The 72,089-nt window shown below is 42.8% G+C and overlaps 1 protein-coding gene across 2 annotated transcripts; it reads right to left on the reverse strand.

Annotated features, from left to right (window-relative positions):
- Positions 1 to 2,741: 2,741 nt before the first annotated feature.
- SLC10A2 (solute carrier family 10 member 2) lies at positions 2,742 to 40,119 on the reverse strand. Of its 2 annotated transcripts, none has more exons than XM_059892316.1 (6): positions 39,558 to 40,119; positions 31,564 to 31,682; positions 26,794 to 26,882; positions 25,219 to 25,394; positions 22,716 to 22,873; positions 2,742 to 3,888 (listed from the first exon to the last, which is right to left on the reverse strand). In XM_059892316.1, exons 1-6 carry the CDS (start codon positions 39,932 to 39,934, stop codon positions 3,875 to 3,877), a joined length of 933 nt encoding a protein of 310 aa, XP_059748299.1. In that variant the 5' UTR covers positions 39,935 to 40,119; the 3' UTR covers positions 2,742 to 3,874. The 2 variants fall into 2 exon arrangements, with proteins under 2 accessions (XP_059748299.1, XP_024855933.1); XM_025000165.2 differs by lacking the exon at positions 2,742 to 3,888 and adding an exon at positions 18,262 to 20,275 and having other exon boundaries at positions 39,558 to 40,116.
- Positions 40,120 to 72,089: the final 31,970 nt, after the last annotated feature.

Genomic DNA, 72,089 nt, shown 5'->3' on the forward strand with positions numbered 1-72,089 from the left:
ATTCTGGGCTAATTTGAGAAGTTTCTGCAGGTCTGCACCATTTCTGGCCAAAGAGACATCTGGGAGGCCAGCTTAAAACCGTGACTGCTTTGCTGATCTGTGTTCATTGGGCACCTAGCTTGGAAATCTATTTTTCTCTGTGCAAATTTCCTGGATCTGTCTATTCATTACTGAAATTTCTGGATAAAAGACATCTTTTATGATTTGACCAGTCATTTATGCTTTGACCAGTCATTGTTTAATTGTGTGTGTGTTTTCTTAGAAAACTAGGGCTAACTTGCCAAGCATCTGTTCTATTTGCTTTAGTCTATATTTCCCAGGGCTCACTTCTAAAAATCAAAGGCCCCTTTGAAGTGGCTCCGACTCTTAAATGACTAAACCTTTACTTTCCTCTTTCCACAAACCCCGTGCATTTTTTAAAAAAGTGTCTCTAATGGTCTTTATAGCTTTGTAATTGGTCTCTCTTCATAACAAAACCATTGATGTGCCAGAATGTGCACTACTGGAATTGATGGTATAGTGGAAAGACTCTTCATGTGGAGAGATGAGAAGCTGAAGGAAATTTTATGCATTCATTAGACGTTAATTATATAGCTGGTCTGTGCAAAGTTTTGAAAAGTGTATTTGTTGCTCAGTAATATCTGACTCTTTGAGACCCCGTGGACTGTAGCCCGCCAGGCTCCTCTGTCCATGGAATTCTCCAGGCAAGAACATTGGAGTGGGTTGCCATTTCCTTCTTCACGAGATCTTCCTGACCCAGGGATCGAACCCACGTCTCCTGCATTACAGGCGGATTCTTTACCGTCTGAGCCACCAGGTTGCATAGTAAATGCATATTTACATTTATATTGTAAAATAATCTAGATATAATATGAGATTGAGTGGGATACTCTTTATTTGAATGAACGTTGTGACTGAAACTCAGAGTAAAAAGATTTTCTGGAAGAAATGATTCTAATTGATTGAATTTGAGAGAAGCAGTCTTGATTTGGTAGAGTGGAAGAAACTATTTTCCAAGGACTGGGAGGATGGCAAAAAACAGTGAAATAAATGTTTAAAAGGGCTAAATCAAGTAAGTGCTTATAGCACAGAGCCTATGATGAGCTGACTTTAGCTAAGATAATACATTTCATGGCTTGAAAAAGTGGAAAGGGTTACATAATGTTGTTGGAGAGGTGCTTTTATGGGAGACCTTTAAAGACCATGGCTGTGAAGTTAACTGGACAGTACCATATTGTGGGGAAGTTGGTTTTAAACTTTTTGTGTGTGTTCAGATGGATCTTCTGGAGTGTCGATGTTTCTCTCCTTGATTTGCTAATCAGATCATGTTAATTATGAATCACAAATATAAAAGATAATATGCAGGATCCTAAAGCAAGGAAATTGATCTACTCCCAAAGCCAAGCCCGATGGCTGGCAGACAAGGTTTGCTCAGTAGATAAATGATACTCCAACGAGCAAAGATCCCGAGTTGGCTCACTTCCCTGGCTGGTGCATCATTGCACATACTCATGGCTGATCCGCAATGCCTCTTTCACTGAATACTGATCACTTTTTATATTTTTAAATCTCACTCTTAATCAATTCATAGAAACCCTGAAACTTTCCTAAATAGAACACTCCATCTGAGCGGTGGTAAACAAGATGTTGAAGTCTGCATAATGGAAAACAAATTATGCAGAGGAGCTGTGTGCCATGGCTGAGACAGGAAAAAAAAAAAAAAGGACATTTTTTAACCCACTGCTGCTTCCTTAATTGTTTTGGCATGTGAGAATCAGAGAGTCACTCAGGCGAGCGAATGTTAGCCTCCCAGAAGCCTGCCACTTGGCTGCTCAGATCAGTTCATTTTTGGTGCAGCTCCCCAGGCAGTAGTCAAGACGCAACAGCACAAGGCCAGGCAGGGTTGTTCTGTTTGAAAGGACTGAAGGTGGTTGAACTTTTCACTGAAGCGAGTGTCATGGGCTAAAGCCTTCAACCAAGGCTGCAGGGAACCACAAAAGTGTCTCCAGGACTCAGCTTACTGCTTCTAAGTGAGGTTGGATACCCATCAAGGATTCCAAAGTGATGCTTGACAGCAAAGACCTTGACAGCGTTATTTGTTTGGGTTATTATTCAGAGTCAACATATATATTATAAATGCTTCCTTTCCTTTGTTTTTATTGCCTTCCCATACTTTTACGAGTTTGGCAGGGAAACTTCAGAAAAATACGGTGAAAAGGAGTAAATTTTCTGCAGAGAGTTTAAGGGGATAGTTACAATTTTGTAAACAAAGCATTGTCTCTCACCAAAGACATGGCCCCTCTCCCAGTTATGGGTGGAAGAAGACCACTAAAAGCACCACAGCCCTGGGAATACCCAAAACAGGACTGAAAAATAGCTGATGCTGCTACATTTCCCAGATGCAGCTACCGAGGCTGGTGGAGGATAAATAGCAACCTCCTAGACCACACTGCCACGGGGTGTAGGCGACAGAGTCAGAATTGGATTCCAGATGTTTGAACTCTAAACCACCGTGTTACAATTATTAAAGGGATACTTCCTGAGTCCCCGGTTATTTCTTAGTCCATGTACGACACTCCACATCCTGGTGGTCGAATCCTACAACACCAGACAGAGCCCTGCTCTTAAGAAGTTCCTCCTATTGTTAGGGGAGATGAGACATGTTTAAACAGAAACTCACCAAAATAGAAGACAGTAAAGAAGATGTGAAGACTTAGTGAAAGTGAAGTCGCTCAGTCATGTCCGGACTCTTTGAGACCCCATGGACTGTAGCCTACCAGGCTCCTCCACCCATGGAATTTGCCAGGCAAGAGTACTGGAGTGGGTTGCCATTTCCTTCTCCTGGGGATCTTCCCAAACCATGGATCGATGCAGGGTCTCCTGCATTGCAGGGGAATGCTTTGCCATCTGAGCCATCAGGGGAGCCACCATGTGAAGACTTAAGAAGAAGGAATTAGGAGGTAGGCATTTGAAGCAAAGTAGGCTCGTTTTTGGCCCCAATCCCTTGTCCTTTGAAGCATAAAACATGATATCGATAAAAGAAATGTCCACTTATTGAAGTCTGGGGAAGTCTCTATGGCTTATACGTGAGTTAACTTGAATTTTATGCTAGTTAAAACAGCCGGTTGGCAACTTTCAAATGTATATTGTACATCTGCTTGAATTATTAAAGGAAAGGGTGCATTGACCAGAGGTAAAGAATGCTCATGTTAAAAGTAGATTAAATGCCTTCCTTCCTGGGGTGCCAAGGCAGGGACTCCTTTGATGATAAGACTCCCTTCCCAGGTGCCAAGGCCAGGATGACTCACTGTGTGGGTGCTGTGTTTCTGAAACCTTGAAGGCATGTATCTCTGACCTGTTCATTGTTCTTTGTTCTGGCAGATGTAGAACTGCGCTGAAACTACACTTCTCCAGAGCAGTTCCTCAGAGTTATCTGGGATGCTGGCTTCTGGGTTATAGTCCTCAGTGTGGCTCAAATAAAGCGTTTGTTTTAAGTTTTTTTTTTTTTCCAATGTGGACCATTTTTAAAGTCTTTATTGAGTTTGTTACAGTGTTGCTTCTGTTTTATGTTTTGGTTTTTGGGCCCCAAAGCTCGTAGGATCTTAGCTCCCTGACCAGCACCCCCTACATTGGAAGGCCAAGTCTTAATCACTGGGTCACCAGGCAAGTCCCCAAACTCCTATTCCTATTATAGATTGTTGATTGATTCTTTTCATGGACAGTGTCAACCCACCTGTACGGGCTAACCCACTTGAGGAGAGAAGACACAGCATTTGTCTGAATGTTACAGCTCAGCAGCATTTCTGAAGATTCTGATGTGATCAGGGAGAGCGCCTCACGGGAGGTGGCATTCGAGTGGGACCTCCAAGGATGGTCAAACCTGGGTTGCTGGAAAGGGGAGAAGAAGATGTCAGAGGCTACAGAAATGGCTGATATTAAGGTGGAGAGTCAAGTGTGCATGAGGAGTTACGGTAAAATGTTGAAGAGGGTCAGCCTTATTGGAGAGCAAGTTTTCCGGGGAAGGAATGCCAGGTGAGACTAGAAATTCAAATGACCCACGGCGGGGCACTTGGCAGGAAGAGGGAAGCAGGATGTAGGAGTAGGGGAAGACGCACCATCCCCCTCACAGTCCCTCTGCTTACATCTTAGGCTTTTTGTCTAGAATCTCTCCTTAAAAACTTCTATTATTAAGCACCAAAGCTAAATGAACACTGAAATAATTATCTGAAAAAACAGGGGATAAAGACTGGGAAATTATTTCCATAAACAGCAGGGTATTTCCTGAAGCCAAAAAATGTGAGTTATTTCCTTTATTATTTTTAATGCCCTACTAAATGCCCGCTAGTCCTTGGAGGGTCAAAAATAAACTCTTATCTTCAGTTGCTCTTCTTATCTTTGAAACTTATCCGATAAGAACATTTTCAACTTTTGAGTTGCAGGAACAAGCATCCTTAATAAAATTATATGGTACTTTCTTTGATATCTGATTTCTGTCTCTATTTATCCTCTGTCTTTTGACATTATTATTACTGGGCACTTTAAAAAAAACAGGTTGTACAGTTTGTTATTCTTAAGTACATTGAGAACCATTAAATTAAGTAAATTTTTCTAGATAGTTTTTATACAACAGGAATGTTTATGTATATGTGTGTGTATATATATATTCTCATTTCAACTAACTGATATTAGCAGTAAGTTAGTTTTGGCATTTCAGAAAGCACTAATGAAAACAATAAAATATTCTGCTTCGAATTCTGATCATTTACATTTTTTCAATTTTGTGACTATAAATGTAAACATTTAGAAATTTTTACTTCTATAGGTTCTCTTGAGTTATATGCTTCATGTTAATTAATTGGTATAGAACATGTGGTTTCTTGTCCTTCCAGGAGTCTGTTATGTGTACATTTTTTTTCTTTGCTTTAAAGTTTGTTTCCTTCTTATTCTTTGTGGGATGTATGCATCAGCAAAATGAAGTATATCAAGAGTTAGAGAGATACATAGGCCTTTAAATCACTGTAGCCAGTTGAGCAAAGACCTTAAAATATACTGTACATTTTCCAGTATTATGTAAATCTAGCTGAGAGAAAGAGATATATGGGCAAGAAACAGTGAAATGTGACGTTGCAGATAGAATGCCAAAATTTATCACTACTGTTTAGGGGATGTTATAGGAATTAAGAGACGATGGATGGCCAGGGAGGGCACAAGTCATTCTAGACATGCATTCACGGAGGTAGCTGGGTGAAGTTTGCATGTGTCAAAGCTTGGGTGATTTCCCGAGCCAGAGAAACTTGATTCTGGCCTGCTTAGGGCAAACTACCTGGGCTGGTAGGGTAGTTTGAAAATAGTAGACAGAAGCTGGTATCAGACTGTAGACAGATTCAGAGTCTGAGCTGAGACATATTGGCATGGGGTGACTACTGTGAAATATGTAAGGCACTTTATGCAATACAGCATTTATTCATGAATCCATTCTTCCATTCATTCACTGAACAAACAGCAGTCAACTCCTAACATTGGTTGGATGTGCTGTCAAGGGCTGGGTGGAGAGGATTTTGGAGGGAAGAGAAACTGGAGGAAGGGAACCCAAGAGGCTAATGAAGATGCCCAGACAAGAGAAAATGAGGGCCAGTGTGGGCTATGGTGATGGAAGTGAGGGAGAGGGGCTGGACTTAGAGGGCTTTTCTAAAATTTTATTGGAGGATAATTGCTTTACAGAGCTGTGTTAGTTTCTGCTGTACGACAAACAATGCGGATCAGCCCTGTGTATACATGTGTCCCCTCCCTCTTGAGCCTCTCCACGCCCCCCATCCCACCCCTCTAGTTTATCACAGAGCCCCAAGCTGAGCTCTCTGCGTCACGCAGAAGGTTCCCACTGGCTGTCTGTCCTACACATGGTAGTGTATCTACAGCAGTCCTAATCTCCCAATTCGTCCCCCTCTTCCCTTCCTCCCACTGTGTCCACATGCCCAATCTCTACATCTGTGTCTCTATTTCTGCCCTGCAAATAGGCTTACCAGTATCATTTTTCTAGATTCCCTATACACGCATGAATATGTGACACGTGTTTGTTTTTCTCTGACTTACTTCACTCTGTGTGACAGACTCTAAGTCCATTCACAGCACTACAAATGACCCTGTTTTTTCTAAGAGGCCTTTTGAATTCATACTGGAGCCATCATTTAACTTGCTGGCTATAGGAGATGAAGGAAAGGGGAAGAGGAGAAGGTGGCTTCAGAGTTTCAAGCTGGGCTGACTTGGCGAATGCTGTTGATAGAAGGAATGAAATTAGGTGAGTGCATGCAATGCTGGAGTAAAGAGGATAGATTTACTTTAAAGGAGCAGTATCCTACATGCGATTAGTTCCAGGACTAGAGTTGAAACGAGAGCTCAGGGTTGGGTATACGTCCTTAACGGTGTAAAGAAAGCCACTAAGTCTATTTTAATGAGACATTTTACAGTCAGCCCTCCATATCCACAGTTTCCACATCCAAGGACTCAGCTAACCTTAGATCAAAAATATTTGGAAGAGAACATTCCAGAAAGTTCTAAAAAACAGAGCTTAGTAACTATTTACATAGTATTTGCATTGTATTTCCAACTATTAGCATAGCATTTCCAATGTATTAGATATTCTGTGTGTATGTGTGTGTTCGCTCTGGCACTCAGTTGTGTCTGACCCCATGGACTGTAGCCCACCAGGCTCCTCTGCCATGGGATTTTCCAGGCAAGGATACTGGAGCGGGCTGCTGGTTCTTCCTCCAGGGCATCTTCCTGACCGGGGGATCGAACCCTCACCTCTTGGTGTCTCTTGCATTGGCAGGCGGATTCTTTACCACTGAGCCATCAGAGAAGCGCAGGGGAGGCTGTGCATAGATTATATGCAGATAAAACCACATTTTATATGAGACATGAGCATCTTGAATTTAATATCCATGGCAGTTCTAGAACCAATCCCCCATAGAAACCAAGGGATGACTGTGCTTACACTGTAGTTGAAGATCATAGAGCCAAGAAAGAAATAATGGAGAGGATCACAGATTATATAAGCGTTTATGGAAAGAATGAGGAGAAGATTTATAAGGAGCAGGGTAACTGGAAGAAAATGGGAGCAGAAAAATGTTTCACGTGTTAATATTTTCAACAATAGATTTTCATACTCTTTGTTAACAAATGTTGCTGTTTAGTAACTCAGTCATGTCCCACTCTTTTGTGACCCCATGGACTGTAGCCCGCCAGGCTCCTCTGTTCATGGGATTTCCCAGGCAACAATACTGGAGTGGGTTGCTGTTTCCTTCTCCAGGGGATCTTCCCGCACCAGGGATGGAAACCATATCTCCTGCATTGGTAGGTGGATTCTTTACCACTGAGACACCCAGGAAGCCTTAACAAGTATTGAGCCCCTATTATGAGCTAGGCACTATTTTAGGTCTAAGGTTATATGGGATTGCGTATAAATGTCCTTGGCCTCATGGAGATTATATATTGGTGGGGGAAAGGCAAGACAGCTTGAAATACTCTTATGTGATATGATACAACACGCAGAGATTTTAAAGAACTGATATGCAATATGTTCATGCTCAGTGCTCAGTCATGTCTAACTCTTTGCCACCCCATGAACTGTAGCCTGCCAGACTCCTCTGTCCATGAAATTTTCCAGGCACGAATACTGGAGTGGGTTGCCATTTCCTACTCCAGTATGTGATGAAGATTCAAAGTATGGGTGTAACCCCCAAATAGTATAGAAGATATTTTAAAATGAAACATTTTTTTCTTCTTAGGTTTATGATTCAGTAATGCCAATAACAATAAACTAGAGTTATAAAAGAAGAGATAAGGTAGAGTGTGGAAGGGACAGAACTTTAGGTAAACGACTGATGTGCTTGTCATCATCAGATATAACACAGCTTTTTTTACAAGTCTATAAAATGCCCAAGTCCTTGAAGAAGGGAGTTGCAGAAAGAGGTGGGGCAGGGTCCTTGAGGCACGTTTCCTTGGGAAATGAAGCTGCTGAGTAGATGTTAACTGCAAGACTCAGTCTTTTCTGAATTGTCAGAAATGAGTGTAATAAACAAAGGCAAGCAAGGTTCAGAAGGCAGCCAGCCTGCAAATGTTATAATCAAAGGTCGCCTCTCTGTAAAGATGCATCTTGCCTTTGCAAGGATAGTTGCTGTTTCTTGCGGAAATCGTCTTCCCTGTAAATATCAGGATCCTGTGTGTACTAATTAGATACACAAAACGTGTGTGTGCATGCACGAAGCCACACACACATACACATACACACACACACAGGCATAATCGCGGTTTGCCCTTTAGAAATTCTTTTCATCATTGCAGTTCTTTCCAAGGGTATTGAAATTCAGTGAGGCATGAGCCCTCGATAAATGCTTGCTTGTTTAGCCAGAAAACATTGGGTATGAGCCAATGTATATTTTGTGAGTTATGAAACAATATGTTGTAGTATTAATGAATTTTTGAAACATAAGATTAAGAACCTTTTGTCCAGGTGGCATGATAAAGGAATAAAGACACTCTGAGTGTTTTAAAGATCTATAGTACATTAAAACAGTCCTTATACAATTAATCTCCATCACATTCTACCTGTGTGTGTGCTCAGTCACTCAGTCATGTCCGACTCTTTGCGACCCCATGGTCTGTAGCCCGCCAGGCTCCTCTGTCCATGGGATTCTCCAGGCAAGAATACTGGAGTGGGGAGCCATTTCCTTCTCCAGGGGATCTGGAGAAAGGGTCAGGATGACCCAGGGATCAAACCCAGGTTTCCTGCATTGCAGGCAGATTCTTTACTGTCTGAGTCACCAGGGAAGCCCTACGTCTATATGTATATGTTTAGCTAATTCCCTTTGCTGTACAGCAGTAACTAACACAACATTGTAAATCAGTTATACTCCAATAAAAAAAGTTTAAAAAAGAAAAACTTATGGGTAGAGAATAAGATCACCAAATCTGAAAATTAAATCATTTTTAGCATTTTGATTGATGTGGTATGTGTTATGTAAGATAAAATAAATTTTTTTTAAAAAAAGATACCAATTCATGCTGGACAAGTGATTTTATTCTCACCTTTGGAGGCACTAAATTGATAGAATCTGGATTTAGGAGCATTCCCAAGCAGTGGACCCTGTCCAGTGGTATGGAGGAAATATCAACTTTGAGGAAATTTCTCAGGTTCAGCAGCAGAATCTCCAGGTAAAGAATAAAAGATCACAGTTTCAAATGTGAATGGTAAGTAGGGGTTGGAAGTTTGGGAAGACATCAGTATGGGGAGCTTAGAGACCAAAGGTAACACAATTCTTTATAATGTTGGTGATTCATTCATGGCCCTTTATATCATGAGAATTAACACCTGGGTTATAAAGTTAATTGTATTATATCACTTCAGCATTTTGGAGAACATCATTTGACACAGTCCATTAAAAATGCCTAGCATAATGAATATATTATTTTGGGATTCCAGTGAAGTCTAATGAATAAATATAACATTTAAGCACATTCCTAAGAACCTAGTCTAGATTCATTTGATAAACTAGATAAGCTCGCTGCTAATGGATTTGTTCTGGTTGGCTGAGTTAATAATGAGTGCTTAAAATTGCGCCTAATGCATATTTACTCAATAAAAGAACCATCTGAGTGATGCCTCTATGTGCAATTGGAAGCCCGATGTAATAAGCATGCATTTGAAAGCTTTAAAAACTATTACTACACATTAGGATTATATAATTTGAATTTTTTGATTTTTTTTGTCTTTCCAATCTCATTCGATCAGTGTTGGGCAGGACATTTGTTTACATTAGAGCAAATGAATAGTGTAAATATACTTTAAAGAAATTTTCATGGTCTGGGAAGACTAATAAAATTATAATCATGCTATGTACAAAGTAAAATATTCCAACATGTAGCTTGGCAATAGACACTTGGAAATAATCCAGAAAATTCCTAGTCCTTATATCTGCAACTTCTGTGTTTATTACTTTTCATTTAATTTTTAGTCTATGGGAAGATTTTTTTGGCTTGAAAATGAGCAATGCTTTTTGTAATTTGATTCAGGATCAGTGTATTCACTTTCACAAATATGTACTGATTTTTTGTGATAAGAGGTAGACAAACTGGGAATTCCCTGGTGGGCCAGTGGTTAGGACTCAGCGTTTTCGTTACCAGGGGCTCAGGTTTGATCCCTGGTCAGGGAACTAAGATCTTGCCAACTGTGTGGCATTTCCTCCCCCCTGCAAATCACCGCTTTTACAGAACTTGCCACTTGTGCCCTGAGCACAGCTGTCTGTGGAGAAGATTTGTCTTGACTGTTCCCTACACCTTTCAGCTTCTTCTTGTCCATGGCTGTGTCCTCAGATGTTTGTGTGGGAGCTTATACCCGAGGCAGCTCCAGTGATAGTGATGACTAGGTCTATGAATTAGGAATGCTTCTAGTTGCGAATAACAGCACGTCTGGGCAACAACCGCTTCACTAAGTAGTGTTTATTCTTCTCAGGTTCAGTAAGCTCGGAGGCAGGATGCTGGTGGCATTGGTCAGTGGTTAGAGGTCCTAGGGCTGGTGTCTGTTTGGGTTTCTGTTCCCTCCTAGCCGCTGGACTGGCACCAGGCACTCTTTTTCTTGAAGGCAGAAGGACGTGGAGGAAGAAGCAATGCCAGACGCATCTGTTAACCTTACAGCAACATCGACCAGAAATTACCAAAGGTTTTACTGTTATTCAATCTCCCTGGACATTTCTGCCTCCGTGCAATTGTCTAGAACTGAGGCATAAGGCCACCTAGCTGCAAAGAAAAGTGGGTGCGTGAGATTTTAGTTGAGGGAGGAAACGGGAGAAGGGAATCAGAGCTGAATGTTGGGTTAGAACACCCAGTGGGGTTAACCAGGCCGTAGTGCCGGCCACAGCTGGGGAGCCGGGCTCTAGCGATTAGGAACAGAGGCCCCCAGGGACCAGCTGGACGAGGAGGCACAGGGGACACAGGCTGCTCGCATCACCATCGGCGTCCCCCTCCATCCACACTCACCCCGATCTGCATATTGACATGTGGGGAGCTGTTGTACCCTGGAGGTGATTCTTAGTGTTTCTTTCTTTCCCTCTTGATTTTATTTGATTCTCACATATTATATAATAATACAGAAATAGATTGCCAAACCATCTCTCATCGCCGTTTCCTTAACTGGTTTTCATGCTTCTATTTTCCTTTTGATTCATATCATTTACATGCATTTCAGTGGAAAGATAATTAAACACTAAGTTATTTTTTCACTTCACATTATTTCATAACCGTGTCCCTCTGGCTGCTTTCTTCTGTCCTAATGAATGTCTGTATCACCTGCACTGATTCCTTTAAAGGATAGACATTGTTAGCGATCCCAGCTTAGTAGCCATTATAACGTTCCTTAGCTCCAAGAGATTACTTGCAAGAGTTATTATATCCACAGTAGCAGAAGGACCCAATCATATTTGTTATTTTTGAAAAGCTATTTTTTTTTTTAAAATTCCCCTGGTTTGAGAATGATGTAACCATGGTGACTTAACAACTTTCATAATGGATGGATCAGTCAGTCAGCTGAAAACTCTGCTGGTTCAACATGCAAGTAATCTTTGTGTTTAAACAGCCCAAACCACTATTTTAACTTTGAAGAGTGATCAAAATTATCGCTAGATAGGTCAAGAGAACTATCTTTCTTATTACTTTTGGCATTATATGTGTGTCTTTGTGTCCCTATGTATTTTATTTGTGGAAAAAGTTGTATTTCTTCAACTTCCCCTGCCATCTTTATAACACTGAGCAGGCTTTAAAATGCAGCACTTAGCAAGTTACCAGAAGGCCAGAAGGCTGAAATAAAAAAAAAAAAAAAAAAAAAACAACCCACTAGATTTCATATAATCCCAAATAACTTTTAAAATTTGTGAATATCTTTATACATATTTAGATGATTTTGCCATTGTTCATCACAAGATTAAATAATTATAGATTCAATTTCTAACTACAGTTGCAAAGGCAATTTTGTAAATACACTGTGTTGTCGTTGTTAGTTGCTCAGTCATGTCTGACTCTTTGTGATCCCATGGATTATAACCCACCAGACTCCTCCTCTGTCCACAGGATTTTCTAGACAAGAATACTGGAATGAGTTGCCATTTCCTTCTCCGGGGGATCTTCCCCACCCAGGGACTGAGCCTGGGTCTCCTGCATTGCAGACAGACTCTTTACTATATGAGCTACCAGGGAAGCCCAATTGTTACATCACTTTTAGAGGTATCCAGTGAAATCTGCGTACCTCATAGGCATGATAACGTTGTTAATAAAAATAATTAATTTATAATATTGATTAAGTTCTGCCTTCAACCAATGACTGGATAAATAAGTAAAGATCTTGACTGCAATGCAGAAGACACAAGGGACTCAGGTTCAATCCCTAGGTTGGGAAGATGCCCTGGAGGAGGGCATGGCATCCCACTCTAGTATTCTTGTCTGGAGAATCCCATGGACAGAGGAGCCTGGTGGGGCTACAGTCCATGGGGTTGCAAAGAGCTGGACATGACTGAGGACACCTGAGTGGATTCAAGCGATAGAATATTACCTGGCCATTACAAAGAAGCAGCGTACTGGTAATGCGGCAGATTGGATAAACCTTGAAAACATTATGCTGAGTGAAAGTAAACCATAACAAAAAAATCTAAATATTACTTGGCTTAATTCATATGAAAATCTAGAATAGGGAAACCTATGAAGACAAAAAACAGATTAGTATTTGTTTATGGCTGGGAGGTATGAAGGAATAGGTGGGTTCCTGTGGAAAATTCTGAAAGAGATGGGAATACCTGACCACCTGACCGCCTCTTGAGAAACCTGTATGCAGGTCAGGAAGCAACAGTTAGAACTGGACATGGAACAACAGACTGGTTCCAACTAGGAAAAGGAGTACGTCAAGGCTATATATTGTCACCCTGCTTATTTAACTTATATGCAGAGTACATCATGAGAAATGCTGGGCTGGATGAAGCACAGGCTTCATCAAGATTGCTGGGAGAAATATTAATAACCTCAGATATGTGTACCCTTATGGCAGAAAGTGAAGAAGAACTAAAGAGCCTCTTGATGAAAGTGAAAGAGGAGAGTGAAAAAGTTGGCTTAAAACTCAACATTCAGAAAACTAAGATCATGGCATCTGGTCCCATCACTTCATTGGAAATAGATGGGGAAACAGTGGAAACAGTGGCTGACTTTATTTTTTTGGGCTCCAAAATCACTGCAGATGGTGATTGCAGCCATGAAATTAAAAGATGCTTACTCCTTGGAAGGAAAGTTATGACCAACCTAGACAGCTTATTTAAAAGCAGAGACATTACTTTGTCAGCAAAGGTCCATCTAGTCAAGGCTATGGTTTTTCCAGTAGTCATATATGGATGTGAGAGTTGGAATATAAAGAAAGCTGAGCACTGAAGAATTGATGTTTTTGCACTGTGGTGTTGGAGAAGACTCTTGAGAGTCCCTTGGACTGCAAGGAGATCCAACCAGTCCATTCTAAAGGAGATCAGTCCTGGGTGTTCATTGGAAGGACTGATGTTGAAGCTGAAACTCCAATACTTTGGCCACCTGATGCAAAGAGCTGACTCATTTGAAAAGACCCTGATGCTGGGAAAGATTGAAGGCGAGAGGAGAAGGGGATGACAGAGGATGAGATGGTTAGATGGCATCACTGACTCGATGGGCATGAGTCTGGGTAAACTCTGGGAGTTGGTCATGGACAGGGAGGCCTGGCGTGCTGTGGTTCATGGGGTCGCAAAGAGTCGGACACAACTGAGCGACTGAACTGATTGAACTGAACAGATGAAATGCATGTTTATTTTTGAAGTGGGGAAAGTATTTCAAAATTGACTATGGAGATAATTGCACTTATATGTAAATATACTAAAAATCATAAAACTATACTATAAATGGATAAATTGCATGGTAAATAACTATCTCAATAAAGCTGTTTAAAAAGGAAAGAAAAAACTATGGACAAGTTCTGCCTTCGTATTTTGGGGATTTCACACCGTTTTTCTACTTGGATTTACATTATAATTTCATTTCCACTGAGGAGTCTTATTTTAATGTAACACATTCGTGAGCGATGCGAAATCCCATGTGTCTGTGGATGAGTATGATATAGTCAACACTGTGGTCAGCAGTGTGGAATGTGGAGCCGGGTTTCTTGAGTTCCAATCAAGTTTTGCTACCTGCTGGCTGTGTGATATTGAGAAAGTTACTGTGCTCTCTGTGCCTAAATGTCCTCGTCCATAGAAGGAAGAAAATATTACTTATGCCACAGAATTGTTGTGAGAATGGAAACAGTTCACACAGTACTGAAGTTAAAGAAAGCCTGCAATACAGAGGCACCCGGTAAACTTTTGCTGCTGTTCTTAGACTGAGATTGTTGCTGTTCAGTCACTAAACTGTGTCTGACTCCTTGTGACCCCATGGACCACAGTGTACGAGGCTTCCCTGTCCTTCACCAACTCCTGGAGTTTGTTCAAACTCATGTCCATTGAGTCGATGATGTCATCCAACCATCTCATCCTCTGTCGTCCCCTTCTCCTCCTGCCCTCAATCTTTCCCAGCATCAGGGTCTTTTCCAGTGAGTCAGTTCTTCACATCAGGTGGCCCAAGTATTGGAGCTTCAGCTTCAGCACCAGTCCTTCCAATGAATATTCAGGACTGATTTCCTTTAGGATGGGCTGGTTTGATCTCCTTACAGTCCAAGGGGCTCTCAGAAGTCTTCTTCAGCTGAATAGGGTTCAGCATCTACTTTGCTCCTCTTGCTGAATTTTACAGATTGAAGTGCTGATCAACCTTGTCTCACACAAAGAGAGAGATGACAATGAAAGGACTTTGGTATCTATTTATTGTCCTTCAAGTTTGAACTTCTTCCAAGTTACGTGCCAAAGAAATCACAGCTGTCTATAAAGAAAACTAATGCAAGGTTGACAACCTGATTAGAATCTCTAAGTTTTGTGGAAAGCAAAGAATTGGAGATACTTGGTTTTCCAAAGATTTCTAGAACTTGCACTGTTCACTGTTTCCATGTCTATGTAATAGACTGAGAAGGCTTGGCTAAGCCTTATCAAATAGCTCTTAGAGTCTGTTAGTCTTTGATTTAGAGGCTCCAAATTTATCTCAGTATTCTCAGAGATGATTGGGAATGGAATACATTTGCTGTTGTTCTGTCGATAAGTCATGTCCAACTATTTGCGACCCCTTGGACTGCAGCTCGCCAGGCTCCCCTGTCCTTCACTATCTCCTGGAATTTGCTCAAGTTCATGTTCATTGAGTCATCTTCTGCCTCCCTCTTCTCTTTTTGCCTTCAATCTTTCCCAGCATCAGGATCTTTTCCAGTAAGTCGGCTCTTTGCATCAATTCTTAATCAGTTTTATAAATGGTGTAATTTACACAGAGTAAAACTCATCAGTTTTACAGGTACAGTTCTGTGCATTTTGACAAATGCTTAAGATTTGGTAACCCCCACCACCATCGTGGTAAGGAGCATTTCCATCACTCCACAATGGTACCCCAGCCTGCTGCAGTCCACGCCTCCTGCAGGTGTCTGGCCCTGATCTTTCTGTTACTATGTTTTACTTCTAGAATCTGAGTCAACACCTGGGAGTGAGATCGCAGGCTATACAGTTAGTGTGTGTGTAATGTTATTAGAAACTGCAGACTGGTTTTGAAGTGACCCTACTGCCAGCAGTTTCTGAGAGTTGCTGTTCATATCCCCATCAATACTCACTGTCATCAGTAATTTATTTGGCTGTGCCGAGTCTTAGTAGCAGCAGGCAGGATCTTCGATATTCCTTGCAGCATGCAGGATCTTTTAATTGTAGCATGTGGGATTTGGTACCCTCACCAGGGATCGAACCTGGGTCCCTTGTTTTGAGAGCTTGAAGTCTCCGCCACCAGACCACCAGGTAAGTCCCTGTCATCAGTGATTTTTTTTTCTTTTAGCTATTTTATTGGGATGCAGTGATACCTCGTGATTTTGACTTGAAGTTATCTTAACTCTTCATACCGGACTTCCCTGGTGGCTCAGATGGTAAATTGTCTGCCTGCAATGCGGGAGACCTGGGTTCGATCCCTGGATCGGGAAGATCCCATGGAGAAGAATATGGCAACCCATTCCAGTACTCTTGCCTGGAAAATTCCATGAATTGAGGAGCCTGATAGGCTACAGTCCATAGGGCTGCAAAGATTTGGATACGACTGCGTGACATCACTGTCACTTAGCTGCTTACGGTGTCGAGCATCTTTCCATTTATTGTTTGCCATTGTCCTGTGCTTTTGGCTTTACTGCTCTTCTTTGCTAAAGAGTCTGTTCAATTTTGCTCATTTTTATCACTTTCCTTCTTATTGGTTTGTAAGAGTCTTCATACGTGTGTGTGCTCAGTCGCTCAGTCACGTGTGACTTTTGCAATCCCGTGGTCCTTCCAGGTTCCCCTATCCATGGGATTTCCAGGAAAGGATACTGGAGTGAGTTGCCATATCCTTCTTCAGGGGATCTTCCTGACCCAGGGATCGAACCCACCTCTCTTGTGTCTACTGTATTGGCAGGGGGATTCTTTACCACTTGTGCCACCTGGGAAGCCCGAGAGTCCTTACATAGTCTAATCATTTTGGTTTTGTTTTCAACTGGAGGATAATTTTATATTATGACATGTTTTAAAATAGATTTTAGAAAACATTGTTGCTGCAGATTTTGCTCATCTACTTTATGGAAAATGCCCTTCATGTTTCTTAATTGTCCAGCCAATCAGCTAACTCACACTTTTTGCCAGAAAAAAAATATTGAATTCCATCTTTCAGTCCTAACAGATACCTCAACATGGGTTCCTGTACCATTCCCTTCACATCAGAATTCCGACTTCAGGATAGATAAAATTTGGATATTTGCCGGAAGTTTTTCGTTCTTGGATGAGTGTGTCTCCTCTCAGTGTTTCTAACCAAGGCTCCCTTGATTGCTCTCGCAGTGAGGATTGATTTATTTCTTTTTGTGTGTGTAAATAGTTGAGGATGGAAATGCTGGCCATTAACAGAAAATTATCTTCATTCCTATTCCATTGTACAGTATTTCTAGATTCAAAATATTCCAACGCAGGTCAGAACATTCCATTTCTAAAATCTTGAATAAACAGATGAGAAGCCTTTCTTAGACACTGATATTCTGAATTGTTCCTTTAACTGGTGTTCAGAAGTCTTTTATTCTGGGCTGATGCGCTGTAAAAAGGTGAGGGATGTTGAGAGTAAGGTTTTCCTTTTTCAAGGGAGAGCATCTTGCTGGGAGAGGGTGAGAAGGGAGAACCCAGGGCATCTCAAGCGTTGGGGTATTTAAGCAGGGGAGCTTTGGGAAAGTGTACGCGTGCAAGCTGAAGAAATGGGACCTGTTTCCCCATCCATGCCTGCGTACTCCTGGGACAATTTCATGTACTGGGAGCATCCATACCACAGCCTGAAGACCTTTGTTCTAAGCTAATGTGGTTCTTCAGAAGTAAAAGTTTAAGAGGCAATGGAATGCCAGATATTCCCAGAAAGGTAAACTGTTCCCTTCTGGAAGAGAGTGAGAGTTTCCCAGTGGAGAACACAGTGGTGTCTGTGAGCGGCCAAGTGAAGGTCATAACCTGCATTTCTTCAAGTCTTGTCGACGAGAGAGATTTTAATGCACCACAACCATAAATGAAGTATCTCCGTCTCTCTCCATATCTCTGCATCTCTCTGTCTCTCTCTCTCTGTACATTTTTCATAGAAAGTGGTGGTGGTGGTCTTATTTATGTGTGTGGTTAGTTGTGTCTGACTCTTTGCTACCCCGTGGACTGTAGCCCGCCAGGCTCCTCTGTCCATGGGATTTCTCAAGCAAGAACAGTGGAGTGAGTTGCCATTTCTTCCTCCAGGGGATCTGCCTGACCCAGGGATGGGACCCGTGCCTCCCGCATCTCCTGCACAGGCAGGTGGATTCTTTGACACTGAGCCACCTGACTTTTACTATTATTTAAAATCAGGCATTGTCACCCTGTTTTTAAGAATCTTTGGTTAATATTCCTCCAGTATGATTTTCTTGGGGACCACCTCAATCTGTATCAGTGGGAGAACTAATTATTAGAGTATTTAATTGAGAGTTTCTTTCAGGCACTTTTCGAGAAACAATTGAACATTTGAAAATTCTCTGGAACTGAACACTGAAGACAGTGGTTGCAAAGATCCAAATAGACCAGCCCAGTCATTACAAAAATTATTTTCATTTATTCAAGCCTTTAAAATAAAATATTCATTTAATAGGATACTCACAGAGGCAATAAAATACATAATTTAATCAGGCTTTCAAACCCATTTAAAAATAGAGAACTTTCATTTGAGAAAGCTCAGCTATTTTTCTTCCCTCTAGCACATTAGAAAAAAAAAACTGCAACTCACAAGATACTACGTTGTGTAAGAGAGCCAAATTCTGTTTGACTTACATATCGATGAACAGGGAGGAAAAAATCTGCTTGCTGCAGCTGCTGGCATCCAGGCCCTTGACTTTGGGCATCTTGAAATTATGATATGAATTCATGGCATGTCTTTAATGCATCTGCCTGCTTCCCATTTTATTAGACAAGTGTAGGAAGAACTTGACAGACAGAGGGAAAAGTCTTCCTTTTGCACCATTTGGAACAATAGTCTTTGACCCTCCCTAATAGGAAGATTGGTAAAACCTCTCCCCTACTAGCCTTTAAACAAATCCCTAGTTCCTTTTAATATGTTTGCTTGACAATGGAAGCATACAGAGGACTCATTCAATTGTAAATGTGAACCTAGTATAACGAGGCATAAATGGGACGCATTTCAAAGCAGAGTCCCTCCCCGTTGATACTCGAAGAGCTAAGAGCTGATCCTATAATTCATGATCCTGTAATGTTGAAGCACCAGCTTGACCCAAACTCACACCAACCGAATGCAACAGGCCCTTGGAAACCAAGACGTTTGAAAGGCAATGGATGAGGCAGTGAAAAATGGCCGAATATTGGGTTGGCCAAAAACCTCGTTTGGGTTTTTCCTGTACTATCTTTCGGAAAAACCCAAACGAATTTTTTTGGTCAACCCAATAGAAAATGGAACTAACCTACTCTGAACTGAATTGAGAATGAATCGCTGCAGAGTGAAGGAAAGGAGATTAAATTAGCCTGGTGATGGAGACCCGACTGTTGGCCAGCTGTTCCACATTTGCCTTGAAACCTCGCTGCCATTGTCCAAATCCTCTTAGCTTCCTCCTGTTAGACCTGTTTACAGCAGCCCAGGGACTCAGCTGGCAATGCCCTTCCTGCTCTGGGCCCTGGGTTTGTCCTCCTCTTCCTCACTGTGTGATACCTTACTCGTTTCCCCGCTGGCTCCCTGGCTTCATTCTTACTGCTACTTACTCCTGTGTATCTCATTGACTCTGGTCTCACATTTCAAGCAAGTTTCTGGTTTTTTCACTTTTCCTTGTATTTGCCATGATCTCCCATTGAATGGAGTTCAATCTTGTTTCTTCCAAAGCATCTCCTGCTCTCTGTGCCTACTGCCCCCTCTCTGCTCTAGAATGTCTATTGTGCGGGCTTCCTATGAACCAGCTAGCTGTCATAGTAACCAGAGTCATATGGGCAAGTCTCCAGGGCTCAAAGAGCTTTGCCAAACTCAAGCCATTGAATTTGAAGAATTCTGTTTTTCCTACAAAAAATCAAGTGAGCATCATTGGACTCCCAAGGCTGAGTGACAGATGTAAAAAATCCCTATCGAGTTATGGGCTGGATTCTAATTTGGTTATTAAATTCTCTTGTGTCCTATGTTGGGTTTAGTCTGATGTTCAAGGATATTTTGGGGCCATACTCAAAACCAATGTATACATATGTGTGTGTGTGTGTGTGTGTGTGTGTATATATATAAAATCACATATATGTGTACAAATATTTGTTACATTAAATATTTGGATCGCCAGTCGCTTGGTACCAAAACCAATACACGAATTCAATTCAAATTTAAATTTTCACTGTAACTTTTTTTCTGCCAAATATCCTATCCAAACAAAGAATTAAGTATTTGTTAGAGCTAAAGCATATTCTTTAGGATGCTTTTTGGTCCACTGGTGTTTGCTTTTCGTCTGGTTGAAATCCTTCATTGACCTGTTAGAACGATGACTTAGGTACTGGTTCGTTGTCTCTGCCCTCCGGAGATTCCACATTGTTTTTCCTATAATATTTCTTGTATACCACGTACACTAGAAAACAACACACAGCAGATGAAGCAAATTTCATAGTAATCAGCTGCCAACTTACATTGGACAGGCGTTGTAACTGGTAACTCAAAAAACAGTTGGCATTTTCTGTGGGCGGGAGGCAAGTAGTGAGCACGACCCCCGCTCTGAGTTCCATGGATCCCTCATGGTAAGAGGGGCGACTGCACTGCAGAAGGACCTAGCACACGAGGGGCTATGTGCTCACTTGATTTCGGCAGGCATCAGTTAGGTTGCTGGCACTTACCAGTAACAACCACAGAAGCACGTCTTCTGTCCCTACCATCTCCCAGTTATGCACAGGTCCTCAACAGATAAGCTAAGGTGCATTGTCAAGACCTTGGTCTGCTGGTCTGTGTTGGAGGAGTTGAGCTGGAATAACTGTCTCTCCCAGCCTTCACGCACTTCTTCCCATGATGGTGGGGCCCTGGCTGATGGGATCAGCCTTCCTCTCGTCCATGAAGCTGCTAGTCTCTTATAGCAGCCTTGTGTCAGAATATTTTTGAGATCAGCTCACACCTGGACAGACTAGCCTGTGGTTGATGTATCTGTGTGCTAAACGCACCCGTGGGAAGCAATGAAAAGGGGTGGTATTAACAAGCCCAATCTGGTCATTGTTGCCAGCTGTATTTTCTAATTAAGCTTTATCAATTGAATACAATAAACGTGCTATTTTGTTATCTAAGTATCTGATATTTTTTCCCTTCTACTTCTCATTTGGTTCCAAAGTCAATAGGGGAAGAGAAGGTATTATTTATTGGCACCCTCAGATTCCAGTACCTCACACTTAAAATTGATATAATAGTGCTATCTGTCTCATAGGGCAATTGTGAGATAAAATGCTCAAGTGTGTAGTACAACCCTGGGAGACGACCAAGAGATCAGTAAACGCCAACTCTTGTGATGACGCACAGCTGAGAAAGACAACAGCCTGCTTCCAGGATCTTCATACGTCAAGATCCATATCTCCATGGTTGGTCCCCGCACTTCTAATATATTAGTTTCGAAGCCACTGAGCTATTGACTCTATTGAATTGAACTTGTGGTTAATTAAAATATTCTACTTTTATTATGCACTGTTTTAAGCCAGGAATCCTCACCTTAGCACTGATTTTATTTAACCAAACTATTTTCTCCTTCCTTCTTTCCCTCCTTCTTTCCTTTCGTTGGTCCAAAAAACATTTAGACTTATAATCTTTGCACCAAAATATGTACCTCAGCACTGCATGTCCTTAGGAGAAGCGCCTCCTGGTTTATATTCTTGCTGCTAAAACTGTGGCAAAATATAAGACCGATGCCATTACCCACTTTTCCATTATTCCTTCAGCTTATCTATTAATCCCAGTTACTTAACTAGTAAATCTATGCGACGGCTCCATCGCCAGTCTTTCTCTGGTTTGTCTGGTAGATGCCGCCAGTACTTATTTGGAAAAATCCCACAGTGCACCAAATTGGGTGCATCTCCAACAAAGAGAAAACAAGGTAATTAGGCCATGGAGCCCTCTGTCCTGGACCGGTGATAACTCACTGGAACGTTTCTAATGGATCCAGAGGGCCCTATTCTAGGAAGGAAAACTGTGCTTTGAGAACTACATTCAAGACCACAGTGTGGAGAACGATTAGCTCCCATGGGCCAGTTGAATACCTATTGGAGCTAAGTGGAAAAGCAAAACTGTATCTCTGCTTATTGGATCACTTAAGAGTCATGTTAATTTTTCATCCGCCTTCACTATGCTGTCCCTGTTAAAGTGCCATGAAGCTTAAAGGTGAAGTTTCTTTATTAAAAATAAAGAAAACCAGGGTTTGAAAACAAAGGTCAAATATCACCAGTCATTAGAAAATGTTGAGAAAAGTTTCAGGCAGGTGAAGGCTGGCAAGTGGCAGGGGCTAATGGATCAGAGCTATATGCTACGTTAGAATAAAATAAAAAAATCAGACTTGCTATTCCCCATACTTGAAATAAAGAATGAGTGTGCTTCAACTGTTTCAATTGTATGGCTACTAAAATATATATAAATAAATATATATAAATAATATATGTACACATATATGTCTTCCAATATAACTTAGCCTGATAAATGTCTCTTGTTACACCAATTTTCTGATAAATATGCTATACGTGTGTGTGTGTGAGTGTGTGTGTCACTCATTGTATCTGACCTTTGCGACCCCGTGACTGTAACCCTCCAGTCCATGGAGTTTCTCAGGCCAGAACACTGGAATGGGTTGCCATGTCCTACTCCAGGGAACCATTTTTCTCAGTACATCATCTTGATATGCTTAATATCAAGTCGTAATAATATGGGCGACTTTCACCACCCACTTATTTCACTGCCAGAAACAGGGAACTAAAAAATGCCGTATTGGCAACTTCAGGATTCCTCAAAGCGCGTCAGCATGAAAGGTGACTGTGAGTGCCCCTCACCTGCCAGGAACAGAGCCGCTGCGATGATCTGGAAGATGCTGTAGATGAGCGGGAAGGTGAATATGAGGTTGAGCTCCTCGGGGGTGAAGGAGAGCTGGACGATGGTGGAGCACAGCTGTGTGTTCTGCATCCCTGTTTCCAAAGCAACGGTTCGGCACCTGAAGGAGAGGTCCGGAGAACCAGTGTTTTCACCGGTTTGTTCTGGGTGTTGTTCTGCTTTGTTATTGTGAACAGTAGAAGTAAACATGAGTGTAGAAAACTTATGGTTACAAAGGGGATGGCAGAGGGCGGGGAGGGGTAAACCAGGAGTTTGGGATTAACAGACACACACCACTATATATAAAGGAGGTAATCAACAAGGAGACCCGATATACAGGGAACTACACTCAATATCTTGTGCGTGCCCGCGTGCTTAGTCGCTTCAGTCGTGTCCGACTCTGAGGCCCCATAGCCTGTAGCCCGTCAGGCTCGTCTGTCCATGGGATTTTCCAGGCAAGAATACGGGAGTGGGTTGCCTTGCTCTCATCCAGGGGATCTCCCAGACCCAGGGACTGAACCTATGTCTCCTGCGTCTCCTGCACTGCAGGTGGATTCTTTACCCACTGAGCCACCTGGGAAACCCTCAATATCTTCTAACAATCTATAATGGAAAAGAATTTGAAAAATAATATGCACATATGTATAACAATCACTTTGCTGTACACTGGAAGATAACACAGCACTAAATTATTCTAAAAAAAATTACTCCAGAAAAAAAGCAAATGTGAGAACAAGTACATATATATGTATGTATAAATATATCTGTTTTAATGCATTTATTCACATAGTTTTATTTATATTAGACAAATATGTAACTTATTAATATATTATTAGATAATATAGATATTTTACCTTTTTCTCTACATATACATAGATGAAATCTTACTCTAGTCACCCTAATGATTACTGTAATAATGAGAAAATGGATATGAACCTCTATAAAACCTCTATGACAACCTAGAGGGGTGAGATAGGGAGGGAGGTGGGGGGGGTGTATAAGAGGGAGGGAACATCAGCCTGTGGCTGATTCATGGTGATGGATGGCACAAACCATCACTAATTGTAAAGTAATTATCCTCCAAATAAAAATAAAATAAAATTAAAAAAACCTCTATAAACGTTAAAAAGTCTTGTGTAAACAAAAGCTGCTGTTACTGTTTTCTCCTCTTTACATTAAAAAAATTGAGGTTTATAATATTTCTAGTCCAGAGGAACAAGGAACACCAGTTAGCTTATTTTATCCTCTGAGCAGTAGACAATATCTTGTCATCTATTTCTATAGTGCACATATGTATAATTTATGTATGTTATACTTAGTATATTGGATAATGTTCATTTATAAGTGACATATACTTATTCAACAGAATACTGAATACATTTTATATAAATAAAAAGGATAAAATAAAATTACATTCTGATGTGCTGGTTGGAGATGAAATGCCCTTCCTTGTAGCAGGCCCACACGTGCCACAACCTGTGTGGATCATGAGTTCATCTCGCTCCTGGCTAGAGGAGCCTGGTAGGTCACAAGGCCGGTGTGGATGCTTTTGTGGAAGTCGCTTTGTTTGGAGAATAAGAGTATGTGACTGCAGAAGAGTCAACATGCGCTGTATGCGGGGTGTCCAGGAGCATTTGAACAGCAAGAGGCAGTCGGTGTTGTCTTCCTGGGGAATGTGCATACTTTAGGAATGAATGCATCTACTCAGAGTGATGTCGTCAGAAATAGGGTGAACGTTATGACAGGCGAGAAATTTTGAATTTGCCTTGTATTTGCAGCTGTTCTAGGCTGAGTTGTATTTTCCTAGATGCATATGCTAAAGGTCCTAACCCTCAGGACCTCAGATTCGGACACGATTTGGAAATAAAGTCACTAAAGATACAATTATTAATAGTGAAGACATGATTTGGATGTACCCTAGTTCAATACAACCAGTGTCCTTATGAAAAGCAGGAATATGAACATACAGACATCCTTAGAAAGAAGGCAGTGTGAGGAGAAACGGGAAGATGCATCTATCAGCCAAGGGGAGGGACCTGAACAGACTCCCCTTTATTCCTCACAAAGGACCTATCCTGCTGACACCCAGATTCTGGGCATCTGTCCTCTAGAACTGGGAGACAGATTTCTGCTGTTGAAGCCTCTCAGTTTTTGGTACTTTGAGCAGCCCTAGCAAACGAGTTGGGCTTCCCAGGGGGCTCAGTGGTAAAGAATCTGCCTGCTGATGCAGGAGATGCAGGTTTGATCCCTGGATCGGGAAGATCTCTTGGAGTAGGATACAGCAACACCCTCCAATATTCTTGCCTGAGAAATTTCATGGAGAGAGGAGCCTGGCGGGCTACAGTCCATGAGGTTGCAAAGAGGTGGACACGGCTGAGCGCTTGTGCACACACCCGCACGGAGCAGAAGAATACAGTGGCTATTACAGAAGAAAATTCCTAGTCTGATTCACTAAAAACACCATACCTGTGCCAGGACTGACCGGCTATCCTAGCCAGAAAAAACCCTAAGGAGTAGCCAGCTATGGGAAATATGGTTCCTATGATCCAGAGTCTGGGCTGTATGATCCAGGCGCTCCGGTACAGCACGCCTCCAACCACGGCTATAAGCACTATGAGCAGGGCGCCTGTGATGGATCCAATCTGGAAGAGAGACACAACAGCAGCAACAATCGTGAGTCGAAGCAAACTCAAGTGCTCTTTTGGGAGAAGAAGCCTAAGGCTCTCTTTCCTTCTGGGAAAATGAGAACAGTGACCCCTCTGTGTGTCTCTTGCCCGATGGTCATGGTAGACCCATGGGAAATGCTGGTGCTTGCCCCACGCTTCCAGTTATAGGAAGATTAACAGGACACGGAGTGCTGTTAATCTCAGTTGGCCTGAAGAAGATGTTCTACTTGCAAATCATCCTTGTCACAGGGGAGGAGAACCCACTCCAGGAAGAATCAGAAGACCTGGCTTCCAAATTCACCTCCCCCTGCCTGCCTTCCTTAGGTCAGTCATGAACCCTCTCCGAGGCACAGCTTTTTCATCTAGGATTGAAGATGAAATCCTGCCCTAGTCACCTTTTATGATTGTCTTGGTAATGAGAAAGTGGAAATGAAACTCTATGAAAGTTAAAAAGGCATGGGCGAGCCAAACTAGCGTTATTGCTGTCTCCTTTTCACATTAGAAAAAAAAGAAATGGAGATGATAATGGTTTTTTTTTTTTTTTTTGTGAGAGGAAAAAAAGAACACTAGATGGCTTATTTTGCCCACTGGGAAGTGGAATCTGTCCATATATATACATCTTTTTTTTTCCTTTTGAGCTTTTTATTTTGTATTGGAGTATAGCCAATTAACAGTGTTGTGATAATTTCAGGCGAACAGTGAAGGGACTCAGCCACGCATACAGTCCGTGTCTATATATCTGTATCATCTATCTCCATCTCATCCGGTTAGAATATAGTTGGTGACAGGGAATGAATGGTTACTCACTATATACATCATCATTTGTATGTGTATGTATATATGTATCATTTTTTACATATATATGTGTGTAATATACACACATTATATATTTAATATATTTTTCTATCTGTATATATACACTTACCCATATACATGCACACACACATATATATATATATATTTATATAAATATAAAATCTATCAATTGCCAGGCACTGGATTGGCCATACGGATACAAGGGTGAGAAAGACGTGACCTATTTTCTAAGACAGCCATCTAGATATATTTTATAATACAAACCCACAGAGCAGAGGTAAAATAAAGTGCTGTGTGTGTACAGAGTAGAAAAAAGCCAAGAGGCCACATTTGAACGGGGTGAACTGGGAATCCCAAAGGGTGGATAGAAACTTGCCACGTGGACAGGGAAGGGCATTCCAGAGGAGTGGGCTGCGTGTCTACTAACGGAGGCCCCTTGGAAGGGGCTTTCTGATCCCGTGAGAAAACCAGTTCAGTTGATGGAGAGACTCATCATTGCAGCACACACGTTGGGGCCTTGAGTGTGCTGCCTGTGCCATGAGTGACGTGGGACTCTTACCTTAAGGATGATCTTGGCTTTTTGGGGCCACTTGTGGTTAACATACATCCCAAGGGAGACGGGAACAACAAGAGCCACCAGAGATATACCTGAAGGTGACAGAGAGCAGTGTGATCGACAGAACGCAGCACAGGGAGGATGAAAACAAGAATAAGTGGTCTCCAAAAGGTTTAAGATATAGATCAGACTCCTTTCTTGAAGACACTAAATAATTAAAAAACAAACAAACTCCCACAAACTCTACTGCTTCACCTACTCCAGTAAATAATTCAATATTTCTGGTGGAAAAATCGATTATATTGATGATATAAATCCTTTCCCTAAATCTTAGATTAATTTTTTTAGACTTCCTTATACTATCAATTGATATCTTTTAGTTTCAACTTGTCAGCATCTTGGCTTATTTGGCTTTGGAGTTTTATATCTTATGAAAAATATCTTTTCAAAGTGTGTGTGTGTGTGTGTGTATTCTTGGGGTGTACAAAGATGATAGTTAACATCTGTCTGTTACTTCACAGTAGTAGAAATAAAAGAAAAAAGTCCAGGATTCTGCAGGCATTCTGTGGCTAATGACTTTGAGTTAAAATTGACTAGGGTGATTCAAACCTGCAGCAGAGAGGTGAGACAATAGGTTGAAAAAGCATGCTTTAAATTTTCCATGAGATAACATATTTGGCGACCTCTCAAGTAATTATACTTCTTTGCAGGAACGTGCTCACCCAGCCAGATGAAAGAGTCATGCTTCAATTTCTCCGTGTTAAATTTACTGCTGTACTTGCGACATGTGGTTTGTTTCTCCTTATTATTTAACACTCATTTGTCCAGTGGCTGCTTTTAGATAATATACCACCAAACAACTTGTAAGTTCTCACAGGCTGTTTCTTTTTCAGACATCCTTTTAAAGCACCAGGAGAAACTGGAGTCGAATAATGAAATTCTGAGAGTGGGTGTTGCTCGGTACTGGAGTAGATAGAACTAGGACTGTGAAATGGATTCTGGATTCCAGGTCTGTAAATGTCAATTTAAAACGAATGTAATAGTGATAAAAACATAAAGTCTTTGCAGCCTTCTGGCCCTCCTGGCAGTATAAGGGTCTGCAATGACTTTTCCCCAGAAATTACACAATGGGATTAAGTAATAGCTAAGCGTACCAAAAGCAGGAAAAGAAAAAAGAAAAACAGGAATGACAGAAGAAGGAGAAAATGGTGGAATAAAGGAAATGAAAAGGGTCACTGATGGACATCCTGGTAAGAGCTCCTAGAAAAATCCCCTTTGGGGGCCCTTGCATCCCGCTCTTGGGAGGAACATTCTTCCTCTTGGTCTCCAGACTGTTCCCTAAAGGGATGTTTGTCTGCCTTAAAGGAAAACCATGCTGATGCATATCAACCGTCCTGTAGCGTCATCCATCTGGGGACTGATACTGTGATTGGAATGTGAGTGTGATTGGGCTTTGGTGATGTATTTGTCACATGTTGGGTCTGTTCAAAGGCAGCCCAGCTCCATGTTCGGCCCCTCTTTGCTGAGTCTTTATCTTTTGGGGGCAGCCTGAGGCTGCAGGATACACACACAAGCAGGACCAGCTGCTCAAGTCGATGGCAGAATTGCATTTCCTCTCTTGATCCATATGAGACCGCATAAAGTTTGAAAGTTGACTCACAGTTGGCTGGAAAAGACACCCTTTGCCCTTCGTCTCTTTCAGAGTGTAGGACTCCCGCCTGGAGAGGTGGGTTGTTGTCGTCCTTCACTCCCCAGCAGGCTGGATCTTGTGTACCTTATTCCCCGTGTGCCTGAGCTCTCTGTGGCAAATACCTGTCTATTTCGATGTGAAAGCCTCTGCTTACAGTCGTGCCATTTGAACCATAACTGGATCTTTAACCAAGTTTATGTGGCAGGTACCGGAGGGAAGAAGGGAGAAAGAAAAAAAGAGAAGGAAAGAGAATGGGGAACAGAGTCACGCGGTGGAACCTGGAGCCAGACAGACTCAGAGCGGGACCTTATTCACAAGCTGTGAGAACTGTGAGTGCTTTGTGCCCCTGAGTCTTGGGTTCCCCATCTGTGGAATGGGTAGCTTTCCGTCTCACGGTGCTGATGTGAGAATCCGATGGTGAAGTGGGTGCACAGTTCCTGGTCCTAGACTGCTTCAAATGCTTTGAGGGAGGAGGAGAAACAGCAACTTGTTGCGGTGTTTGCGGTGTTACCGGCTGCGCAAGTGGCCTTGGTCTCTACCTAGCTCTCATCCTCTGGAGGGACTCAGGGCGTGTTTGCTGAGTTATCAGAACATCGGAAGCACCGTATGGGAGCTAGGCACAACAGCCCTGCCTACAGAGCAGGGTGAGAGCGGACGGGAGGGCTACTCCCAGCTTCCCTCTCATCTTGGACAAATTAAACATATGCCCTGAGCCTAAATTGCCTGGTTGAAAAAGTAGTGATAACATCTTGTTAATTAATCAGATTGTGTGTTTTCCACATTAACGGATAACAAGAAGATTAGGTTGGAAAACAGGCCTGGACAAAATGGTGAATAAGCAGAGTTAATATCTTTGTTTGGCAGGCTCTCATTGAAGATTTTTTAATCTTTTCCTCTCTGTTTCTCTTCACTTCTATTTTCTTTTCCTTTTTGCCCTTCATGTCTTGTATGATGACGTCTTTCTCCTTTGGGGGTACTAATGACTCTTTTTCACTTTCTTTTCCTTGCTATCAATCATTCACACTGTAGTTAGAATTTCCCAATATTGCCATGGGGCATTTTCCAGAAGGGAATGAATATTAAGAGGAGGATACTTTCAGACTAAATTTTTTTCTTAAACAACAAGTGATTTAGAATTAAAAATTCTCATTCAGCAAACAAGTTCTGTGAGAAGTGTACACCACTCAAGCAAATTGCCCTCTTTAGGAAGGTGCCCTTCCCAGGTGGCAGACTGGGGGTTGAGCAGCATGAGGCCTGGGCAGGCGGTTGTGCAGGGTCAGCTAAGGCCTACTTGCAGTAGATGATGCCTGGCAGGAAGGAGTTCCCTGGGGTCAGTAGAAGGACCACTGGAGGGGAAATCCCATACTGAACACGTGTGCCAAAAAGAACTGCTTTTTGGGAGGGATGGGGAAGGGGTTGTCTAATGGCCATGGTAGGAATAGAGAGAAAGTAGAGACCATCTGAAGATACGACAATACAGATTGTCCCCAGGGGCTGTGCCAAAGTTTGTTCTGATTCAGTTCTGTAGACCTGAATCATGTTTTGTTTTTTTTTTAATCACAGAACCAATCTTTCTTAGAAATGGAAGCCATCCAGGACAGCTTTCCATGCCAACAGGAATCCTTTTTACAACCAACCATCTTTCTGAGGCACCATTCAGTCTTTATTCACATGCAGCCTTCCATGGGACCCCCACACCTCTTTGTGGCAGCCCATTAGGGAGATATGTGTCTCCAAGGGCAGTTGAGAAAAGACTATTAGCATATCAGCGATGGGTCCTGATGTGCTAACTCACCCACATCTCAGCTGCAATGGTCCTGGTTCTGGCAGATGCCTGGTTTGCGTAGACCAGGAACTATCCTGTCCTGCCCTTGACCCCACGTTCCACCAGGTACCTAATCTCCTGCCATTATGTGTTCCCCTAGAAATGGAAGCCCTTTGGGTGTGGAGGTGACCATCTGGGAGCTGAGACGAGTAGACACAGAGTTACAGCTTGCACACTGGACTCCTGGGACTGGATACACAAGCTGGGTCGGTAGATCATCTTCTGAATCAAGACACGGTCCCCAGGGGACAGTTATAAACAGTGTGTTTCACCTGAAGGCTTCTCGTGGCTGTTGCTTACTGGGGGCCCTATTTTGAAATCATCAGTAGAATGTTTTCTCGGATTTCTTTAACTTGAGTATTTGGGAGCAGACTCGTCCCCCCTGGATTAGTTGTGCTCTGGATTATGGGAAGGACAGAGCCTTCCTGTGCACCAGGCTCCAGTCCCCTTAGGTCCAGACAGCTGTGCTCAGGGGTCCCTCCCGTCAGCCCCTCTCCCTGGTGATTTCAGCGGAGGACAAAACCAATTCTCCCATGGGCTCAAGGTTCGGAATTCAGATTCTGCTAATCCTCATTCAAACGCAGGCGAGACTTGTCCTAACGGCCTTTGTTGTTGTTCGGTCACTAAGACGTGTCTGGTTCTTTGCAGACCCCATGGACTGCAGCACACCAGGCTTCCCTGTCCTTCAGTATCTCCAGGAGTTTGCACAAACTCATGTCCATTGAGTCAGTGATGCCATCCAACCATCTCATCCTCTGTCACCCCCTTCTCCTCCTGCCTTCAATCTTTCCCAGTATCAGGGTCTTTTCAGATGAGTCAGTCCTTCACATCAGATGGCCAGAGTACTGGAGCTTCAGCTTCAGCATCAGTCCTTCCAGTGAATATTCAGGACCTATCTCCCTTAGGATGGACTGGTTGGATCTCCTTGCTGTCTAAGGGACTCTCAAGAGTCTTCTCCAACACCACAGTTCAAAAGCATCAATTCTTTGGTGCTCAGCTTTCTTTATGGGTCCAACTCTCATACTGGAAAAACCGTATCTTTGACTATATGGACCTTTTTCGGCCCAGTGATGCCTCTGCTTTTAAATACACTGCCTAGGTTTGTCCTAACTTTTCTTCCAAAGAGCAAGAATGCACAGACTATAGAGGGTGTGAGAGGTGAGGTCTAGCTGAGGCTGAGTCTGGCCCGAGAAGCTAGCCAGGGGCAAGCAGAGGGGAGCCTGGCCAGGTTCAGGGTCTGGCCCGACAAGTGACTTACCTATGTTATCGTAGGGAATCACGATCATCCCCGAATCAACCCACATTTTGGTGTAGATTAACAGGCACAGCGGCATCATCCCTAGGGCGAGCAGCGTGGAGCAGGTGGTCATGCTGACGCTGGAAGGAAACGGGCAAGTTGACATGGCCACCTGGGCTTTCCAGGGAAGAGGTGGTTTCCTTTCTCAACCCATGATCAGAAAGTCCTGCCAAAGACTCTCTCCAAACTGTGCCACCCGATCTGATGGATGGAAATATACATGTCCCGTGCAGGCCACACCAGGGACAAGATGGTGAGATCTGTACTGAGTCCCTTTGTATTTTGTCTCCCTCCCTATTGCTTCTCGGGCCTCCCTTGGTGGTTCAGACATTGAAGAATCTGCCTGCAATGTGGGAGACTCAGGTTTGATTCCTGGGTCGGGAAGATCCCCTGGAGAAGGAAATGGCAACCCACTCCAGTATTCTTGCCTAGAGAATCCCATGGATAGAGGAGCCTGGCGGGCTACAGTCCACGGGGTTCACAAAGAGTCAGACATGACAGAGCAGCTAACACTTTCACTTTCCATTGCTTCTCAAGCATCAGAGAAGATATTTCGTGACAACTTAAACTCATTGTTAAACAAGGTACAAGGTGCTTGGACATGCCGCCCTGAGAACCTCCGATCAGAGAACAGCAAACATATTTACACCTGCCAAGACTTCGTGGGCTTTGGCGTGTCTGTCCAGCTTGAGATGAGATGGGTCTCCACAGCCCCTGAAGGAAAGCGCATGTCCAAGGGAAGAAGTCTCGGTGTCTTTCCTTAAAGCAGTCAAATTATTCCTCGACCCACCCCCCAAAAGCTTGAGAAAAGGAGAGGAAATTGACTTCAAAAATCAAAGAAACCAGGAGAGCAGGCAGGGTGGACCTCGTTTATACTGCTAAAGGATTCAGCAAATGGAGTTCAGCAGAACCAAGGTCTGGGACTTCCCTGGTGGTGCAGTGGGTAAGAATTCATCTGCCAATGCGGGGAACATGGGTTCATTCCCTGGTCCAGGAAGATCCCGTATGCCACGGAGCAACTAAGCCCAGGAGCCACAGCTACTGAGCCCATGGAGCACAGTGACTGAGGCCCAAGCACCTACAGCCTGAGCTCTGCAAAGAGAGAGGACCCCGCAACAAGAAGCCCGAGCGCTGTAACCAAGAGTAACCCCCGCTCGCCCCAGCTAGAGAAAAGGCCGGGGAGACCTGGAGAGACAAGACCACGGAGACCCAGGGCAGCCAGAAATACAGAACAAATAAGTAAGTAAAATTATATATAAAAAACTTCAAAGAGAACCAAGGTCTGGGAGTCTCCTGCCAAGAGCATCCGCACGTGAATGAGTGGACCTGGCTGAGTAGGAGGACATCGGCTCTGGAGGTGGAGGGTGTGGAATGATGCGTCTTCAGCACCACTGCGTGGATGGAAGAGGGCTTTCGGGTAAGGGGTCTTCCAGCCTCTGCAAGGTACTCGGTGGGTGGTGGTGGTGGTGTATAGTCTATTCCCAGGAAATGTGGCCCTTAGACGGCTGGGCCAGACCCTGCCTGGCTTGGAAGCAGGGCTGTCCACCTACGTGGCTCTTAGCTTACTTGACTTCTCTTGGCCAGTTTCCTTCTCTGAAATGAAGATCATAATTGTTACCACCTCACAGGCTGAGGGACCCAGTGTGTCCAGCGCTTAGAATGATTCAAAGAGCCAATTAGCCCTAACCCTGCCTGGCAATTGGGTATGTGTGCATGTGTGTGTGTGCATGTGTGTGTGTGCATGTGTGTGTGTGTGCATGTGTGTGTTGTGTTTTGGCACAGAGAATTTTTTCTGAAAGGCCCTCTAATAGTTGTAGCACTGAGACTATCCGAGTAGTAACTTCTTAAAAGGATTGTATGTGGACTTCAAGGAAAATATTAAATAATTTTACACCACCAGCTCCCCGCCACTGCCCCCCCAAAAACCCCAGTTTTTGCAAAATAAAGAATAGGGAAATGTTTATCAGGGGGCTTAACTTGCCTGATAATATTTTTTTTTTTAAAAAACAAACAGAATGAACTCATTTAAAATATGTCTAAAGGATTTAGAAAATAAAATTTGTCTTAGTAGAGCTAAAATAGTGTAACAGTAACCAATGCTGAGGATGTACATGAAGTATTTCCAAGAGGCTCAGTCTATTATGGTGACAGGTTACCTTAACTTAGATACACGAGAGGATGCTAAAGGCAGAGTTCTATGCCAGAATAATAAGTTAATTTGTCATAAACAGTGTTTGATCCTACTTATAAGTAAAGTCCTGGAGTTTGTGGACAACTTTTCCCCTTCTCTCCTCCTTTGTCATCCTCTTTTTTATCTTTTATTTTAAAAAATAAATTAGGATGGATTTAAAGTTATCCCCATAATCAAATTACTTTTATTCCAGTTCATCCAATATGCTTTCCAGAGTGGAGATGACAAGAACGGGTGGAGAAGGGGGCAGTGTTCATTACCTAGATCACAGCGAAGAGATAGGTGAGTACCTTTTGTTTTTAACCATGAGAACACCTTTTGAGAGGAAGTCTGTTTCTCTCCTTATTTTTCTTTCAAATTTCTTTGTAAAAGCTTCAATTCTGACTCATTGCTAATACAGTCTGTGAAGTTGTATCATAGTCTTGAGTTTGGCAAGAACAGTTTCACAGAGGCCAGGAGGAGGGCCAGGACAGGAGCTGGAGAAGGGGGCGGTTTAGGTTTAGTGGCCACCGGGAGCATTAACACACTGCAGAGGGCACGAGAATAGAAGGGTTGAACTACTCGAAATGAGATGAAAACCAACTCAGATAAATGATTTTAAGGAGCAATGTAGGAGGGTACATTAACAAAAGGAAAAGGTCATTTTATATAAAAAATCAGAAGTTCTGCAAACAGCAAGGAGGAGAAGGCAGGAGGAGAAGTGGACGACAGAGGATGCGATGGTTGGATGGTATTACCAACTCAGTGGACGTGAGTTTGAGTAAGCTCCGGGAGATGGTGAAGGACAGGGAGGCCTGGCATTTTGCAGTGCATGGGGTCGCAAAGAGTCAGACTCGACTGAGTGACTGAACAACAGCAACAGCAACAAACAGCAAAGAGGTTGACTGTGGAAACACTATACCGTGCGTTTGCATTTACGTCAGAATAAGAGAAAACAAGATAAGAAAAAAAGAAACCTCTTGGTTTAAATTCTTATCTTAGCCCTATTCACTACCAGGGAGAATTTTTTTGCTTCTTGTTTTCCTTTTGGAATTAAAAGAAAGCAATAAATGAGAATTCAGTGAATGTTGAGGAATTTGGTGAAGTCAGTGATGAAAAACGCAAAAGACTAATCATATTAGAAATGAAACACCAAGTTTGAAACAGCAAAAGAAGTGAATATAGGTGAGGCTGGACAGCGGAAGCGATGACATAGAATCGGCATGGAACGGAGGCTCAGAGTCTGGACAGGGATAAATGAATAGATCTGGATTCTGATTTGGACTCTCACATACACTGACTATTACCTCTGTCAAGTTTTGGAGCCTTAATTTCATCATTTATCAAATGCAGAAAGTAATAGTATTAATACTAACTTCAGAGGATTAGTTTGAGGATAAAATACACTGGTTGGATGGCATCACCGACTCAATGGACATGAGTTTGAGTAAACTCGGGTGTTGATGATGGACAAGGAGGCCTGGTGTGCTGCAGTCTGTGGGGTCACAATGAGTCAGACATGACTGAGCGACTGAACTGAACTGAGCTTTTCCTGTGAGTGGCTCCCAACAGCATCCACTAAGTGTTTGCCAGTAAATAAAAAGAAATGCTGCAGAGAGGCAAGGCTTGGTTCCTTTGAGGGGAAAAATAAAGGGAAATTCATATAGTGTTGAATTAATCCTTAAATGAGAGCTGGACATATATGTGGTTGAAATGGGAGGAACTGCTTTGAATTTGCGATAAGCCCGAGAGTCAACCTAGAGCAACTCAAATAACAGTGAACACAAAGCTGGAAGATGAAAAATGTAATGGCACCTGGATGAAGAATAAAGGAGGTGGTAGGGAAATCTAGAAACTTTCCCTACTTTTCTAGAAAATGTCCTACTTTCCTAGAAAATAATAGAAGGGAGTGTAGACTGCGCATAGCAATAAAGGAATTAGGGGGGACGGGAGAAAGGGTGCACAGGCAGCAATTCCCCAAAGAAGTGAGAAAAAAGAAAACGGGAAGGAAAAATCCTTGGGTGGTATGGCGGTGGTTTACTTGCTGAGTCTTGTCTGGCTCTTGGGACCCCATGGACTATAGTTCGCCAGGCTCCTCTGTCCATGGGATTCTCCAGGCAGGAATACTGGAGTGGGTTGCCATTTCCTTCTCCAGGGGATCTTCCCGACCCAGGGATTGAACCTCCATCTCCTGCATTGCAGGCAGTTTCCTGCATTGCGGGTGGATTCTTTAAGGACTGAGCCACCAAGGAAGCCCGTGCAGTGTGCCCAAGCCATTGTTAAAGAAAGGGGAGATTCAAAAACAGGGAGACTTTGCATGTAGAGCAGACACAAGGGGGTGGGGCTCTCTGTGTTCGCTCCCAGAACCGTGAGCCTGGGCCTTTGGCAAATTCATCTGAAAACACCTCTGTTTCTCCCCGAGACATTTTGTGCCTAATGCACCCATGACAGGGCTAGAACAGGTGAAAACACCTGTTTCCTGATCAGGTTCCCAGGACAACCTTCTAGACTGGAGTGAAGGAGCTGAACTCCTACTTGCTGTACATCAGTAAGCAAGGATTTCATTAGCAAGGTCTCTATTTTGTAATGTGTGTGTGTGTGTGTGTAGTCACCAGAGATTGCAAATTGATGACTTCCCTGGTGGCTCAGACAGTAAAGCTTTTGCCTATAATGCAGAAGACCTGGGTTCGATCCCTGGGGCGGGGAAGATCCTCTAGAGAAGGAAATGGCAACCCACTCCAGTATTCTTGCCTGGAAAATCCCATGGATGGAGAAGCGTGGTAGGCTACAGTCCATGGTGTTGCAAAGAGTCGGACATGACTGAGTGATTTCACTTTCACTTTCCCAGGTTTTGGAAAAGACGATGGGGTGAGAGAGAGAGAATTTAATTTCCCCCTGAAACCACACCCAGGAAAGTGAAAGCCAAATGATACTGATTTGCTCCTGTTCTGTGGTATCTGCTGAACTAGTGCAGGTACCTGTTGGCATAATCAGTCACATCTCAGCTGCCATTGCTAGAATTTACGTGGAAATGGAGAAGCTAAAGTCCCCAGAGGACAGAACTGGAAATATAAAGGTTAGATAGAATTGTATCCACACACGTGATCAGGAGACTTTAGTTATCCCCTGCTCACAAGGAAAGAAAAAAAAATGTTGGCAAACCGTTTCCCGATAGCTGAGACGTCACTTTCTTAATTTGCTCTAAAGAAAATCTACTTTTCTGAAGTTAGAAAATATATTTAGAAGTATATTTTTCTAAAATATATTTTCTAAAGAAAAATATTTCAACAGTTTTTCCTCTAACAGATGCAAGGCATAATGCAATTCATCGCCTTCATCATGGTATAATTTAACCTCCTTTCACGGATTATTATTCCTGATACACTATTACTTGTTCCACTAAAATGCAATGGTGTCTTCTGGGTGACGGGTTCATAGAGCTGTCTGTCCCTAAAAGAACTGAGGGCTTCCCTGGTGGCTCAGACAGTAAAGAATCCTATCTGCCTGCCTGCAATGCAGGAGACCTGGGTTTGATCCCTGCATTGGGATCCTCTGGAGAAGGGGATACCCACTCCAGTATTCTTCCTTGGAGAATCCCATGGACAGAGGAGCCTGGGGACTACAGTCCATGGGGTCACAAAAAAGAAGAGCTGCTGTGTTTTGTGAGTTGTCTTCTTCGCTTTGGAGGCATTTTAGTCTTTAAATTGAGGTCAGGATTTGGGGGAACCTTGCTGCCGTGAGACACAATCCTGTCCCTCTAATAGATTGCCTCCCCCACCCCCACTTCCTGTGTCTCATCCTCTGTTCTGGGTAAAAGTACAGCAAAGCTTGAGAATTGGGCACGTAAGTAGGTCCTGTGTGAAGAACGTCTATGAGATCAAGCAGGATTTACTTTGGGTGTGCCGCGTCTTTCACTGGGTCTTGTTTGAGTTCCAGAGAGGTGAAATTGCTAGAGAGGTATGATGACTGCACTGGGCGGGTATTGGTATTGTTCACAAGACAAGGGGATCAGTGGAGTGCGCACTTTCCAGGACAAAAATTAACAATTTTCAACACCACAGTCCTATAAGAGGACTTCTTCTGACTTGCTGAAGGATTCATCTACCCTGATTCAGCTGGGGGGTTTCCACTGCAATTTCAAACTCTACTTCTGGCTCTCTTATTTCTTAATATTTTTATTTCTTACAGGAATTGTTATGCAAGGGAAGCAAGATTACATAATCATCTCCTGTTTCCAGAGAAATAGAATTTCCTTTAAGCCACAGGGAAGTGTGAGTGAGGACCTTTAGATAAGGTTTTACTGTTTCAGCCCCCAGAAGGGAATCTACCCCCAAAGCTGATCAACTCAGCACCAAACACACTTTTCTGTCTTACAGATGATCACACATGTAGCCTTACATGGAGATACAGGCTCTTTCATTTTGTTGAAAAATTGCATTACGTAATATTACATAAAAGCTGTTTGGTGGCAAAGTCCTGTCTTCAATTCACTTCACCCCCCTCAACTCGCTTGTAGATTCCCACCCCTGTGCCTCCATCCGGGTCAGACTGAGATGGAATGTAAGGAGGCCTTATTGCTATATGGCGGTTCACAGATTAACTAAATCTGAACAGTACTTGCCATCCTTTGCTCCTCACAGGACTTTCATTAAGGAAAAAAAAAATCTGTTACAGGGAAGAGAAGGTACTTCCTTATGTGAGAGAGATGTAACGTGAAGATATACCGTTGAAGTGATTTTTCTAAAGCTTCTGGAGAAATGGGCATCAGCAGAGCTTGAGGTGTCAGGCTCCCGCGTGCCCACCGGGTGCCGCATCAATCCGGAGTCCGGTTTGACAGTTTGCGGTGGTTATATTTCTCCACCGTGAGCGTCTCTCTGAGTGTTGTTGCTGAGGGGGTGAACAGAGCCTGTTGCCTACTGTTCAGGATTTAATAAGCACACATTATCCTGATACCCAGCTGGTTTGCAGAAATGCACACCTTTCACCGGAAATGAGGAATGGTGAGGGAAGGAAAAACGTATTTGTCTACTCAATTTGTAGCATTAAAATTCTTGGTCCCCTCCCATTAATGCTTCACCTTATTCCGATTAGTTTTTTTCCCCCCCAGTGCTAGTTCAGATTAGCATAGGATGAAATGGACAAACACTGCAATTAAGATTTCTCTGTGGGAAGCAGAGAAACCATCCTCTGTTTATTTTATAGGAAGGTAAGCCTAATTTTTTAAAAAACTGCTGTAGTCTTTTTTTTTTTTTTAATTTAATGCCAGTAGAAGTGAAGCAAATGTACATTTTTGAAATTTTATTTTAGATTTTATACCAAGAGAAATCTTGTCCCCCAAAACTGGCTGTGTTTGGTCATGGTCTCATCCTAGGGTCTAATGTTTACTGGACACTTTGATTTCATGATTCCATTCAGGACTCCTCATCACCACAAAGAAAGTTTTGTTTTTTTTTTTCCTGATACCAAGGAAAACTTTCTCAGGTGTAGCTTCTGGGTTGGAAAGAATTTCTTTTTTGGAAAAACTTGGACTCTTTTCCCAAAGAGAAACAGCAATTATCCAACTCCTTGTTAACTGAGTTAGATTCAAAAACACAAACACGGAAAAGAACCCTTGAATTCCCACAGCACAGCGGCCGTGCAGGAAGGCGAGTTAAAGGCAGCTCTCTCTCGTCTTGGCTGGACCCCATATCCATGGCAGAGCAGATGGGCATTCACGATGCCACAGGCTACTGAGAAGGTTAATTCAATGCCATTAATGCGATGCTGGGAGGCTTACATATCTTACCTCAGGTCCATGTCGCCATCCACCCAATAGGCCAGGATGTTGGAGGCAGTCCCTCCTGGACAGCATCCCATGATGAGGACCACTACAGCTTGGATGGGCATGATGTCAAAGGCCACGGAGAGGATGAATCCTGTGAGGGGCATGATCCCGAACTGACAGAGGAAGCCAACACAGATGCCCCATGGCCGCTTTATGTGCCCAAGGAATTTCTTGAGTTCCACATTGCATCCCATGGAGAACATCACCAGAGCCAACAGGATAGTCAGGACGGCGCTCAGGATTGTACTTAGAATGGCGTTGAAGTTGCTCTCTGGTACCAGACAGGACGTGCCATTGCAAACTGTTGCATTGGCCAAACAGACCATTGAGTTATCCATTGCTGGCTGTTCTGCTCAAACGCTCACTGAAGTCCACAGCAGTTCCAGTTCACTGCTCCTACTAGATAAACACCGTCCACTCCAACTGCATCCAACTTTTAAACCCTTTTCAAACACGTGTCACCTGGTGTCTCCTTCCAAAGCCACCTCAGAGAGGCAATAAAAAACAATAAATGCTAGAATGTCAGTTTCGAGAGGTAACCTTACAACACAGCACAAATTATGAATCATAAAAGCCCTGCCAAATTATTGGCCCAGACAGAGAAATCTAATTAATCATTTATTAGCATGATAACGAACTGTGCATTATAAAAAGAGCCGTGTTAATGTTTAATGCTGGGAAGCTTTGTTAAATAATCTCAGTTAAGTGACACTTAAAATCAGCTTGAACTATTACAGAAGGGGCCTGTCTCATCTCTGTGCAATGTGGGGGAACTGGGTCCTGAGAAGCCGAGTGCCTTGTGACAAATCAAATTACTGATCAGTATCAGGCTTTGTGCTAGAACCCAGACCACCAAGTTCCTCCCCAAAATAGTTTTCCTTCCACATTGATCTGTCTGTGTGTGTTGGTCTATAGTGATCGTGGAAGGAATATTTAAGTTTGAGAAACTTGTAGGGTCTTGTTGCACACCTATGGGAGAGTAACACGCAGAAGGGTAGGATGTTTTCCGTGTCGTCTGGTGGGAAGGCTGGCCAGGAAAGCCCCATCAGTTATAATTATGTATGCGTCACCATGGTGACAAAGGGCTTCATGGCCAGAGAGATAATACAATTACCTGGAGGGATGAACCTCAGAGGAGTAGGTCAAAGTGATGGGTGTCAGGAACTGGAATTAAAAATTTTGGAGGGGGATAGGGATCTGAGGTTGGGTGGCTATTCCCTTCACCAGGGGATTTTCCCAACCCAGGGACTGAACCCAGGTCTCCTGAGTTGCAGGCAGCTTCTTTACTGTCTGAGTCCAGCAGATATTAACTGGAAAGCTGAAACTCAGTTTAGCCTGGTGGAGACTAAGAGAAATACCTTTAAAAAGGGTTTCTCTGAACTCCGTGGACTCAGGAATCACAGAGGGTCTTGTTAAAATGCAGATTCTGAGTCTGGAAGGCTGGGGTGGGCCCCAGGCGTCTGCATTTCCGACGAGTTCCCAGTTCAGGGTGAGGTTGCTGATCCAGGCATCACACTGGTCTCAATACCCGCGTTAGGGTGTTGCCAACTGCACCCAAGCTGGTGAAAATCACATTTACCGGTTACTTTCGTACTGAAGAACTTACTGCAATCAGTGTTTACAGAGCAACTCGATGTGGGAAATCAAACTTTGTCATAATTTGAGTGAATAGGAGCTGTGGGCAGTAGGGGTGGGGGGGTGGGAGATGGGGGTGCCAGCCACTAAGCCAGCAACGGAGTCAACTGAGTCAGAAATCCCTGACCGTGACCCCTCTGTTTGGGGCTGAGCTGCTGGGAAAACCCTGAGCCATGTCCTCAAAGGGTGACAGGGACTCAGGGTCCCTGCTGTCCCAGGAGCCTGCTCCAGGGTTGCCTTCCCTGGGTGTCTGGGTCCATGACTGCCTACCCCTTGTGGGTGGGTCCATTCCTGCCTTCCCTACGTGGGTGGGCTTATGGGCTCTGCCTGCCAATTCCTGGGAGACCCTCCTTCTCTGCCATCACCCTTCCCCCTCCCGAAGCTAAAAGATTCAGTTCAGTTCAGTTCAGTCGCTCAGTTGTGTCCTACTCTTTGCGGCACCATGAACCGCAGCATGCAAGGCCTCCCTGTCTATCACCAACGCCCGGAGTCCACCCAAACCCATGTCCATTGAGTCGGTGATGCCATCCAACCATCTCATCCTCTGTTGTCCCCTTCTCCTCCTGCCTTCAATCTTTTCCAACATCAGGGTCTTTTCAAATGAGTCAGTTCTTTGTATCAGGTGGCCAAAATATTGGAGTTTCAGCTTCAACATCAGTCCTTCCAATGAATACTGTCTGATCTCCTTTAGGATGGACTATTTGGATCTCCTTGCAGTCCAAGGGATTCTCAAGAGTCTTCTCCAACACCACAGTTCAAAAGCATCATTTCTTCTGCGCTCAGCTTTCTTTATAGTCTAACTCTCGTATCCATACATGACTACTGGAAAAACCATAGCCTTGACTAGACTAGCTAAAAGATTAGAGCTAGCTCATTCTCATCCTGGCTGCCCCCTCCAGCTCCTGGGAGTGGAATGACATGCCCTGCCTTGCTGAGTGGCTCTGAGCATCTTCTGACCTCTGACCCTTTCTGGCTCACTGCCTGCCAGCCAAGCACTGATGACAGGAATGTGCCCCCTGCTGCTACACCTTGGCACTGCCCTGAGAGCTCTTCCCCACCCTCCCACTCCCTTAAGCCAAGCCAGGGGAGGGGAGGGACTGCCCGGTGCACAGCTGTAAAATCGTGAACTTGACACACTCCTACCTAAGGTCGATGATTGGCTTTCCAAGCGGCTGCCCTGCTCTGACCTCCAGCATCGCCCCGGAGAGTCTGAGAGCTAGCCCAGGACCCGCGGGCACACAGCATCTCCTACTCCGAGTCTGGTCTGGAAAGGGGAATCAGGGTCCTGTGGCTCGTGTGGAAGCGCTAGGACTTTTCCAGGATGAGCTACGTGTTCTGGCCGTGCCTGGAGTTGCCAGGTACAAGCCTCCCAGCCCTTGGTCCACAGGAGAGACCCGTGAAGGGAGAGAAAATCAGGCTGGGGAGCAAAGCTCTTCTCAAATTTCAGACGACTTGCTAAGGAGGTTTGAGGCTCCCAGGGGCTGAATGCTTTGCATATAGACAACTTGCAAATGAGCAGTCTGTTTGACTAGACTGGAGCGCTACTGTTCTGGTTTAAAAAAAAATGTGCCAGTGCATTTCTAATTTTCACATTGTTTTTACATAAATTTGCACATTAGGCTCTGGAGGCCTTCTATTCAAGTATGGGAGTGATTCACAATTAATTAATACCCTTAACTCAGCTGCATTCAAATTCAGGCAGCAGACCAGGACGAAGAGGAAAGATCTAAACATGAAGAAAAAAAAAATCATTTGCTTTAATCACGACACAGAATCAGGGAACAGATGCACACCTGAGTGAGCCGTTGGGAGGCTGGGGCTCAATTTCCATTGTCATCTTTCTCAGTCTTTTCTGCTCAGCTTCTTCATGCCCGGGGCTCAGATACGAGGCCTCCTTCAAGAAGCCAGCAGCCGGTTTCTGTTCCTGGCCTCCTGAGTGGAGACATGGAGGGTCGTGGGCTGAATGGCTCAGCCTTTCTTCCCTCTGGTTCTGGTGTAGATACATGGTTTTGGAGAAATGAGGGTTTAATAGCTTTCCAAGGGGTTTGCGGGCTTCCCAGGGGGCGCTAGTGGTAAAGAACCTGCTGGCCAACGCAGGAGACGTAAGAGACGTGGGTTCAGTCCCTGGGTTGGGAAGATCCCCTGGAGGAGGGCATGGCAACCCACTTCAGTGTTCTTGCCTGGAGAATCCCATGGACAGAGGAGCCTGGCAGACTACAGTCCATACCGTCACTGAGACACAACTGAAGTGACTTAGCGCACACACACACACACGTGCAAGGTGTTTGCTCTGAAGTTCACATGATGAGAAGTGAGCTCTCTGTTTCCGGTTGTGCTCCATCAAGAATGGCTCTGTTCAGAGAACAGCCCTGGGGACCTGAGAGAGTCTGCACAGTCCTCTCTGCACAGTCCTCTCTGAAACAACTTCCCTCTCTCCTTTCTCCCGTACTTTCTTATGGATTGAGCTTTTATGGAACCTGAAAATCCCACAATTAGAATTATTCTTTGGAGTCTCCAAGGACCCTCTTTGAGACAAAAATACCCTGGGGAGAAGAGCCCCAGGAACAACTAGCTGTGCATGCATCTGAGAGGCTGTGAAGGAAAAATGAGAGCAAAGTATTGGGAAGAGGAAGGTATTTAGGATGAAGGGTTTAGAACTTGGTGAATGTGAAAAGCACTGGACTTGGACTCAGAAGATCTGAATTCTAGGTCTTCTTCTGTTGAAGACACTGGGCCAACTGTTAAGGCTTTTGAATGTGAAGCCATATTAAAAGTCTGAAGGATGGTGTAACCACTTACAAGAATGATTCAAGCTAAACATACACGTGGCCTGTGACCCAGTCATTCAAGTCCGGGGTAAAGACCTAACAAATCCATCAACTGAGTTCCTTGAAAGATTTGAACTAGAAAGTCCTTGGAAGCACCATTCATAATAGATCCAACCTGGACACTATCCGAAGGTCCACGGGGGGTGGAATGGGTACGTTAATCGTGGTCTAGCCACACAATGTAATTTCGTGCGTTAATTAGGATGAATGATCTACTACAACAAGGTGAATGCTGAGTAAAAGAGGCCAGACAGGAAACAGCACATACAGAAACAAGCGACACTGATCTATGGGGTTAGAGGTCGAGACGGTTACCCTTGGATGTGGGAGAAAGGAGACTGAAGGCGTGAGAAGCTTGCTGTTCTTTAACAGAAAGTTAGAAGTAGCAACACTTCTAGATGATCTTTTTCACGAAGCAGAAATACAGACACAGACAGATGTAGAGAACAAATATATGAATACCGAGCGGGAAAGCAGGAGAGGGATGGAATGAACTGGGGGACTGGGGTGGACACATATACACTCCTGATTCTATGGTAAAATAGTAACTAGTGAGAACCTAGTGTACAGCACTGGGAACCACACTCAGTGCCCCGTGGTGACCTAAATGGGAAGGAAATCCAAGAAGAGGGGGTATATGTACACGTATAGCTGATTCATCTTGATGTACAGCAGAAACTAACGTGACATTGTAAAGCAACTGTACTCCAATAGAAGTTGATTAAAAAATAATAACACTTATGTGGTTGCAGGAACAGACTGGGGGGTGGGGGGGTTGATATAGGTCCTGGCCCAGAGAAGGCAAATGATGGAAGATAAGACCAGACCTGAGATGATTTCGTGGGAGAATAAAGTAGGGGGTAGAAATAGGGGATTTGAGGAGCATCAGGATGTAGGGAGGTAGGGAGATGGATATTTCATCTTCACCTTTTAACAAGGGTTGGTTTGGTTTACCATCCTATGGTTGCTAACTAACTACGGCTTAGTCATTTTGTGGCAATCAGTTAAACATTCTCTATGTGTCTAAAAACATTGCTCTCTGTAAGTCTTTAATAAAGTACTCTTGGGTTAATCAACTCTAGATAAACCTCCAAGCAAACCCTTTTCTACAGAGGCAATGCTTGGGTCCTTTTTGCTTCCTCAGTGACTCATAATATTTTTTAAATTTAATTTTATTGAAGTAGAGTTGATTTACAAAGTTGTGTTAGCTTCAGATATACAATATACACTTACTGTGAATCATACATTCTTTTTTCATGTTCTTTTCCCTTATAAGTTTTTACAAGATATTAAGTATAGTTCTCTGTGCTATAGAGTAAGGCCTTGTTGGTTATCTCGTTTATACATGGTGGTGTCTATCTGCTAATCCCAAACTCCTAATTTATCCCTTCCCACCCCTTTTCCCCTTTGGTAACCATGAATTTATTTTCTGGGTCGTGTTGTCCCTTATTAGGATGATGACCATCACTATTTCTTGGGTATGCTCTTTAGTTTTGTGGTTCAAGACCATTTGTATACAAACACAGCTAATTACAAATCAGTTGCAACTCACTGATTTCAAAGTGGTACTAAATTTGAAAATGGGCACTATCTTTAAAAAAAATTGAATTTGTGTTCTAATGTGAGCCAGATTCTCTCTGGATCTTCAAGCGTGTACTCATATCATCAAGAGCTGGCTGAGATACAGATGCATAATCTCAAAGAGTGGTCTCATAATCTCAGCTCCTCAATCATTTATTCTCTATGAATTTTTACACCCTCAATAGATTACAGTTTGCTTCTTAGAGAGGGTCACCAGGTTCTTAAATTATTTGTATCATCTGTCAAGTTCGGAAGAGTAAGACTGTGACATTGTTAACATAGAGTAACAGTCCATCTCCTTGTGAGGAAGGTATTATCACCTCCAATTTGCAGATGGAGTGACTGAGGCTTGGAGGAAGTAAACCATTTCACATACACAGGTGTGCAAGCCCTGGTATACCAGCTCCTTTTTAAAAAAATAAGTCTCCCTCAGAGCCTCAGGTAGATGTGGGCATCAGGTTTGTTGGATCAGAGACACCAAGGGACTCATTTCACACTGTATCTCCAATTTCCCACTGGCAGTGAGAAGCCAGGCTGTGTACACCTTTATGCTTATTCAGCGTGTAGACCTCCGCCCCCGCCCCGCCGCCCCAAGCATGTACACACACAGACTACTTCCCTTGGCAAGATCTCCAGGCTTGGTGGCCAAGGAAATACTTGCGACTTGGGTAACTCTGCGCCAGAAAACCTACTCCCATCGGACTCAAGGTGCACTGTGCTTTAGCTCAATAACACCTCTGCTATTGACCCTGACCTGGCTCACTTAAGCAGGAAGTGTCTCAGAAACTCAGCTCCTCCCACCTTACATCTGAAGTTTTAGTCCTAGAGCCAGCATCTCAGCCAGATCACCCACGTGTTAATACCAACTCTTCCCTCGTCCTGACGGCTTCTCACGACCCTTCACGAGGCTTGGTCCCTTCTCCTAGGATGGCCATACATCCTGCGGCATCTTCTCGCCTTGCTACCGCCCCTCTCCGGCCGGCAGCGTAGTATCACCTGAGCTACAGCCTACCTCCAGCTATCCGTCTTTTCCCCGCCATCCTCTGCTCTCCACATAGCAATCTTTATGCCCAAACAGCTAAAACTAAACTCATCCGATTATGCCAATCTCTGCTCAACTTCTCCATATAAGTTCCCGTTACACACAGAATAAAACCCAAACTATTGTGTTCTAAAGGGTTCTGCATAGCCTGGCCCCATCTTTTTAATCTGAACCTCTGCCATGGTCTTGCTTCAGCCACTCTTGTCTTCTTGATGTTTCTGAAGACATGAGCGCCTCATGTCTCCCTCTGGATTTTGGGCTCCCTGTTGCTTTGCCCAGAACCATTTCCATTTGCTTTCAGGACTGTTTATTCCCTCACTTCATTTAAGTCTTCTTCACATGGCATTCTTTAGAGAAGCCTCCTCTGATGACCTTGTTTAAAAAATACTCTGTCTGCATTTAATCCCAATACTCTGCTTGTCCTTTTTTTTTTTTTTTAGGTATTGGAACTCTCTTTATTTATCTACTTATTTATTTCTGGCTGCACTAGGTCTTTGCTGCATCTCTCTAGTTGTGGAGTGTGAGCTCCAGAGTGTGTAGGCTCGGTAGCTACAGCACATGGGTCTAGCTGCCCCGTGGCATGTGGGATCTTAGCTCACAGTTCTGTGAACAGGGGTTTAACTTCCCTGTATTGGAAGGTGGATTCTCAGCCACTGGCCTGCCAGGGAAGTCCCCTGCTTGTTCTTTAAAGCCCTCACTGCTAGTGGAAATCCACTGCTTGTTTACTTGTTCACTTTTTTTATTGTCAGTTTCCACCCACCTTAGTTTGTTCCTGCTGCCATAGCAAAGTACCACACACTGGTACTCAGAGTTCTAGAGGGTAGAGGTCCAAGATCAAGCTGTCTGGCAGCACTGGCTCCTCCTGAGGGAGACTGTTTCATGGCGTATCCTGACTCCTGGGGGCTGGATGGCAGTCTTTGGTGGTCGTTGGCTTATAGCAACATCACCTCAATATCTTCCTTTATCTTCACAAGGTGTTATGTCTTGTGCCACTGTATCTCTATGTCCAAATCTCCTCTTTGTAGGAGCACACAATTATATTAGACTATTCCTTAAAAAACTAAAATAGAGCTACCATACGATCCAGCAATCCCACTCTTGGGCCTGTATCTGGAGAAAAGCCATAATTTGAAAAGATACATGCATCCCAGTGTTCACTGCAGCACTGTTTATAACAGCCAAGACATGGAAGCAAACTGAATGTCCGTTGGCACAAGAATGGATAAAGAATGTATGGTACATATATGCAATGGAGTACTACTCAGTCATGAAAAAGATTAACACACACACACACACACACACACAATGGAGTACTACTCAGTCATAAAAAAGATTCAGTTCAGTTTGGTTCAGTTGCTCAGTCGTGTCTGACTCTTTGCGATCCCATGAATCGCAGCACGCCAGGGCTCCCTGTCCATCACCAACTCCCGGAGTTCACTCAGACTCACGTCCATCAAGTCAGTGGTGCCATCCAGCCATCTCATCCTCTGTCGTCCTGCCCTTCTCTTCCTGCCCCCACCCCTCCCAGCGTCAGAGTCTTTTCCAATGAGTCAACTCTTCACATGAGGTTGGAATAATGCTATTTGCAGTCACATGGATGGAATTAGAGTTTATCATACTAAGTAGATAAGTCAGACAGAGAAAGACAAATATTGTATGATATTGTTTATATGTGGAGTCTAAAAACATGGTACAAGTGAAGCTATTTCCAAAGCAGAAATAGAGTCACAGATGTAGAAAACAAGCTTATGGTTACCAGAGGTTAAGCAGGGGGTAAATTGGAAGGTTGGGGTTGACATACACATACCACTGTATATAAAATAGGTAACTAGTAAGGATCTACCACTGTATAGCACAGGTAACTCAACTCAGCACTCTGTAATGACCTATATGGGAATAGAATCTAAAAAAGAGCGAATATACGTATAATAGATTCACTTTGCTGTGCATCTGAAACTAACACAACATTGTAGATTAACTACTCTCCAGTAGAAATTAGTTAAAAAAAACCTTGGAATGAGACCTGCAATTTTTTTTATTAGACTAGGATCCACTCTAATGACCTCATCTTAAATTGATCATCTGTAAAAACTGTATGTCCAAATAAAGCCACATCCTGAGGTACTGGGGATTAGGACTTGAATATATAAATTTTTGGAGGGACACAATTTAATCCTTAGCTCCAACTCCTACTCAGTCCTTCTGGGGCATGGCTTTCTCTTACTCATTGCTGTATATTTTGCATCAGAGTTGAGTCAGGAAAGAAGTCCTGCTAACCAAGTGCCTAAGAACATTCTCTTCTTGCAAACGTTCAACTGGACCTTTGCTTCGTGCTCTGTATCAGGCTGTGAAAACCCCAATCATGGGGGTTTCCATGACCGATGTCCACATGCAAGATTCCTCCGTCTTGATCGTATAAATCATCCATCCTCACCTTTCCTCTCTGCCTCGCCTATCAGTGTTGCTACATGAGTGGCATTTACTGTTCTTGCTCAGCAACTCTCCCCCACCCCCCTTCTTGATCTCAGATTTATTACCAGCCCCAGCCTCGTGTGTCCTTGAGCATGGTTTCACTTTGACTTCCAATAGCTCTCTGCAAATGCCTGGATTACCATTGTCCTTCCTGGTCTTCAAGAAACTGGTCCTGTCCACCACAGCCAGACCTCTTATCCATGAGAGATGCCCTAGATGTGGCTTTGTGGCTGGCTGGACTTCAGAGGGGGTTAAGCGGCTGGTCGTTACACACCAATTATATGTCAGTCATGTCAGGAGCTTCATGTGCAAGGGTACTTTGAGAAACAAAGTTCAAGGTACCAACCTTTCTAATAAAACACATACCTTCCAAAACAGGAAGAGTGGCATCCGGGCAATAGACCTCTCCAAGTGGCAGGGTCAGCCAGTTAAGCAGATGATGTAACCCTAGAAGGGGTTCCTGGGTGACTCAGTGGTAAAGAATCCGCCTGCCAGGCAGGAAACCTGGGTTCAGTCCCTGGGTCGGGAAGATCCCCTGGAGAAAGAAATGGCAACCCACTCCAGTATTCTTGCCTGGAGAATCCCGTGGACAGAGGAGCCTGGCTGGCTACAGTCCAGGGGGTCGCAAAAGAGCTGGACACGACTGAGCGACTAAGCACACTGGAACATGCACTCTGATTGTGTCTTATTTCTCGGATTTTCTCCCTTGGTTTCCCTTCCGGGAGTATACCTACCCCATCTCTTTACCGTCTGCATGTATTCTGCTGCTGCTGCTGCTAAGTCGCTTCATTCGTGTCCGACTCTGTGCGACCCCATAGACGGCCTCCCACCAGGCTCCCCCATCCCTGGGATTCTCCAGGCAAGAACACTGGAGTGGGTTGCCGTTTCCTTCTCCAATGCATGAAAGTGAAAGTGAAGCCGCTCAGTCGTGTCTGACTCTTAGCGACCTCATGGACTGCAGCCTACCAGGCTCCTCCATCCATGGGATTTTCCAGGCAAGAGTACTGGAGTGGGGTGCCATTGCCTTCTCCATCATGTACTCTAGCTCCTGTCAAACTTCTATATCGAGGGGAAAAAAGACAAAAAACCCAGACAGACAGATATCTTTCCTTGTTTTCCTCTGTACTTGGAGACATGTTAGATTTTTTGGATACTTGACTAAATACAAAGAGAGGAGAAAACAAAATTAATAAAATACAGGAAAGCCTAGATATAGGCAAATTTTCCAGGCTTTTATGAGTTCAAGAAGGGTGTCTAGGCTGGGGAGAGGCAGTGACTGAGGTTAAGGACAAATGATCAGATATTTGAGTGATGAATGAAGGAATTTGGACTACTTCCTATACAGGGTTTTTGATCACAGCAATGGGATTGAGGAGCCGAGATGGTTCTGACACTAATTTAAGTTATAAACAAAGAATGCTTGGTAACTAGGTGCCTTGTTAAGTCAGAAAGAGTCAAAGAGAGATTTAAATTTCAAGTTGCAATTTGATAAGCAGGCCTCATCCTCAGTGAAGCACAAGAAAACAAGCTTGGGGTAAATAGGATGAGGGTAGTCAATTTCTGTTTTGAGTACATGTTGAATATGAGCTGCTTTGGGGACATTTGGGTAGAGATACTTCATTAGGCAATAATTTATCTTTTAAATTTAACTTTATAATTTTTACCACTGATAAATATTTATTATAAATTAATGCAATTAATGCAAACAGGTTCAAAGAAGAAAGTAGGAAAAATGTTCAAATACTAGCCTCCAGAAATAACCTTTGTTAATATTAAGTGAGTGTCAGGTCAGATATGTCCCTACGCAGATATGCTGAGGGAAGGATGATGTCTTTCTGTTGGCATAGAGAGAGATAAGCTTATAAAAATGAGATCATGTATGCACGTCCTTGTAAAAATAAGATGAATTAAAAATATTTCATATGAGCTTATCAGAAAAATAGAAAATGAAGGATTTCAGATAAATACTGAGACAGTCTTATGGAAAGCATGGGCTTCCCCAGTGGCTCTGAGATAAAGAATCCGCCTGCAATGCAGGAGCGGCAGGAGACCTAGGTTCGACCCCTGGGTGGGGAAGGTCCCCGGGAAGGAGGGCATGGCAACCCACTCGGGTATTTTTGCCTGGAGAATCCCCATGGACAGAGGAGCCTGGCGGGCATCAGTCCATAGGGTCGCAAAGAGTCAGATATGACTGAAGTGAATTCACAACACACACACATGCACACACACATTATGGAAATCATAAGATGTTGTTGACTGTATTTAAAAACGCATAATGAATTTTATGCAATTTTGACTCCCTAGCATAAAAGACGGCAAAAATTAGCATTTTCACATTGCTCTCTGCCTTCCAACCTCTGCCTGTATTAATTAATATGTATTTGAGTACTTACTATGAGCCAGGAACTATTCTAGGTGTTTGGGATACACTCGGGGGGATAAAATGGGCAGATTCTTGTCTTTGTGGAGCTTGTACTGTGGTCAGAGGGAGATGGAAGATAAATAATGAAAGTAAACATGATGATAATTTAATAAATATAAATAGAAAAACAAATGGTAAGGAGAAGGAGTGCCAGGTATGGTGTTGAGAGAAGGTTATACTCACAATTCATTTTGAAGGCAAGATCCTAGATGAAATCCCTCAGCCCTGCCTGGCAGTTATAGGACCAGAGAGGAGGCCAGCGGGGCAGGACTGGAGTGAGGAAAGAGAAGAGGAACGGAAGAGGCAGACGTTTATAGGATGGAAGGGCTGACCAAGCAGAGCCCTGCAAGCCGTAGTGAGGACGTTAGGTTGTGCATCAACTGGGAACCAGGATGACTTCTCATTTCACTCATTATAATATTTATATCTTGCTTTATAACTGTGTTTCATGGATTTCATATATATGAACAGATGACTTCTTTATCTGTTCATCCATTGAAGGGGTAATACATGGATACTGTATGTTGACATTCTTAGCTTTGGGTTATATATCCAACCTATTTGTTTCCAGATTTCTTGTTTCTTTTTCTTTTTGAGGCAGAATGGTGGACTTCACTATTTTTTTGATACAGAATGTACATTTTGAAGTCTTCTCTAGACATTATTTTTTTCACTGGAGTATGGGTCACATTTTCCTGCTTCTTCACATGCCTAGGTTTTATCCTCTCATAGGTACTGGATATTGTGCATTATTTGTTGCAGAGAACTTAATTATAGAATCTTCCTCTGAGGAGTGTTGCTTATTGATCCTGTGGACAGTTAAATTACTGGCTTACTACATTGAACTTGTATCGGCTTTTCATTTTATGAGTGAGACTGTTGATTTTGTACTTAGTCTAGTCTGATGTCTAGACAGCTTCGTCTTGACACATATATTTTATTTTTGAGGCATGGCCCTTCTTTGATTTTGATGGGAAGCCCAAAGTGTTTACAAATCGCCTCTAATTTGTTGGAACGCAAATCGAAAGTTGTTCCTTCAGTGGTGGACAAAAATTTGAAATCTACGCCCTGTTCTTTCAGACTCTCAGCTCTGGCTTTATGGTTTGCTCCTTGAAATCTCCCCTGCACCTCAGCTGTTCAGAAGTCAGCCAAGGATTTAGGGAAGAATATATGCAGACTTGGGGAGATCTGCCTATGTCTTCCTCGGGATTTTCCCTTAGTTTTTAGATCCTCTGGCAATTCCAAATTCTTTTTCTCAGGTATCTCAAGCTTCCGTGGCTCTCTGCTCTAATTCTCCCACACAGCGCTGCAGGGACTGACGTCCGCCTTCAGAGAAAAGCTTTGTCATCATAGATCTCATCCAGGTGGTTCATTTTTGTATCAAAAATCAAATATCTTTTAGTTTCTTCCTGTCTTTGGCGACTACTCATTACTTTCAAATAGTTCTTTTTAATATTTTTGCCAAAATGTATTATTGATGTCTGTAGGATATCATCATGAAACATCAATCACCATGAAACATTCTGGCAATACCAGAAACTGTAGTCTGTGATTTCATTTATTTAATATGCAAATAAGAAATAAAGCCATACTATGGCCTTTAGGGAGGCATGTTTTAGGGTGTAATTTCTTTTTCTAATTTTCATTTTAATTTCTTCTCTGATCCAAGGTTTACTTAGAAGTATATATTAATATTTGCCAAATATATAGATTCTCCTAATTGTCTTTTTTGGGGCGTCCCTCATGGCTCAGTGGTAAAGGATACTCCTGCCAATGCAGGAGACACAGGTTCAATCCCTGGGTCAGAAAGATTCCCTGGAGAAGGAAATGGTAACTCACTCACTTCTTGCCTGAGAAATCCCATGGACAGAGGAGCTTGTTCGGCTATAGTCCATGGGGTCACAAAAGAGTTGGACATGACTGAGCGACTATACAATGACAACAGTTGATTAATATCTGTATGTGAATTTATCTCTGTCAATGAATTAGGTTATTTGAAATTAGTAATTCACATGTTAACCTTTATTCTGAAAATAACATGTTTTTCAGTCACTAAGTCGTGCTGACTCTTTGCGACCACATGGACTGTAGCTTGCCAGGCTCCTTCATCTTCCACTTTCTTCCAGAGTTTGCTCAAATTCATGTCCAATGATGTGGCAGTTAGCTATACTGACCTCACACTTCACACTGTAGTTTATTGCTATTTACTTTCTGTTTTTACTCGTATCATGTTATTTTGCTCATGCTCATGAAGCCACTAAATATTATAGGCAAGATTGTACAATGCTTAGATCTTATTTTATCTTATACTTCCTCGTTGGCAGAACAGGAGGTTGCTATTACATAGCTTGAGGAATATTTCATTTCATCTTTTCAAACTACACTTCTCTCCTCCTCAAAGATGATCTCTTCCAGGAAGCTTAATTTCAACACGGCAATTGACAAGAAAGAAGGGTTGGATATGGAACCTTCTCACTTTTGTTATGAGTTGATTGTTCTGTTTTCATACTATGTGATCTACCAGGAAACCTGTCTTTAAAATATGTTGATATGTATCACCAACCATGCTGCTGCTGCTGCTGCTAAGTCGCTTCAGTCGTGTCCGACTCTGTGTGACCCCATAGACGGCAGCCCACCAGGCTCCCCCGTCCCTGGGATTCTCCAGGCAAGAACACTGGAGCGGGTTGCCATTTCCTTCTCCAATGCATGAAAGTGAAAAGGGAAAGTGAAGTCGCTCAGTCGTGTCCGACTCTTAGCGACCCCATGGACGGCAGCCTACCAGGCTCCTCCATCCACGGGATTTTCCAGGCAAGAGTACTGGAGTGGGGTGCCATTGCCTTCTCCGTCTTCTTCTTATGACTGACCATAAGAAACCATAATTCTCAAGGTTCCTAAGATGGAAAATTAGGGAAGTTAAGAGGCATATCATATGTAATGCAGTGCTATGGAGAGCAAACATTTTAATTTTTATGATCGACTGTACTAAACGTTGTCACTATTGCCAGCCCCTCTGGCACTTGGGACATGTTAATTGAATCTCATTTTAGAGTGATGGAAGCTGATGATACTCTATGAGAAAACTGTGTTTAAAAACATCCTTGAGTTCTGGTAAAGCGTGTACTTTCAAAAAATCAATGGATGTCAATTCCCATAAAGCGATGTGAGGCACCACAATTTACTCACATATGAGCTTGATTTTCCTGCGGCATATCTTATTTCCACAAACAGAAGATCTCATTGATTTGGAAGTCATCCATCAGAATGCCCTTCTCTGTTCCTGAGGACCAAATAGAAATAGCAGAGCTTCTCAGATGTGGTAATGACTCCCCCAGAATCTCTGCTGCATCGTGAGGAATATTACTCTGGGATTTCAGACTGTCTGGGAAGTTGCTGCAGCCCCAATAAATGTGTAAATATTTCACAGTGATTTATTCCATCTGTTTCACTGAAGATTATCTTAACATTTGATAATTATTGAGGAGGGCATTTTGAATTTTTGTTGCATGTGTGGCAAAATAATTTCTGAGGTATGATGTTTTGTTTGTTTCTACCGTAAGAGTTCCATCTTTATTCCTAGCAGCTGGCCACTTTTGGGGTTTCTGTAACTCAGGAAGTAGTAGAGGAATTGTACTCTCAAATAGGAACCAGGGTGATGGCCATCGAGAGAGAAGGGTGGAATAGATGGCCTGGGCTGGTTTTTGTTTATGGCTCTAGCTTTTTACATTGTTTTCTCAAAGGTGGTCTTAGGACTGCATTCGTTCCTTCTTTTGGCATGCTTTCACCTTGGGTTTGTCCTTCTGTGGGTTTTTAAAAAACAATTGATTTATTTTCACTGGAGGATAACTGTTTTACAATATTGTGATAGTGTTTGCATACATCAACATGAGTCGGCCACAGGCATACATGAGCCCCCTCCCTGGGGAACTCCCCCAACCTCTCTGGCCACCCCAACCCTCCAGGTCATCACAGAGCAGCGGCTTTGGGTGCCTTCACCATCCATCAAACTCCCACTGGCGATCAGTTTTCCATATGGTAATCTGTATGCTTCAGTGCTGTTCTCTCAAGCCACCCCACCCTCTCCTTCTCCCACTGAGTCCAAAAATCTGTTCTTTATGTCTGTGTCTCCTTTGCTGCCCTGTACATCCCATCATTGGTTCCATCTTTCTAGATTCCATATTTATGTGTTAATACATGATATTTGTCTTTCTCTTTTTGACTTGTTTCACTCTGTATAATAGGCGCTGGGTTCACTCACCTCATTGGAACTGACTCAAACATGTTTCTTTTCTATAGCTGGGTAATAGTCCATTGTGTATATGTACCAACTTTATGCAGATTTTTAAAGTAAGAGAGAACAGACATTGAAATAGGTGCATATAGGAACAGGGCAGAAGTGGTGTACTGAGTTACTTTAGGTTAAGGGTTGTGAAGCAGAGTATTAAAGTCATACAATATAATTTTGTGCATCCTTGTCCTTCGTGTGTATGACTACCCCAGGCCTTTTTGGAGGTGGCTATAGATACTCTAACAACTGGTGAAAACTAGGACTCAGAATCCTGGTCATCCCTGTCTATTTATCTTAGAGAATGAACAGTCCACTCTCTTCCTCATTCCATCCCCACCAGCAACCATCAGGATGCCAGACACATCAAAACCGCAAACAGAAAAGAAAACAAACAAACAAACAAACACCCAGGAAACAAAATAAAAGCTGCGTCAGTGACTGATGGCTTGCAAAATCCATCCAGACAGGTCAGAACTGTTTCTAATCTGAGCTTCTGACTTGCCTGGGTTTCTGATTCTGGACCTATTTAGCCTACCTGGGCCTGGGACACCTATTGATAACTGTATTTGGTTCCTCTGTCAGCTGACCATTTAAATACCTTTATGGTTATTTCCTGGTGGCTCAGTGGTAAAGAATCAACCTGTCAAGCAGGAGATGTGGGTTCAATCCCTGGGTCGGGAAGATCCCCTGGAGATGGAAATGACAACCCACTCGGTATTCTTGCCTGGGAAATCCCATGGACAGAGGAGCCTGCTGGGCTACAGTCCATGGGGTTGCAAATTGTTGGACACCACTTAGCGATGGAACAACAACCACGAAATGGTTTTTTCCAGGGACTCAACTTGCCGTGGTGCCTCATCATAGAAGGTGAGGCTTAATATCCAAGTAATCAATCCTCAGGGCCCACTGAGTAGAATATATTTCATGTTAAGGTATAAATGATTGATTTTATATTTATTTCTGAGAATTTCGTCTGAAAGGGGGCAGAGGAGAGGTTCACATCAAGGATAATGAGGTGAAGATGGCAGAGGGGTACTTTCGCCGATTGGAGAGGACTGAAGGTTGTCAAAGGCACATCGGTTCTGATTCTTGCTTTTGCTTCTTTTTGCCCTGCCTGTCATAGCTTGGGACTGTCCAGCTTATTTCTTCATTTTTATTGGATGTCCTGGTTTTCATGACTGCGTGCATTTCCAAACTTGAGCTTTTATGAGGTACTGTCCCAGGTTCTATCCTTTATCTCAGGTTGAAAGATTTGATCTTCACAACCTGTGGTAGATCTGCCCACTGAGATTCATTCCTCACTATTGCTAGGTAGATAGCTAGATATCTTTACCCCGACATGAAATTTAGACACCAAAGATGAGCCTGTGACAGAGTTCAGCTGCTCATGGAATGTGCTTTAAGTGGCAGAATTTTGGGGAGATCCTCCTATGACAGTCTTATCTTTTGGTTTGCTGGCTCAGAGAGGTTGGAGTTCATCAACTTTCCAAACACTGACACCTTAAAACAACTCACGAGAGAGTAATGACTGAACCATGATGTTCAGTTCAGTTCAGTCCAGAACTGGTAAAAACTAGAACTGGGAAATACTAGAGATCTCTTCAAGAAAATCAGAGATACTGAGGGAATATGTCATGCAAAGATGGGCACAATAAAATCCAGAAACGGTATGGACCGCACAGAAGCAGCAGATATTGAGAAGAGGTGGCAAGAATACACAGGAGAACCATGATGATGAACCAGTATTCATGGACAGTGGTTATGATGGTAAACGTTATGTGTGTTTTCCTACAGTTTTTAAAAAAAGAAATGTCTCTGATCACATGGCCTCACCCCATCTCCAGGCCAAGGTGAGACACTTGCTATTCTCCTTCAGGACTCCGCACTGTCTCCACTGACCTCACACTCATTCTCACCCTCACTCTCCTTACAACCATTGTAGGGAATATACTATGCACAGGCCTGTACTGTAATTAACAGGGCTTCTTTGAAAATATAAGAACGACTTTCTCATCACCCCCAGGCGAAGGGCTGGGAGCAGTAAAAAGTCACAAAAACATTTTGTTTTCAAGATATTTTTTCCACGATTACTTTTACTGCTCCCAGCCCTTCACCTGGGGGTGATGAGAAAGTCATTCTTATTTATCAAAGAAGCTCTGTTAATTACAGTACAGGCCTGTGCATAGCAATTCCCTATAAACCATGACTCCCAACTCACCCAGGCCTCCTCCAAGGGCCCAAGTTCTCTTTCGAAGAGTTGGAAGACAGAGTGGAAGTTGAAAGAGAGACAGAAATACTTGTTGTGGAATTGGTAGAAAACAGATGCTTTCAAAATCCTTTCCCAGTCTTGGTCCCATTTTCTTTCTCTTTCTCAGTAAGTCAATCTCTGGGATGGTTTTGAGTATACACAGGCTGCAAACTCCTGGGTGACACCACAGTCACTCATACTTAAGCCAGAACTGCCTAGATTTGGGAAAAGATACTGGAGAGTATTTTAAATCTCCAGTGAGTAAACTTGATAACCTTTAAAGTTCTTTCAGTCTCTGAGATTCTATTATTCCCCCAAACCTATTTATTTTTTATTGTGATAAACACAGGCTTTTGTGACATGTTCACTCTGGATGTCTCTGTTGACATTTTACGTTTTTCTAAAGGTCATACTCTGTATTATCAATTATATATGAAGTTCATACCAATGTGTATGTTGGAAAATTTACCCAAAATAAGAAGATTTTGTGTATTTTTGATATTTTTGAAATGTTATTTGTATGAGTATTAAAATGTGATATGATAGCTTTCCATTTCTGACTCTGAAATGAGAGATCATAGACTGTATTTCACAATTAATGTCAGTCTTAGCTTTGGTATCAGTATGCCATCTGGAGACAAACAGCTCTTCCCATTGGTTTTTTGCTTATTTTATTTATTTACTTCTAACTTTTTTATATTAATAAAATATAGTATTATTTTTATTAATATATAGCTGGTTAACAATGCTGTGATAGTTTCGTGTGAACAGCAAAGGGACTCAGCCATACCAACTTTGCTTCTTTTAATACCTTAAAGTGAAAGAAAGTGTTAGTCGCTCAGTCGTGTTCGACTCTATGATCCCATGAACTCTAGCCCACCAGGCTCCTCAGTCCATGGGATTTCCCAGGCAAGAATATTGGAGTGGGTAGCCATTCCCTTCTGCAGGGGATCTTCTTGACCCAGGGATCAAACCCATGTCTCCTGCATTGCAGGTGGATTCTTTATCGTCTGAGCCACCAGGGAAACCCTTAATTATTAGCAACGATTACACAGGGCTAACGTTCCTCTCTGTTTTACTGCATTAAACTAAGTGGAACATGAACACTGAGACCAGACCACAGCATCCTCTGTTTTTTCACAGACAAAGGTGATTTCCTGAAGCTGAAACTCTCTGAGGATTGTCAGTTTGGCTGTCTCTTTCCATGGGAAAAATGTTTGTTCTCTGGTTCCTATCAGTATCCAGGTAGCTGAAATTTAAATCATGACGCATTTGCTAGAAGCCTTGAGCATCAAAAAGTGGGAACATGCTGGCCCTTCGTTAGAGAATGGAGCTTTGGAGTGAATCCAAATTAATCTCTTATGTTTTAAGTATCCTCATTCTAGGCAAATGGAAAAATGGATATTTTTGACATTCATTACGTAGCCTTATAAGGTCACCTTTTGGAAGTCACTAAGACTTTAGAACATTCAGCCTACTTAGGTTTGTAATAAAGTTACAATACTCCATCCCAAGTATATCTCTCTTTACTATGTTTGGTTTTCTCTAATATTTTTTTTAACAAATGTGTAAGGATATTTTTATATTTTAATTACATGATAATTAACCTTAAGTTAAACAGTTACTTAAAAAGCTTTCATGACTCTAGTTTCTCAGAACAAGCAGATCTGCTGTTGTCTGGTAGTAACCAGGAATGTAAATAGTGTTTGGCCTTGGACAAGATACAGTTAGATAAGAGATTTTTAAAAAGGGATGGGCAGTCAGCTGTTCTACTGAGAGACTCACCTGGGGAATTCCCGTGCTACCCTGTGCGTCTCTTTCCATGGCACTTGTTCTCCTGTGTCATTATTCCCTGTCTTCTAGCCGCTCTCTGCCTTTTAGCTACAGATCCTAACACAGTTCCTGGAGGAAAATAGGTATTCAATATATATTTGTTGATTGGCAGGGGGTGATGAATAAATGCATGAATCCCTTCGAAATAAGATAGGTATGAAGACATTTCCCTGAAGGTATGGGATTTGGTCTGGACTTGGATAATGGCAGATTTGACGTAAGAGCCAAGTTGACAGATTAAATGCAGGAGGTGCAGTTCAGTTTGAGCTTCAGATAAACAAAAATGACTTCTCAGTGTAGGTGTGTCCTGTGAAGTATTTGGAACATGCTTATACTCAAAACAATGATTCAGTGACTCTTTTTTTGTAAGTGTAAAATTTCCCAGTTTGCACGGAATGTACTTATACTAAAAAAAATTTTTTTTTGTCTGAAATTCAAGCCTAACTGGACATCCTGTGTATACATTCACAAAATCTGGCAATACTAAAAAGAGAAATACAGAATAGATGGAATATTAAGTTAAGGAAATGGTGAGAGAAAACTAGGGAGTATTTTTGCTTTTAAGAGAATTTGAGTCTTTGAGTAAGAACGTCTGAGTGGAGAATTGTGATGCAGGGCAGTGCTCGAAAGAGACCCTCTTTTTGCACGCTGATTTCCTTTACAAAAATGTATATTCCAGTTTCTGAATACCCTCCACCCACCTTATTCTCTTTACATCAGCACAAGTGCTATTGAAAGTGGAGGACAAAGGGTTTTCAACACGCAGCCTTTTGGTCATTGAACCTGGAAAGACATTAATACCTTATGTGTCGCTGACTATACAACAGATAGTACATGACTGTGTGTTCCTGAAAAATGTGAGTCACAAGAAACAAACATTTAGACATTTCAGATGGCTTTATTGGAGCTCTTTACTATAAAAAACTGACCATATTGTTTCCTTTAGATAGATTCAACCCTGAACTTTGACAGGCACTGTGTAATTTAGTAGAAAGTCTTTGCTCTTTCAATGTACTTATTATAACAGAGAGCTTGAGTTATTTCTCCCATGTCAGCATCTTTTCTCTTCTTTCCCTTTCTTTTCTTTCCCCTTCCTTCCTTCCTTCCTCTCTCTTTACTGGTTCAGTGAGTCAACGTCTTTTAAATAATTTGGAAACAAAAATATTGACAGTTTTTTTTTTAATCAATCACACTATTTCTGTTCAATACCATAATAATATACTGTTTTTTCAGCATATGCTCTATTTTTCCATCATAATATGCTGGGCTAGGATGGGCCTTATAAAAAATCGATTGAAACAAAACCAATATATTCTTCCAGGTGCTCCTGTTGAAAAACAAGATGAAACATTTAAGCTAGCTCTGAAATTAGCATTCTTTTGCTTTGTGCTGAGAATATTGACTACAAAGTCACAGTACCCAATTGTCCTCATTAGCAGAAATTCTTCTCATCCTTTCTACTTTTCAACTTTCAGACCTTAAGGCATCGAAGAGACACAGATCCAGAAAGAAGAAACCATAGAAACTGAGAAGCAAAGCACAGGGAGGATAAAGAGAGATGAATTATCTTCTATCAACATTCATAACCTTCTCTTATTAAACCTAATTTCATTATTCAGCATTTGTGAAGTGAATTGTTTACAAAGGAAAAAGGGACAGAACGCTAAACTTCACAGGGATGAAAGATGATTTAGAGATAAATGAAAGGATAATTGAGAAGCATGATCTCAAAGAATAATAACCTTGCTTATAAATATTATTTTATTTTAGTGGAGCCATAGCTGGTGTAGTATGCAAGTTATCTGAGAATGTCACAAGGCTTGGTTCACCATTTTCTTTCCTTCTTTAATTTTTTTCACTCTTTTTTCTCTTTTGAGTTTCATATATATACACTCTACAGAGAGTATTCTTCATTGCCAGTTAAAGGAACAAAAGGGCAAAATAAATACGAAGTTGATAGAGTCAGCAATGTTTGCAGAATAAAATTAAATAAATATAAACAAATATAAAGTAAATCAAAGGATATTTATCCAAAATACGATCTTCGATTCGACTTGGAAAATATTTACTCAAGGCTTTCCACGTGCCAAGCTGTTTTAGGCATGGCAGGGAATACAATGATACAGTCAGTCTTTACTTTGAAGGTGAATATGGTTTGATGGTGGCAAGAGAAAAAAAGATTCAATATGTGAATGATTATAGCATTGGGCAGAAGAAATAAGGGCCCAAGGAGAGGTATACCCACAGTTTTAAAAGCGGTTTGATGGAGAGAGATTATATCTTGTGCTGAGAGTGGGAGGACATAGTGGTTGTGGTTAGCGGGGAAGTAAAATTTGATATGGAAAATGAGGGAGATGGGGGGAGAAAGGAGGGAAGAGCTTTCTGGTAGAAACATTATTATGTATCATTGAGAGAGATCACAGGGAACGTCAAATATTCCAGCCTTGCTTCAGGGTATCCTGTATGGAGGCAGTTGAAGTAGATGGAGCTGGGAAGGTGGGTGGGGGCTAACTTGGGAGGGCTTTGAAGAAGCCGGAAGGGAGTTGGTGGTCCTAGGGGTGGAGAGCTGAGAACCCAGTCAGGGGGCCTCCTGCCGGCTTTCAAGGGGGACTGGCTGGTCTGAGGCAGTCAGCTCATCGCTGCTTCACATTTGGTGTGCCTCACTTCTCTTCCAGGGCTCCCCTGTGTGGCTCAGACAGTTAAGAATCTGCCTGCAATGTGGGAGACCCGGGTTTGATCCCTGGGTTGGGAAGATCCCCTGGAGAAGGGAATGGCTACCCACTCCAGTATTCTGGCCTGGAGAATACCGTGGACAGAGGAGCCTGGTGGGCTACAGTCCCTGGGGTCGCAAAGAGTTAGATAGGACTGAGTGACTAACATGTTCACACTTCTCTTCCAAACACTTCCTCCTTCCTAGGAAGCCAGGAATCAGAACAGAAGTAGGGAATGTGCCAAGGTTGTTTCTACTTGATGGCTAGCTTTTTTCCTGCTTCTATGTAATGAAAGCAACATTTAAAAATGCTATGGATCACTCTTTCAACCACAAAGTGCCAGAGGAAAGACTGAGTTCCAACCAACTCCAAAAGTGCATCTCTGCTGATTTTTCTGGTCCTGCACAGGAGGCCCTTCCATCCTCCCAGCATGCACTTGAGCCAGTCCCTCCATTGCCCAAGTTCTTATTTCTCATCGGTTGGTTACCTTTGGTGAGGGTGTCCTGAGGGAGGCATTAGAGGACAGGTATCCACAACTGAAGACAGAAGAGATGGAGGCCAGAGGACAAGCACAAAAACGTCCCTGCTGGGAGTATGAAAAGTGGAAACACAGAAGATGAATTGTCATGAGGTTCCAGTACCAGAAGGGAGGAAAGTCTAAAGAGTCAGGAGTCAATGAATGATGGGAAGATAATGGGTGGAAAATGATTTACTGAAATTGGAATGTCAAATATCGTATATTAATGCATATATATGGAATCTAGAAAGATGGTACTGACGATCCTTCATGCAGGGCAGCAAAGGAGACACAGATGTAAAGAACGGACTTTTTGGACATAGCAGGAGAAGCAGATGGTGGGATGATTTGAGAGAACAGCACTGAAACATATACCTCGTGTGCACGCGTGCCGAGTTGCTTCAGTCATGTCCAATTCTTTGAGATCTGGAGGACTGTAACCCACAAGACTCCTTTGTCCATGGGATTCTCCAGGCAAGAATCCTGGAGTGGGTTGCCTTACTCTCCTCCAGGGGATGTTCCTGACCCAAAGATTGAACCTGAGGCTTCTGAGACTCTTGAATTGGAGGCAGATTCTTTACTGCTGAGCCACTGGGAAGCCCAAACATACACATTAGCATATATAAAATGGATAGGCAGTGGGGGTTTAATGTATGACTCAGGGAACCCAAAGCTGGTGCTCTGTGACAGCCTGGAGGGGTGGGGTGCGGAGGGAGGGGGAAGGGGGGTTCAGGAGGGAGGGCACACATGTATGCCTATGGCAGATTCATGTTCATGTAGGGTGGAGGTACATACATATTGTACTGTAAAAGAAAAGAAAATGAAGGCGCTCAGTCATGTCTGACTCTTTGCAACCCCACAGACTGTAGCCCACCAGCCTCCTCCGTCCATGGGGTTTTCCAGGCAAGAGTACTGGAGTGGGTTGCCATTTCCTTCTCCAGGGGATGTTCCAGGGCTTGAACCCAGGTCTCCCGCATTGCAGGCAGACGCTTTTCAGCCTGAGCCATCAGGGAAGCCTGATTTTACTGTAATTATCCTTCAATTAAAATAAATAAATTAAAAAGAAAAAGACTGTCTAGGACTGAGATGCCTGGAACATGGCCCTATTGGGTACAAGGCCCTTGCGTAATAAATAATGAGGGCTAATACTTCTTTAATATTCATTTTGTATTACTGAAGTTTCAGATATTGTCACCTGATGTTTTGATCTCTTCCTGAATGGATATTCAAACTGAAAATGTCCCTGGTCTCTGCCCACCTCAGTTCTTTGTGCTTCTCAGTGTATCAAGATGTTCTATCCTTTCATCAATCCTGTGGGTTTGGGGCTATTATATTCTCACTTCATAGATAAAGAACTTGAAGTAGAAGGAGGGGGAGCGACTTGCTCAAGCTTACACAGTCTGGGAGTGGTGGCATTGGAATTTAGCTTACAAAGGAAAACAGAAAAAAAGGCAATTATGCAGGTAAAGAGCCTAGGAACGTGAATAAGTAATAAAGGCAGTGTTCCAAGATTCACATCCTAGAAAAGGAGGCAAAAATCACACATGGATATTGTCAAGGATTTATCGATAACATAAATAGATGGTTACTGAGATTGGGAATTCACAACACGAAGAGTTAGTTTTTCACAAACTATCTGCACAAATATATTAAAACTGGTGAAGGAAATACATTTGTCTGGTTTCGTTACTTGGTTGGTCTTGGCACTTTGATGGAGATCATACACAGGACAGAGCGATGTAAAAAGTTGTTTTTCCTTTCCCTGGTTCTGAACTGCTGGACTTTGCCTGCAGCTCAGCAAGGGGAACAAATGCGTCTGTCTCAACAACAAATGGGCTTTTGGGTCCTGGGCTCTTGTTTGGAAGGACATTTGAGATCTCAGGCACGTCGGCACGAGGCCCTTTCACATCCATCTGAGTCAGCGTGGTGAGGGCAACACACTCGTTAACGAAACGGATGCTCAGGGGACCCTGCGAATAAACACAGCTGGGGAGCTGTGTGCTGGGCCACAGAGGGGAGACTGCTCTTCTGGAATACGAAGTGATCCTTGTGGCTCAGAGAGAAGTAATTGTGGACAGTTTTCCTGCTTCTTTGAGAGACGTGTTGGGGTCCCTCTCTAATAAGCCAGACTGAGACTCTGAGCTAATCCCCAAAGGGTCGGGCGAAGTGTCAAGGCAGAGGTCTGTGCCAAAGTGTGGTCTGGTGGAGATGGTGATGATGATGATAGAAATAACAATATATATAAAGTTCTCTTTCATAAGCTAGACACTCAGCAAACGTGTTTGCTGAATGCATATTTATCTGGCACTGACCTTTACTTAATTTATTTTTAAAATATCCGTTTATTTATGTATTTGGCTGCGCCGTCTCAGTTGCACACTTGGGGTCATCCATCTTTGTTGTGACGTGTGGGATCTTAAGGTGCAGCATTTGAGCGCTTAGCTGAAGCTTGTGGGTTCTAGTTCCCTAAGCAGGGGTAGACGCTTTCCACACAGCTTCTCTTGTGACAGCTGTCATCCTTCAGGAGTGAGTGCCATTTCCTGGGAAGCCACAGGGGCACCTGGATTAGTGGAGATGGGCAGGAGGACACGGATGGTCAGTGGGAACCTATATCCCAGAAATGGAAGGTGAGGTTGGCTCAGATGTGAACTTTATATGAATTAAATGAGCATGACGGATATGAAGGGCTTCCCAGGCAGCCCTATTGATAAAGAACCCACCTGCCAATGCAGAAGATGTAAGAGATGCTGGTTCGATCCCTGGGTCAGGAAGGTCCTCTGTGGGAGGACATAGCTGCCCACTCCAGTATTCTTGCCTGGGGAATCCCATGGACAGAGGAGACTGGTGGGCTACAGCCTATAGGGTCGCAAGAGTTGGACATGACTCAAGTGACTTAGCACACACGCATGACTGTTATGAAACAGTGCAAGCAATTAATTACGAACGTTGTGTCTGACTCTTTGTGACCGCATGCGCTATACATTCCATTCCAGGCCAGAATACTGGAGTGGGTAGCCTTTCCCTTCTCCAGGGGATTTTCCCAACCTAGGGATTTAACCTGGGTATGCTGCATTGCAGGCAGATTCTTTACCGTCTGAGCTACCAGGGAAGCTGATCATTTATAACTACCAGAATGTAAAGTCTTTCCCCCACTCTATTCTTATAATAAGGAAACGCAGTTGAGTTTTTAAATTTGGGGGATAAATATTCTTTTTTTTTTGACTGTACTTACCTCTTTTCTTTTATTCTCTATGTGATCTATTTGACTTTTGTCTGCTTACTGGCATTTCATCTATACACACGGGTAGTAGAAATAGAAGGAGACCAAACTTAAGTTATTTAAGTGTGGCAGACGTTGTGACAAAGACAAAATAAAAGATTTTTGGAAAATAGAAGAGAGTTATCGGATCATTAATTTCAATTATGTTGTTACCTATTAGCTCAAACAATTAATAGTTGGCTGACAGAGGAACTTACCAAGAGGCATAAACATCTTTAGTGAGTGGCTACACACAAGTCTTACCTTGCTTATATGCAAAGCATTCTTTTTAGGTAACAATAGACCTAAAGGTCTAGTTGTGATCAGCAATTAAAGTTTATTATCAGTTAAGAGGTTAATTCTTTCGACAGCTAAAGACTGTTAAAGAGATGTATTTTGAAGTAGGAAATTTATGACATAAGCCACTATCTCACTGGATATGCAGGGTACTCACCTCATCAGAATTAGTGTAGAGGAAATTCTGTTCATGTTTCCCCAAGGTCAAAGGCAAAGGGATAGACAAAGTATAAAAAGAAGGCAGTTAAGCAGAATGCTCAACTTGACATGTTATTATTTTTTATATGTTTTGTACCAATAAAATATCAAGCAAAAGAGACAAGTAACTTTTCGCCATTTAGGACCAGAGGGAAAAAATCAGGTTATACGATTATATCTGGTGCCTACAAGATTATAGCTGCAGTGACATAAGAAGCAATAAGCCAAAATATATCGATTCATTAGTGCTTAGTTTAGATTCTTTTTTCATTTTGATTTAGAGGGGACCATTTATTGAACATCTACTGTGCCAGACGCTACACTATGATGATTTTTCACCTACTAGGTTATTTCATTCTTCTAATAACCTTGTGATTACTGACAAATGAGAACATTTTTAAAAATATTCATTAGTAAATCTGCTCAATATTGATGGTAGATGTAGTCAGTATTGATCAAATTTTGGTTATTGATTATAATATGCAGATATAGATCTAAGGAAACAAAGAACAAAAAAAGGATGGACTGAAATGACTTCCGGATGCATTCTTGACATCAGATTTAAATCTAAAGACATGTGTAAATTGTTTTTGATAGTGCAATACAGTAAAACAGCTATTTGTTGATGGTCATTAGTTTAATTCTCTAATGGCATTATTAGCATCACTCTGTTTCATTTATAGACTCTTCTTGTAAATAAGTATTTTCAGCCACCAGAGAAACCAGGCCTGATGACTTTAATACCTGCCCACAAATTCCTTGATTCTTCCCTTCAAAAGGTAGAGCATCGACACTGCTAATTTTTAGAGGAATGTATATCAAAACTACAATGAAGTATTATCACAGAATGGTCACCATCAAAAAAATGTACAAATAATAAATGCTGGAGAGGGTGGAGAAAAAGGGACCCTTCTACAATGTTGGCTCATCTCCTGACTGCAACCTCCTTAGAGATCACCTAAGCCACTTCTGAATTGCCTCCCCACAGATACATGAGATTAAAAAAAACAAAAAAGCTTGTTGCTTTAAGCCAGTAAGCATTGGATAATTTGTTACACAAACAACAGTAACTAATTAATATGCAAAGAGAGAAGATATATGTGTCAGTACAAATTAATCTGTGTTATCAGAAGAAAACAAGTTGTTTTTGCTCAAGAAGACAGAGCCTAAAGTCAAAATTGCACACTTTTATTTTGTAGGAGAATGCAATCTGAGGGAAGCAAGGCAGGGGTCAGGGGGAAAGGAAAGTGAGGCAAGGATGACAGGGGAAAATTCAAAGCACAGCCCAACAAAGCTGGTTACAGTCTCTTAGACAATGCAGTTGGTTACTCAGTTGCAGGAGATGTCTTTAGAGAGGTGGTATAGAAGCACTCTGACTTGGAGGAGTCAAGTGGGGAGGAAGGGAGAGGAATTTACCTGGTGGTTTCTTCCAGTCTGTCTTAGGTCAAAGTGCTTGCCGTGAAGCATGAACTTTCCACACTCCTTGGTAGGATGTTTTGTCACCCTGGACAACCAGTCAAAAGCCCTTGCATGGGTCTCATACTGAATCTGGGTCCTGGGACTGTTGTAGTTCTTGCAGTGATGGATGGAATACAGCCATCATGAAGCCTGACTCTTACCCTCTAGAGAGGTGAAAAAAATTGATAGTATCAGGAGATGAGAAGCAATGACTGCAGAAAAGCGTGTCTTTAGTGGAGCCATTCTGGCCAGGAGAGGAAGCAGAGTGAGTGGCTGAGAGCCAGGGGGCAGATAGGGCTGCGTATGTCTGGGATGATGCATGAACTGCCCTGGTGTCCAGTTCAACGCACACTGCATTTGTGTATGAAGACTAGTACACGGTGAAGGAACATGAGCTCATCTCTGCAAAAATAGCATCTTACAGCGAGCAGCCATGAAATTAAAAGACACTTACTCCTTGGAAGGAAAGTTATGACCAACCTAGACAATATATTAAAAAGCAGAGACATTACTTTGCCAACAAAGTTCCATCTAGTTAAAGCTATGGTTTTTCCAGTGGTCATGTATGGATGTGAGAGTTGGACTATAAAGAAAGCCGAACACTGAAGAATTGATGCTTTTGAACTGTGGTGTTGGAGAAGACTCTTGAGAGTCCCTTGGACTTCAAGGAGGTCCAACCAGTCCATCCTAAAGGAAATCAGTCCTGAATATTCATTGGAAGGACTGATGTTGAACCTGAAACTCCAATACTTTGGCCACCTGATGCGAAGAGCCGAATCATTTGAAAAGACCCTGATGCTGGGAAAGATTGAAGGCAGGAGGAGAAGGGGATGACAGAGGATGAGATGGTTGGATGGCATCACCTACTCAATGGACATGAGTTTGGGTAAACTCCAGGAGTTGGTGATGGACAGGGAGGCCTGGCATGCTGCGGTCCTGGGGGTTGCAAAGAGTTGGACACGACTGAGTGACTGAACTGAACTGATGGTGAGCAGAAGTTCAGGCTCTGGAGGTGGAATCCCAGTATGTGACCCTAGGCATGTGGTATAACCCTTATGGGTCTCAGTTTTCTCATCTTTACAATACAGATAAAGTAGTAGGAGTTTGAGTTAATAGATTCACAATACTTCTGACAGAGTCTGACACAGAGTAAGTGCTAGATAAACATTAGCTCTGAGCTAGTATGACTGCCTACTAGGGGCTTGTGCTTATGAAGAAGAGACAAATACCAACATGAAACATGAACTTAGGACTCGCCTCCTGGTTCTGGGGTTCAGAATCTGCCTGCCAGTGCAGAGGACAAGGGTTCAGTCCCTGGTCTGGGAAGATCCCACGTGCCTTGGGGCAACTAAGCCTGTACACCCCAACTTCTGAAGCCTGCGTGCCCTAGGGCCTGTGCTGTGCAACAAGAGAAGCCCCCACAGGGGGAAGCTTGCCCACCAAAACCCCAAAACTAGAGAGTAACCCCCTGCATGGCTGCAACTAGAGAAAACCTGCATGTGGCAATGAAGACCCAGTGCAGTCAAAAATAAAGAAAATTTTAAAACCCCTTGAAACTAAAAAGTGAGTGAACAAAAACACATTGAATGTAGGTCAAAGTCAGATGGAGAATTTTGCATGTTAAAAGGCAAATTAACCAGTGAGTGATTCTGTAAACTTGGAGTTGGGAACGCAAACATGGTAGATTATTATCGTTATTTCTGTCTCTTCGATGGCTGATTAGTTGAGAATATAGAAACAATAGCATATTTATTCGCTACCATCCATGTGCCAGGGGCTGTTTTAAGTTCTTTTACATGTTATCCGATTTGTACACACCACCCAAGGGGAAAGTTCACATCTCTCCTGCTCTCTAACTAAATTGGTTGGACTTGGGATAAAGTTTAGTTCAAAATCCCCAAATTAAAAATCGAGTAAAGAAATAAATAGAAATCAGGGTAGATTTACCAGATTGGCTTTAAACTGCACAGCTTTCCCTCTGAAGGAAGCAAAGGCAATAATGAGGAAACGAGGCGATAGAAAAGAAAATTAAGTCGGCCTGCCAGTCACATCTGGAAAACTGGAGGCTGGAGTCAGGAAGGAGAGGGAAATCACACGTATCAGTTCAACAAATGTCTCATGTCAGCGTTCATTACGTACCCTACCTTTTGCTAGATTCAGGTTCTACAAACATGACTGATGAGAATTTTGCAATATTCAGATTCTACAAACTTGAAAGACAAAGTCCTTGACCTCAATCTTGTCAGGTGGGGGTGCTGATGATCGGTTTTTAAAATGGCTATGATTCAATGAGGAGTCGAATAATACATGTGTGTTGAAGGTTGTAGGGACTTCCAACCATGAAAGGATAACTGATATGGGTCTTATCTCCTCCTGTCATCAACTAAAATGCTGGTCAATGCAGAGAAATACTGTTTTCAGATCTTAGAGCAGACAGCACAGTCATGGAGGTTTGAACAAGGACACCGACAGTCCTGGAGCTGTCCCAGGTTCCCCTGAGAGCACCTTTTGGTCCTTGGTACAGGGAGAAGAAATGAAAGAGGAGCATGTTTGCACCGAGCTAAGACGGTGGAGGAGGGAACTGGAGTTTGCAGGGTAGAGGCTGGAGTGAGGCTGGGAAAAGGATAATAACCACGGGGCTGTGAAGCAGTAAGTCCCAGAGCTGGCTCTGCTGCTGCTCAATTGCTAGGTCGTGTCCGACTGTTTGTGACCCCATGGACTGCAGCACGCCAGGCTCGTCTGTCCCAGCTGACGCCAGGAGACATCTAGTTTCTGACAAGGCAGATGGAGAGACCTTGTGGAATACCTAGGGCATTCAGTTGAGAGCCCAGAGGCCATGTCTTAGCAGAGACTCCCAAAGTTCATGCCTCAGAAATCAAGTCCCCCAATAAAGCCTACCCTAGACTTGCTGTAATAAACCCTAGAAACAGGTATCCAAAGGGTCAATCAAGCTGATATCTACCTTAAATACCTGCTCAAACAAACCCGACACTCCCTAAGGAAGATAGCAAAATACAACATAATAGTCACAAAATCCACCATCCGATGAAAAAAAGTGTTGGACTTGAAAAGAAGGGGAGGGACTTCCCTGGTGTTCCAGAGGTTAAGCCTTGTCCTTTCAATGTAGGAAGTGGGGTCCGATCCTTGGTAGAGGAGCTGAAATCCCACATGCCTCGGGGCCAAAAAACCAAAACTAAAACAGAAGCAATATTGTAGCAAACTCAATAAAAACTTTTAAAATGGTCCATATCAAAAAGATCTTTAAAAAACCCAAACAAACAAAGGGGATAAAAATATGACCCATGGTTAGGGTAGAAATAAGTCAACTAGCAACAGGCCCCCAAATGACAATAGATCAGTTAACAAAGAGTTTAAAAGCGCTGTTGTAATATGCTCAAAGATTTAAAAAGTTAACATAAATGTAATGAAGATGACAAAGATATAAGAAGAACCAAGGGTCGTTACAAAGCCGAAAAATACAATATCTGAAATAAAAAATTAACTAGATGGGCTTACCAGATGATGAGACACTGCAGATGCAAAGGTCAAAGAGCTTGAAGACAGCAACACGAATTCTTCAAACTGAAGCACAGAAGACCATGATTTCAGTAGAGATCACAAATCTGCGAGATGAATTTCAATGCTATACCCATTTTGTAGGTGAGCAAGTTGAGGCATGGAGAGATAAAGAGCTTGCTAAAAGCTCA

The sequence above is a fragment of the Bos taurus genome, chromosome 12 (genome assembly GCF_002263795.3).
Source record: "Bos taurus isolate L1 Dominette 01449 registration number 42190680 breed Hereford chromosome 12, ARS-UCD2.0, whole genome shotgun sequence".
Taxonomy (NCBI): Eukaryota; Metazoa; Chordata; class Mammalia; order Artiodactyla; family Bovidae; genus Bos; species Bos taurus.

Excerpts from the sequence above, each read along its gene's own strand:
- SLC10A2 (XM_025000165.2), bottom strand. The coding sequence starts at position 39,934 with ATGGATAACTCAATGGTCTGTTTGGCCAATGCAACAGTTTGCAATGGC. Across the intron at positions 26,883-31,563 it reads GATTCCCTACGATAACATAG|GTATATCTCTGGTGGCTCTT; the intron begins GTAAGTCACTTG and ends TGTCACCTTCAG. Across the intron at positions 20,276-22,715 it reads AGCGGCTCTGTTCCTGGCAG|TGTACGTGGTATACAAGAAA; the intron begins GTGAGGGGCACT and ends GTTGTTTTCTAG.